The 72,089-nt window shown below is 44.6% G+C and overlaps 1 pseudogene; it reads right to left on the minus strand.

Annotated features, from left to right (window-relative positions):
• Window positions 1-35,830: 35,830 nt before the first annotated feature.
• On the minus strand, window positions 35,831-54,609 carry LOC137359863 (probable G-protein coupled receptor 139; annotated as a pseudogene).
• Between the last annotated feature and the right edge of the window lie 17,480 nt (window positions 54,610-72,089).

Genomic DNA, 72,089 nt, shown 5'->3' on the forward strand with positions numbered 1-72,089 from the left:
CCAGTACACACTGGAGCAGGTGTCCAAGCTCATGGTGTTCTGCTGCACCATTCATATCATCACCATCAAGCGGACACAGGAATTGGCACCAGGAATCCGGAGGCTCAGGAGGGGAGGAGGAGGAGGAGGCTGGAAGGATGTTTCCTGGATGCCTTCGACCCGGACAGGCTGTCGGAGAGTCCCTGCTAAGATTTCAGTTCCCACAAACAGCTTCCCTTTCTCACCATCGATCTCCCTCAAGTCCCTCACCCATTCCTTGGAGGGAAGGTCTCACGAAGAAAGGCTGAGGGACTTGTGGTTGTTTTCGTTAGAGAGAAGGAGGAGGAGAGGTGACTTAATAGAAACATATAAGATAATCAGAGGGTTAGATAGGGTGGATAGTGAGAGTCTTTTTCCTCGGATGGTGATGGCAAACACGAGGGGACATAGCTTTAAGTTGAGGGGTGATGGGTATAGGACAGATGTCAGAGGTAGTTTCTTTACTCAGAGAGTAGTAGGGGCGTGGAACGCCCTGCCTGCAACGGTAGTAGACTCGCCAACTTTAAGGGCATTTAAGTGGTCATTGGACAGACATATGGATGAAAATTGAATAGTGTAGGTCAGATGATTTCACAGGTCGGTGCAACATTGAGGGCCGAAGGGCCTGTACTGCGCTGTAATGTTCTATGTTCCTCTTTTCACTGCTACATCCATCTGAGACGCCCAATGACAGTGACCACTTTGTCACCAGCCTGCAATAAATAAACACCAACAAAAACCTTTCCATGAACATCTTTATCCAACAACACATCCTATTATACATGCAGAACTGAAATCATCTCCCTTGTTTATTCCATTAAGGCATGTCTTGTGGGTTCGCACGACTTCCCTAGTGCTCCTACACAGTGTTTCTCTAGTAGCTGCAGAATGGCTGGTGAAAGAATGCATACATTCACTGGGGGAGACTTTAGGATTTTCTTCAAAGTTAGCTGCCTGTATCTTTGCATACTCTCTCTTTGTTTCTCTTATTTGTTTTTACTCTTCCCCTCTGAACCTTCTATATTCAGCCTGGTTACTCATTTTATGATCTATCTGACATCTTTCATAAACACACTTTTTCTTCTTCATCTTCAACTCTGTCTCGTTTGTCATTCATTGAACTCTCTATCTGTTGGCTTAACGTTTCGCCTTCGCGGGAATATACCTTGATTGTTCCCTAACTATCTGCTCCTTGAAGGTAGCCCATTCTTTAGCTACTGTTTGTCCTGTCACAGTTTAACTCCAATGTATGTGTCCCAGCACCATTTTTACGCCACTGAAGTTGGCTTTCCCCTAATTATTTATTCTTACACTGGATTCTTATTTTTCTTTTCTCATAGTCAACCTTATGATACAATGATCTCTAACTCCTAAATTTTCTCCTACGTGACACTTGATCCACTTGGCCCAGCTAATTATCGAGAACCAGGTCTAGCACTGCCTCCTTTCTTGTTGGACTAGCAACATACTGTTGCAGAAAATTTTCCTGAACACGCTCTAGGATCTCTTGACCTCCTCTGCCCTTTACATTACTACCATCCCAGTCCATAATTGGATAACGAGTGTCCCCAATTGTAACTACTCTATAATTCATGCATCTGTCTTTAATTTCCTTTCAAATGTATTCCTCCACGTCCTTCCCACTAGCTGGTAGCCTGTTGACAACACTGAACAATGTAACTGCAGCTTTTATGCTCCTTAACTCCAGCCAAGTAGATTTTGCCCTTAACACACTCTCGCCCAGTCCGCCCTGTCACAGGCCTTGGTGAGACCACATCTGGAGTAGTGTGTGCAGTTTTGATTGCCTTATCTGAGGAAGGATGTTCTTGTCATGGATGGGGTGCAAAGAAGATTTACTAGACTGATTCCTGCGATGGTGGGATTGATGTATCAGGAGAGGTTGGATCAACTAGTCCTATATCCACTCTAGTTTACAAGAATGAGAATTATCCCATAGAAACATATAAAATTCTAACAGAACTAGACAGGCTAGATGCAGGGACGATGTTCCCGATTGCTGCGGAGCTAGAACCAGGGGTCACAGGCTCACGACACGGGGTATGCAATTTAGAACAGAGATGACGAGAAATTTCTTCACTCAGAGGGTGGTGAATCTGTGGAATTCTCTACCGCAGAAAGCAGTGGAGGCCAAGTCATTAAATATATTGAAGAAGGAGGTGGATATATTTCTTAATGCCAAAGGGATCAAGGCATGTGGGGAGAAAATGGAAACATGGTACTGAATAAATGCTCAGCCATGATCTTTTTTTTGAATGGCAGAGCAGGCCCGAAGTGCCAAATGGCCTGCCTGTGCTCCTATTTTCTAGGTTTCTATGTTTCCACCATGTTCTCAGGCAGTGAATTCCAGATTTCAACAACTTTCTCTGTAAGAAACTTCTCCTCATTAGACCTCAATCTATGTCTTCTTAATACTGAACGTGCGGACATCAGAAACAGTTTCACATTAAATAAACTATCAAAACACTTCATGACTTCGAACTTCTATATGACATATCCACTTACCCTTCACTGCTCTAAAGAGAACAATCCCAGATTTTCCAATCACTCCACGTAACTGAATTCCCAGATCCTTGGTACTATATGATAAAAATTTTGCTGTTCCATGTGTCATGTACTGGGGTGTGCCATAGTGCCTTTCTTTTTTTATAGATTTACCATAACTTTCCAGCTTTTGTTTTCTATGCCCCTATTTATAAATCCCAGGATCTCACATGCTTTATTAACTGCTTTGGTAACCTGTCCTGTGACCTTCAACGATTTGCACGCAAACCCCCAGGTCGCTCTGTTCTTGTACTCCCTTTACAATTGTAACATGCACCTTGTGTTATATTTCCACATACATTCTTCTAAAATGTATTACCTCACACATCTACTGTGCCAATTAAATATCGAGAAGATTGATGCCATTGTTTTCAAACCCCGTCCACAACTTCATTCCTGAGCTACCGACTCCATCCCTCTCCCTGGCAACTGAGTGAGAGTAAACCAGATTGTTGGCAACCTCGGTGTCATATTTGACACTTAGATGAGCCTTCACTCAAATAGTCGATGTACACCCAGAACATCATAGAAAATTCATAGAAATTCATTGAACTTAAACAGCACAGAAAGAGGTCACTTGGCCCATCGTGTCTGTATCGGCCAAAAAACGATCCACCCAGTCTAATCCCACCTTCCAGCGTTTGGTCCCTAGCGCTGAAGGTTCAGCTCTTGAGGTGCATATCCAGACTCCGTTTCAAATAAGACGAGGGTCTCTGCCTTTCAGGCAGTGAGTTCCAAACCCCATCACCATCTTGGCTATTTTGTTTCCTCATTTACACTGTACTCTTCCCAGCAATATCTTTAAAGCTATGCTCCCCAGTCACTGATCTCTCTGCAATGTAAATAGGCCCTCCACATCCACTCTCTCCAGGCCCCTCAAATCTCACCTGGGCCTTCTATGTTCCAAGGGTAACAACCACAGCCTATCCAATCTTTCCTCGAAGCTGCATTTTCCAGTCCCGCCAACATCCGAGTAAATCTCCTCCATGCTCTCTCGATTGTAATTGCATCCTTTCTGCAATAAGGTGATCAGAATGGCACACGGTACTCAGGTTGTTGCCGAACTAATGCATTGCACAGTCCCAGCATAACCTCCATGCTCTTATATTCTACACCTCGGCAAATGAATGAAAAGATTCCATAGGCCTTCTGTTGCGACGGATGGGGGAGGAGTGCACTGTTAGATCATTCCCATTTATCCACAACACACAGCCTATCAATAATTTTTCCCACCTACTGAAACAAACAATTAGATCCTCTATTTGTCCCCAGAGTAAAACATACCATCTGGGTTTCTTTAATAAGCAACACAATTAAATTTTATTATAAACCAAGTCTTAACCAATAAGGAAGTGAACATATATGCGAAATGAAATCTTGAATCCTTGTATTTTATCCTTGCCCTCATGCACAAGCATATGCAACCAACAAATAGTTTACCACAAAAAGGGATTTTTGTTTACACCTTTTACAAAGGAATAGAAAGAATTTTTTTTAAAATGTAGACTGCAATAATCTGGAAGGAAGTCCTTTGTTTTGACGAGGTGTTCCACAGTCAAATTGTTGGCTGCCACAAGGAAACGTTCCAAGCAAGTCGATGAACAGTATGTTTGGGTAGATGTTCAAAGCAATTCAATTGCAGAAGGCTCTACATAGGTCTTACACCTATTTTTTGAAGTTTGTCGGTTTCTGCAAAAGGTCAGTTTTTCTTCAAAATACAGGAGGCAGCGGTACGACTTCATCCCGCTTTTGCTTTTCAATACAGGGATTCTTCAAAGAGATGCAACAGGAGTTTTCTTTCTCTTCTGATCTTCTGTCATGTCCATAGCAAATTGCAACTGCCGATTTTAGTAAAAAAAAAGCGACATCTTTGAACAGTAGTAAGTGAAAACAAAAACAGATCAGCAACAATCCTGTGACAGCTACATGTCGTGGTCTGTCATTTCCTTGTAATAATCTGTCCCTTCAGGTTAGAACCCCCTATGCTGTTAGCTTGAAATCACATGTGTTCCAGCAAAAGCTAATTTACTGGTCAACGTTCTGTTGAATTTCCTTTAAAAGAAAACACCCAACGTTCAGACTCTTTAGTTTTAAAATATAGATTCCAAGTTTTAACAAAAAAAATGGGCTCTCACAACACTTCTTCACCACCATATCCACCTGCCCTGCTATGTTCAGGGATCTGTGGGCATTTAGTCCTAGTTCATTCACTTCCTCTACACTTCTCAGTATTCTCCCAATTATCACGCATTCCTTTGCCTTGCTTGACCTCCCCAAATGCATCACTTCACACTTCTGCAGGTTGAATTCCATTTGCCACTTTTCTGCCAATCCGACCAGAACATCAATATCTTTCAGCAGTGTACAGCTATCCTCCTCGCTCTCATCCAGATGGCTTTTTATTTATTTTGTTGTGTACAAACCTCTTGATCATTCTCCTATATTTACATCCAAATTGCTCACATATACCACAGAAAAGGGGACCAGTACTGAGCCCTGCAGAACACCAATGGAAAGAGCCTTCCATCGCCAAATCACCCATCGACAATTGCCCTTTCTTTCCTGGCACTGAGCCCATTTTGCATCCACATTGCTACATTTACCTGGATCCCATGTGCTTACTTTTTGAATTAAGGAGAACATTGCAATGCTGGAGAAAAAAGGGGGCGGTGGCAGTATTGATTAAGGATAACATTACAGTGCTGGAGAAAAAGGATGTCCCAGACAGTTCGAGGACGGAATCAATTTGGCGAGAGATAATGAAAAAAGGTGCAGTTACATTGCTCGGTGTTGCCTATCGGCCACCAACTAGTGGGAAGAATGTGGAGGACCAAACTTGCAAGGAAATTAGAGAGTGGCACAAAAATTATAGGGTATTTTTCATGGGGGGCATTCATTATCCAGATATAGACTGGAATAATAGTACTGTAAAAGACAGTGAGAGGCAAGAGTTTCGCGAGTGTGCTCAGGATTTTTTTCTACAATATTATGTTGCTAGTCCAATGAGGAAAAAGAACTGCCAGACCTGGTTCTTGGGAATTAGGTGGACCAAGTGGATCAATTATCAGCAGGAGAGTATTTAGGGTATAGTAATCATTGTATCATAAGGGTTAGGGTGAATATGGAGAAAATGAAAAAGAGCATTCCTGGTTCAGAATAATTAGCTGGGATAGGGCCAGCTTCAACTTCAAGAGCATATGAATGGAGCCGGGGCGAATAAAGTGGATCAAAAGCTGGCAGATAAACTCGTACCAGTGATACCTTTAAAATGACAAAATACTATTAACGATCAGGTTGAATATAGAAGGTCCAGAGTGAAAGTGAGAAAGCAAATAATAGAAGCAAAGAAATAGCATCATAAGCAACTGCCAGCTGGTATTAAACGGCATCACAAAGTTTTCTATCGGCACCTAAATAGCAAAATGGTGATAAAAGGAGGAGTGGCGTCGATTAGGGATCAGAAAGGGGACTTACACTTGGAGGCAGGGGGCATGGCTGAGATACCAAATGATACTAAGCATCTGTATTTACTGAGAAAGAACATGCGACCCAGGCGTTGTTGAAAGAGGTGGTCGGTCAGACACTGGAGGGGAGGCAGTGGCATACTGGTATTGTCACTGGACTAGCAACTCAGAGACCCATGTATTGCTCCGGGGACATGGGTTTGAATCCCACCACATTAGAAGGTGTAATCTGAATTAAATTAATAACTCTGGAATTTAAAGCTAGTCCAATGATGGCCATGAAACCAATGTCGATTGTTGTAAAAACCCTCAGGTTCACGAATGTCCTTTAGGGAAGGGAATCTGCTGTCCTTACCTGGTCTGGCCTACATGTGAATCCACATCCACAGCAATGTGGTTGACTCTTACGTGCCCTCGAAATCCATTCAGTTCAAGGGCAATTAGGGATGGGCAATAAATGCTGGCCTGGCCTACGACGCCCACATCCCATGAAAGAATAAAAAAAAAACAATTAGACAGTTATATGAACAATAACAATGTGCAGGTTTACAGGGAGGAGAAAGGGGAATGGAACTGAGTATTTGCTCTTTCAGGCAGCCGGTGTGGACATGACGATCTGAATGGCTTCCTTCGGCACTGCAACAACTGTGTGATTTTGTGTACTCTAACCAGTCTGCTATGTGGGAACTTGTCAAAAGCCTTGCTAAATTCCATGTAGACCGCATCAAGTGCACTACGCTCAAAAATATTCCTTGTTTCTTCCTCAAATAATTTAATCAATTTAGTCAAACAAGGTCTTCCCTTCACAAATCTATGCTGATTATCCTTGATGAATGTATGCCCTTCTAAATGGCAGATTATCCCAACTCTCAGAATTGATTCCCACAATTTGTCCACTGCTGAGTTTAAACTGACTGGCTTGTAATTGTTAGAACTAACACTCGCACTATTTTTAAACAGAAGTACAACATGAGCAGTTCTCCAGTCCTCTGACACCACACTTGCATCCAGTGAGGACTGGAAAATGATGTACAGAACCTACGCTATTTCGTCCCTCGCATCGTTTGACAACTTGGGGTACATTTGATCCGGCTCTGTTGAGTTATCACCTTTCAAGGATGCTAATGTCATTAATACTTCATCCTCTCTATGTTTATGACATGATATACTTCACACTCCTCTTCCTAATCTAAAATATCTGCATCATCCCCCTCTTTTGTGAAGACAGCTGCAAGGTATTCATTAAGAACCATACCACATATTCCACCCCTACACATATGTTACCTTTTTGCTCTCACACGGGCCCTACGCTCTCTTTATTTATCTTCTGACTCCTAATGTATTCGTACAACATCCTTGGGATCACCTTGATTTTGCTTGCCAATATTTTTTCACGCCCCCTCTTTGCTTTTCTAATTTCCTTTTGGATCACATCCATCCACTTTCTATACTCCTCTCAGCATTCTGTGGTATTAAGTTCTCGGTGTCGACATACACTTTCCTTTTCTGCCTTATCTTACCCTGTAGGCTCCTTGACATCCATGAGGGTCTAGAATTGGCCGTTCCATCCTTTTTCTTTGTGGGAACATGTTTACCTGAACCCCTTGAATCTTCCCTTTGAATGCCTCCCACTGCACTGACACCGATTTGCCTTCAAGTAGCTGTTCAGAATGCACTTCCACGAAATCACTCCTTAGTTTTGTAACATTAACATCGCCCCATTTGAGAACTATCACTCCTTTTCCATCCTTGCCCTTTTGCATAACTATTTTCAAACTGATTGAATTATGATCACTATCACCAAAAATGCTCTGTGACGGCCACACCTTCCCCTTTCCTAGCTTCATTTCTTAATGTTCAGTCCAAAACTGCGCCCTTTCCTCTTGGGCTTGCTACATACTGGCCAAAACAAACTTCTCCTGAATGCTGGCCAAACAAAGTCGCTGTAATATGGCCTGACTTCGCCCCTGCCTCGGCTCCTCTTGCCCAAAACCCTCATTCATGCCTTAGTTAGCTCTAGACTTGACCATTCCAATGCCCTCCTGCTGATCTCCCACATTCTAATCTCTGTAAACTTCAGCTCATCGAAAACTCTGCTGCTGATGTGTTAACCTATATATTCCTATGCCCGCTGACCTACATTGTCTATCCATTAAGAAACGTCTTGATTTTAAAATTCTCATTCTTGTTTTCAAATTCTTCCATGGCCTCACTAAACTATGGGCTGGATTTTATGGGTCCCCATGAGGTGAGGACTTCCAGACTGGCCCTGGTAACCACACCTCACGCACCCTGCGTCCTGGTTCCAGCGCTGGGCCTGGGTCCAAGGCCTCTGCATGACTGATAGCGGCCACCACTTCCAGTGACAGTGCCGATACTGCTGAGTTGATTGGCTAATTTCTCTTGTAGGTGGGAGTCCTATCTTTAAAGTGACTTGCATACTGATGTGAGACACGTAGACAAAATAAAAAAAATAGATCTCTCTGGGGCGGGGGTGTGGCACGAAAAATCCAAGCCGATGTTCCCCTCGCCTTTCTGGCTCAGCGCTGGGAGTCCTGCTTCCCAGTCGCCTATCTCTGTAATCACCTCCCGCCCCACAACAGATTAAGATATGTGTGTTCATCTAATACTGACCTCTTGAGCACCCCGGATTTTAATCTCTTCACTATTGATGATCGTACCTTCAGTTGCCTGGGCCCTAAGCTCTGTAATACCCTCTGCACACCTCTCCATATCGCTTTCTGACTGTCATACAATCCTTTAAACTCTTTGATCCAGCCTTTGACCAACTTACCTACAGTCCCCTAATGTCACTCCGTGTTTTATTTTGCTTTATAATGTGCCGGTGAAGCATCTTGAAGCGTTTTACTGCATTAAAGGTGCTATATAAGCACATGTTGTTATTGTTGTTTATGCCCATTTCACCACCCTGTCTATGTCCTCCTGAATTCAATTGCTATCTTCCTCACTCTTCACTGTACTTTCACGCTTCATGACTTCTGTAAATTTCGACAATGTGGGCTGAAGCCCGAAGTCTAAGTCATTAATGCATATCAGAAACAGCAGTGGTCCTAGTATCGAATCGTGGGGAACAACACTGTCTCCCTCCCAGCAGTTTGAAAAACAGCCATTCACTACAATGTTGATAAAAGACTTCCTGAAATCTGTTACTGTCCTCATCAATATTTACGGGGGGGGGGGGGGGCTGATTTATTATAAACCTGTTATTACTCATGTTTAATTAAATCCTCGTATTTAATTAGCTTCTCAATCAACTGCTGATTCCAGCTGAAATCCCAGTGTTTTTATTCAATTTCCCAATCAAACCATGGTTATTTAATTTATACCCTAGGCTGAATTTAATGGTCCGTGGAAGACAGGATAAGAGGTGGAGGGTCTCATAGAATGGTGACGAAGACGAGCTTCCCACCCAGAGGTCAACTGAGGCCTTTAAATGGAATTACACTAGCGGTTTGCGGGAGCCCGTCACTTGTGCAGGTGACGAGTAAAATAAAGCTGCCTCCCTGCAGAACTGGGGAAAGCCTCTTCTGTGGGTACTCTGTGGCCCCTTGTTGGATCCCTGCAGCAAACACTCCTTCTCTGATAAAAGCCCACGCATTGAAAAAGCATCATCTCCCACCTCCCATGAGCTACAGGTTTGACACCGGCAACCTCACCACACTTACCTGGAGACTGGGACTGCAAAGCAGCTCCCGATTCCAGGACTGATGGACTACCAGCAGGGGTCCCTGCTCCCTGACTAGCCCTAGCTGCAAAACCTCACTTACCTGGGGTCCAAGTGTCCAGCGATGTAACTGCTTCCAGGACTGGTCTTATACTGGCAGTGCCCCCCAACGTCCTTACAGGTTCAGTCGGCAGTGCCACACTTACCTTCGGTATGGTTGTTCACTGGTCTCAAGCCAGCTGTAGAACGGGCAGTGACCCCCGTTCCCTGACTGATCCTGTCTCTCCCAACACACTTATCTGGGATCTGATCTCCTGTGAACGTCCTGGTTCCAGGTCTTATGTAGTCCTGGAAGTAGGCCCCTGTCCTTGACTAGTTCTGAAACCCCGCCGCACTTAACTCGGGCGTGGGGCTCCAGCAATGCATCTGATTCCAGGCCTGGTGCAGTACCGGCAATGGGCTCCATTCTCTGAGTTGCCCCGCTGAAGCCCCTGCACGTTTGGTTATGGGACTCCAGTGATAGTCCAGGTCCCAGGAGTGCAGTAGGTCCTTAAGTGGCCCCAGCTCCCTGACCAGCCCCAATGACACCAAAACTCTTGCCTGGTGTCAAGGTTGTGCAGCAGTGGGCGTAGGTTCAGGCCTAGTGTCGTACCAGCAGAGGCCCTCGCTACCTAACAGGCCCTGCCGACCCCGCCACACTTACATGGACTCTGGGACTCCAGCAATTATTTGGACTGAGGCCTGGCGCAGTATTGACAGTCGCCCTCACTTACCTTGTCTGGCTCCTGTGTCCTCGTCATAGTTACCTGAGGTGCAGGGTCTCCAGGCCTGGTGTATTACGGGCAGTGGCCCCAACTAGCTGACTGGCCCAAGTGTCTTTGCCGCATTTATCTAGGGTCACGGGGTCCATCGATTGTCTCTCACCCAGGCCTGGTGCAGCACTGGCAGTTACACTGCTGCCAGTGGCGTTGCCGATACTACTGAGCTGCTGGCCCCAAATTGTTCAACAGCTTTGGCAGCCGTGATCTCCATCCTTAAAGGTATGTGAAGCACAGAACCAAGCAGTCAATTCCCCGAATGCCATTGAATTTCTGCAGATGGGTGCGCCGAATGCCAGGACGGGAATCCCCTCGTATTTTTGGCCCGTCGTCAGGAACCAGCTGGCTCCACTAAATCGAACCCCCATACTCAAGCAGAAGTTACTGATACAATTAGTAGGTACATACTGACTGCGGCAAGAAATGTGACCCGAACACCATCAAACTGTTGTTTTTAATCCAAACCTGATGTATGATTTCTTGATAATTTCCCTTGTTTACAGTCAACTTGAGGTAATTGAGATTATTTATTTTATTGATTTTTCAGTGGACTCATTTCCAATCATTGCTTTGCAATAATTGAATTCCGTGTTGCCTGTCAATTTTCCATACAAGAGCCAAGTGCTGCTGCTGCTGAAAATCTGAAATATAAACATAAAATGCTAGTCATATTCAGCAGGTCTGGCTGCATCAGTGGCGAGAGAAACAAATTTAATGTTTCAGGGCGATAACCCTTCATCAGAACTGAAAGAGATTAGCGATTGAACAGTTTTCAAAACGGCAGGAAATGGCGGGAGGGAAGGATTATGATCAATATCGAGTTTAAACATTTCAGAATCATCCAATTTTCATTTAATCTGTCCTGCCTTCCACCTGATTACAAATCTCCCCATTTGTTCTTTCAGTTCCAATCATTCCAACAGATTACTGGATAAAGGAACACATTTGTAAATCTCAAAAATTCCTCAACCAAACTGATAACTTTTCTCCCAGCCTGATGTATAATTTCCCTATTTATTTTCCTTCCTCACAGTCAACTTGCTGACGATTGGGATCCTGTCTCGGGGAAAGTGTGGTCTCTCCAAAAGTGTCACTCGTTACCTGATGGCCATGTCAGCGGCGGATGTACTGGTCATTATCCTCGACCTGATATGGAGACACATTACCATTGTTTATAAGGAACATTTTCAGTTGCCGTGCTCCATTCCCGTGTGTATTATCCATGCAGTCGTGCTTTATGCAGTCACGGACTGTTCTGTCTGGTTCACCGTCACTTTCACTTTTGATTGATTTGTGGCCATTTGTTGCCAGAAACAGAAAAGCAAATATTGCAGTGAGAAAACGGCGGCTGTGGTTTTGGCAACAGTAACAGTGCTGAGCTGTTTAAAGAACATCACCTGGTATTTTATGCTAACAGATCAGTACTTGATGTGAAACGACCCCTGGTTCTGTAGGGAAACATTCGACGCTCATGTATCTCGGGTGTGGGGAACAATCGAGTTCCTCCACCACATTCTAACACCGGGTCTCCCATTTGTCCTGGTTCTGCTGCTCAATTCTCTCACGGTCAGACACATTTTAGTGAGCAGCAGAGGATGAGGAGACTCCGGGGTCACAGCAGTGGGGAGAGTCGCAGAGATCCAGAGTTGGAGAGCCGAAGGAAAGCCATCATTTTACTGTTAGTTATCTCGGGGAATTTCATTCTCGTTTGGTCATTGTCAATGGTGTATTCGATATTGAGCCGGATGCCGGCTTTGACGGCGTCTGTGTTTGTATCTCCAATTCTATCTATGCAGTTTTTGCAGTCTGTGTCTGTATCGATGCCTGGTTTTCTGCAGGAATTGGCCTTCATACTGCAACTTCTGTGTTGCTGCACAAATACTGCGATTTATGCCGTGACCCAAACTCAGTTCAGAGAGCAGTTGAAGAATGTGCTGAAATATCACTTTATCCCAAATATTAAATTTGTTCAATGATGAGAGGAACTGAATCACCGACTATTTCCAGCTCCGGGAGAAAGGGCCTGCTGCTGTGCTGACAGAATCAGGAGGGGCCTGGCACGTTGGTCACAAAGCGGGGGTCCGAAGCCTGACGCTATTGTGACGGCAGAGTGGAAAAGGGGCTTCTTCCCCATGGTGATGGGGGAATGGGTGCGGGGTCTGTTCCCCATCGTGATGGTTGAGTAGGGGCAGAACTAATGCCCATAGTGACTGATGAGTGGGGCCGAGCGCTGTGCCGATAGTGATTGGGGAGTGGTGGCGACGTCAATTCCAATTTTGACATAGGAGTGGGGGCAGGGACTGTTTCCATTGTACCAGGGAGTGAGGGCGGAGCCGACTCTCAGAGTGACGGGGTATCAGGGCGGGGCCTCTTTCCAGGGTGTGAGTGGAGTAGGGACAGGTCCTGTTCCCAGATTGCAGGGGAAATGGGAGCGGATATGTTGCTATGGGGACGGACAGGGGGTGGACCCTGTCCCCAGGGTGCGGGGAGGACGGGCGGGGCATGTTAAAAGGGTGCCGGAGGAGTAGGGGCATGGCCTCTTCCGTCAGTGCTGGGGAGTGAAGTGGAGCCGGTTTCCAGGGTGGTCAGGATTGTCTACGGAGTCCCCTATATTGACTGGGACTCACTTAGTGCTAGGGGCTTGTATGGGCAGAATTTGCCAGGAGCTTCCAGGAGGGCTTCTTGAAACAATATCTAGATAGTCCAACTAGGGATGGGGCCATTCTGCACCTGGTATTGGGGAATGAGCCCGGCCATGTGGTCGAAGTTTCAGTAGGGGAGCATTTCGGGAACAGTGACCATAATTCCATAAGTTTTAAGGTACTTGTGGATAAGGAGAAGAGTAGTCCTCGGGTGAAAGTGCTAAATTGGGGGAAGGCTAAATATAACAATATTAGGCAGGAACTGAAGAATTTAGATTGGGGGGCGGCTGTTTGAGGGTAAATCAACATCTGACATGTGGGAGTCTTTCAAACGTCAGTTGATTAGAATCCAGGGCAGGCAGAATTCTTCATCATCATTTATAATCCCTTTATAATACATAGAGTCCTTTGTACGTCTATATAGCCATTTATAATCATTTCTATCCTTGTACATCTCTTCATAACCCATCTATAATACTTTTAAGTATGTACAACCCTTGATAACGTAATATAAAACATTGTAATGCTTTCTGTTTGTGTATAACACTTGATCACCCTTTGTTACCCTTTATTAGCCTTCATTCATTTCTATCGCCGACGTTCGTTGACGTGGGAAGGTAACACTTAAAATGAACACCGTGGTTTGCTCTCATCGTAAAATGACCACAGTGCATTTCACTTAAAATGGTCGCACTGCACATCACCTAAAATTACCACAGTGCATGACACGTAAAATGTCGACAGTGCATATCACTAAACATGGTCTCACTGCATGTCGGACGCATATCAAGTATAAAGGCCACAGTGCACATCATTTAAAATGGCAATAACGGATAACGTGTTAATGACACTGGACGAGTAGCCGAGAGGACCAGACTAATGTTCTGAGGACGTTGCTTCAGATCCCACCACGGCAGATGGTGAAATTTAAATTCGATTAATAAACCTGGAATTTAAAGACACTAGTCTAGTGTGATAATGAAATCATTGTCGGTTGTTCTCAAAAAATCTGGTTCACAAATGTCCTTTAGGGAAGAAAATCTCTCATCCTTACCTCGTCTGGCCTACATGTGACTCCAGTCCCAAAGCAATGTCGTTGTCTCTTAAAGCGCCCTCTGAAATGGCCACTCAGTTCAAGGGCAATTAGGGATGGACAATAAATGCTGGCCTAGTCATCGACGCTCACATCCCATGAACATATAAAAAAAACACTTAAAATGCTCGCACTGCTTATCATCACTAAATGACCACGGTGCATATTCCTTAAAATTTCCACACTACTTATCACGTAGAGTAACCGCAATGCGTGTCACTTTAAATGGTCACAATGCAAATCACTCAATATGGCCACAGTGTACGTCACTTAAAATGTTCGCACTGCATGTTACTTAAAATGCTCATACTTGCATCCTTTAAAAGGGGCACAGTGCACATCATTTAAAATGGCACTAACAAATATCACTTTAAATGGTCGCACCGCACAGCACTGAAAACAGTTGCGCTATGTCACTTTAAATGCCCGCACTACATATCATTAAAAATGGGCATCCTGCATGTCACTTAAAATGGTTTCACTTCACAGCACTTTAAACGGCCGCAGTGCATGTCACTTAAAATTGCTGCACTGCATATAACTTAAAATGGGCAGACTGCATATCATGTAAAATGGTCGCACTGCACATCATTTAAAGTGATGGCATTTTATCACTTAAGATGGTCACAGTGCATGTCACTAAAAATGGTCGCAGTGCATATTACTTAAAATGGCCACAGTGCACATCGTTTTAAATGGCACTAACACATATCACTTAAAATGGTCTCATCGTTTCTCACTTGAATTAGTCGCACTGCATCTCACTTTAACTGGCCACAATGCATATCACCTTAAATGACGGGAAACAAGCCACTTCAATCTGCCACAGTACACATCAATTAAAACGGCAATAACAAATATCACTAGAAATGGCCACAACGCATGTCTCTTAAAGTGGCCACATGGCATATCATATTTGTATTTGTTTGAGGGATGTGGGCGTCACTGGCTCGGCCAGCATTGACCAACTTAATAGAATTCTTTGAGGAAGTGACAAAGTTGATTGATGAGGGAACGGCTGTAGATGTCATATACATGAACTTATTTAAGGCGTTTGATAAGGTTCCCCATGGTAGGTTGATGGAGAAAGTGAAGTCGCATGGGGTCCAGGGTGTACCCGCTAGATGGATAAAGAACTGGCTAGGCAACAGGGGACAGAGAGTAGCAATGGAAGGGAGTTTCGCAAAATGGAGACGTGTGACCAGTGGTGTTCCACAGGGATCCGTGCTGGGACCACTGTTGTTTGTGACATACATAAATGATTTGAAGGAATGTATAGGTGGTCTGATTAGCAAGTTTGCAGAAGTCACTAAGATTGGTGGAGTAGCAGATAGTGAAGGGGACTGTCAGAGAATACAACAGAATATAGATAGATTGGAGAGATGGGCAGAGAAATGGCAGATGGAGTTCATTCCGGGCAAATGCGAGGTGATGCATTTTGGAAGATCCAATTCAAGAGTGAACTATACAATAAATGGAAAAGTCCTGGGGAAAATTGATGTACAGAGAGATTTGGGTGTTCAGGTCCATTGCTCCCTGAAGGTGGCAACGAAGGTCAATGGAGTGGTCAAGAATGCATACGGCATGCTTTCCTTCATCGGACGGGGTATTGAGTAAAAGAGTTGGCAGGTCATGTTACAGTTGTATCAGACTTTGGTTCGGCCACATTTGGAATACTGCGTGCGGTTCTGGTCGCCACATTACCAAAAGGATGTAGATGCTTTGGAGAGGGTGCAGAGGAGGTTCACCAGGATGTTGCCTGATATGGAGGGCGCTAGCTATGAAGAGAGGTTGAGTTGATTAGGATTATCTTCATTAGAAGGACGGAGGTTGAGGGGGGACCTGATTAAGGTGTACAGAATCATGAGAGGATAGACAGGGTGGGGAGCAAGAAACTTTTTCCCAGAGTGGGGGATTCAATTACAAGGGGTCACGAGTTCAAAGTGAGAGGGGAAAGGTTTAGGGGGGATATGCGTGGAACGTTCTTTACACAGAGGGTGGTGGGTGCCTGGAACACGTTGCCAGCGGAGGTGGTAGACGCGGGCACGATAGCGTCTTTTAAGATGTATCTAGACAGATACATGAATGGGCAGGAAGCAAAGAGATACAGACCCTGATGAAATAGGTGACAAGTTTAGATAGAGGATCTGGATCGGCGCAGATTTGGAGGGCCGATGCGCCTGTTCCTGTGCTGTAATTTTCTTTGTTCTTTGTTCTTTGTTCTTTGTTCTTTATTGCCCATCCCTAATTGCCCATGAGAAGCTGGTGGTGACCCTTCGTATTGAACCGTTGCAGTCCTTGGTGTGCAGGTACACCAACAGTGCTGTGACGAAGGGTGTTCCAGGATTTGAACTCAGTGACAGTGAAGCCATGGCGGCATAGTTCCAAGGCAGGATGCTGTGTGGCTTGGAGGGAACATCGGCAACTAGGAACAAAAGTAGGCCATTCAGACAATCGAGCCGACTCTGGCATTCAATATGATCAAAACTGCTCATCCACTTCAATACCTTTTCCCACACTATCCCCCTTATCTCTTTATGTCATTTCTGTTTAGAAATCTGTCAAAATCCGCTTTCGACATACTCAATGACTGAGCTTCCAAAACCCTCTGGGGTACAGAATTACAAAGATTCACAACCCTCTGAGATAAAAAATGTCTCCCCATCTCTGTCCGAAGTGGCTTCCCCTTGTGTTGAAATTGTGTCCCCTGGTTTTAGAGTCGCCAAAAAGGGGAACAGCTCTGCTGCATCCAACCTGTCTATGTGTAAGTGTGTTGCGGGTGTCAATGACATCATCTATCATTCTTCGAAACTCTGTACAATACAAGCCAAGGATCCCCAATCTCTCTTCATTTGACAGTCCTTCCCATCCCAGAGACAAGTCTGGTGACTCTTGGTTGCAATCCCTCTCTGGCAATAATATCTTTTAGAGTGTAAGGCGATCACAACTGCACACAGTACTCCAAGTGCAGTCCAACCAAGGTCCGATACAATTGAAGCAAGAGTTCACTACACCTGTACTTAAATCCTCTTGCGATAAAGGCTAAGATACCATTAGCCTTCCTAATTGCTTGCTGCACCTGTACGTTAACTTTCAGTGACGTTTTGACAAGGACACCCAGGTTGCTTTGTTCATCTACACTTTCTAATCTCTTACCATTTAAGAATTACAATGTCCATCTAATTATCCGACCAAAGTGAATAACCTTACAATTTTCCACATTAAATTTCATCTGCCACGTTCATGTCCACTCACTAAGTCTGTCCAAATCTCCTTGAAGCTGCTTAGCATCTTTCTTACAACACACATTCCAACCTTGTTTTGTGTCATCCGCGACCTTGGAAATACTACATTTTGTCCTCACATCCGAATCATTGATATATATTCTGAACAGTTGGGGCCCAAGCACTGATCCCTGTAGTACCCAACTAGTCACAGCCTGCCAACACGAGAATGGCCCGTTTATTCCTACTCTCTGCTTTCGGCCTGTTAAGCAATACTTAATCCATACTAGTATATTACCTCCTGTCCCATGTACTATAATTTTGCTAACCAATCTCCTGTGGGGTATTTATGAAAAGCCTTCTGAAAATCAAAGTATACTATGTCCACCGAGCCCCCTTTGTCAATGCTGTTCGTAACATCCTCCTCAAACTCGAATAGGTTCGGCAAACATGATTTCCCATTCATACATCCATGCTGCCTGTGCCAATCAGATCATTATTATCCAATTGTCCATTTCTCACATCCTTTAGAATAGACTGTAGCATTTTCTCTCCGACTGATGTAATGTGAACAGGTCTGTAGTTCCCAGTTTTCTCTCTCCCTCACTTCTTAAAAGGTGGGGTGACATTAAATAGTGAGGTGACAGCTGCTGTAACCGTTCCAGAATCGATAGAAATTTGGATGATGATCACCAATGCATCCAATATCTTCATAGCTACCTCTTTCAACACTCTTGGATATTGAATATCAGGTCCTGGGGACTTATTAACATTCAGTCCCATTAATTTCTCCAACACAAGCTGCTTACTAATACTAATTTCCTTCAACTCCTCATTCTCCATAATCCCATGGATCGCTAATTCTGGGAGATTTCTTGTATCTTCCTCAGTGAAGACGGACACAAAGTAATCATTCAGCTTCTCTTTCATTTCTCTAATCACAATTGTAAATTCTCCTGACTCTGCCTGTAATGAACCCACCTTTGTCTTAGCCAAGCATTTCCTATTTACGTACCGATAGACGCTTTGACAGTCCATTTTATTGATTTAGTTTTTTTTTTCGCTTGCTTACATTCATATTCGATTATCACTTTCTTGATCAGTTTATTCGTCCTCCATTGCTGTATTCTAAAATCCTCCCAATCCTCGAGGTTTACCACTTTTTTCTGGCAAACTTATAGGCTTTTTTTCGTTTAATCTTGTGCAATCCTTAACTTCCATTGTTATCCATGGTTGAATGCCTTTACTTTAGTGTCTCATGTGCTTTGACAGAAAGAATTTATAGTTTCTGTAAACTATGTAGTATTCCTTTAAAATCTATCCACTGCCTATGCACTGTCATACCTTACAATGTATTTTCCCAATCCACCTCAGCTAATTTACCCCTCATCCCTTTATAGTTTCCTTCATTCAAATATAACACGCTGGCTTCAGATTGAACAGGCTCACTTTCAAAAATAATGTAACATTCTATCATATTATGGTCCCTCATCCTTAAAAGTTTTTTTTTTCAACCATCCCTCTGGCACTGATCAAATTGATCTCAGACACCCGCAGTTTAGGAACACACAGTGGGTTTTGATAGTTTTTTTTTTCCTTCTGATTTTTTATTTTTGATCTCCTTTTATGCGATGGTTAAATTGCAAAGAGCCACTACTAACCTGCCTCGAATCATATCAAATGTAATTATTCCTGGTATTCTGCACATGAAGGAGATTGTCATGCACTGAATAATCAGATGTGAATTCTGAGATAACAATTGTTACATTGATAAATAATGAGGCAACGTATGGAACGTGAGGTCACACCTGACCAATCCAATGATTGCTTAAACGAATCAAGGAAGAGACAAGGTAATGTTGAAACATGACCAAATATGGTATGACAAGAACTTGAAAAGATGGATAAAAGCAGGACGTTGGAACACATTGTGATCACGACGTGAAGAGACACAGAAGAAGCTATAACAAGAGACCAATGTCGATATCACCTGCATTACAACAACTTGGGAAGCAATAACCCAAAATTATTGTTCAGCTCCACCTTTGTTAAGTATTGAATTATTACTTCATAAAACCCACTTGATGCAGTGTGTTTGTTGTTCTACCAGTGTTTGAGTTACGGTCCAATTTATAAGCATCTATATAAATTGTCAGCCAGATGGGGCAAAGAGTGGAATAGAACTGACCTCAAGTTGTGATTTGTGTGAGACCTTGGGTCCAATTGCCTGATCGAGCTTCGGACCTGTATACATGAAAACAAGTAAAGTGGGATGTCGGGCGTTGATCTAACATATTGGAGGCTTAATATTGTTGCTGTAAGGAGTTAGAAATAAGGAAATAAAAAATACAGTACTTTGGTTGTTTCACGAGAACATGGATATGAGCAGGACTACAAGGAAGTACACGTGCTTCTCTCACAACGTTTGGCTCATATGGACGCATATGGCTGGATCCCGTTTGAGCACCTTCTCGCATATTTTTTCAGAAATGCGCCAATTACAAGAAATTGATGCCAATAATTTACTTATTTAGCTATCAAAATGCTGAGTTATGCTGCTGTTCTTTCTGTGCAGAAGCATGATTAAATTGTAAATGAGAAAAACAATTGGGGAGGAGGTGGTGTAATTATATTGTCATTGAATTAACAGCATCGAGATCCAGTATATTTCTCTAGGGACATGGGTTCGAATCCCACCACAGCCAAAGATGGAACTTGAATTAATAATCTGGAATTCAAATCTAGTCTAATGCTGGCCGTGAAACCATTGTCGATTGTTGTAAAAGCCCATCTGGTTCCCTAATGTGCGTTAAGTAAGGAAGTCTGCTGTCCTTACCTGGTCTGGGCTACAAGAGATTCCAGACTCACAACAACGTAGTTGATTCTTACATGCCCTCTGAAATGGCCTAGCAAGCCACTCCGTTGTAACTAACCACGACGAATTCAATCAAAAATAATTAAACCAGACAGACTACCTAGCATCGACCGAGACACCAGAAACGACAATGGCAATCCCAGCCCTGTCGACACTGCAAAGTCCTCCTTAGGAACATCTGGGGGCTTGTGCCAGAGCTATCTTACAGACGAGTCAAGCAATAGCCTGACATCGACATATCTTTAGAATCATACCTGATAGACAATGTCCCAGACACTGCCATCACCATCCCTGGGTATTTCCTGTCCCACTGGCAGGACAAAACCAGCAGAGCTGGTGGCACAGTGGTATACTGTCGGGAGGGATTGTCGTGGGAGTGCTCAACATCGAATCTGGACCCCATGAAGTCTCATGGAATCAGGTCAAATATGGGCAAGGAAAGTCCTTCTGAATACTACCTATTGTCCTCCTTCAGCTGATGAGTCAATAGTCCTCCGTGTTAAACAGCACTTGGAGGAAGCACGAAGGGTATCTGGGGCACAGAATGTACTCTGGATGGGGGACTTCAATGTCCATCGTTAAGAGTGGCTCGGTATCAACACTACTGGCCGAGTCCGAAAGGACACAGCTGCAAGACAGGGTATGCGACAGGTGGTGAGGGAACCAAAAAGATGGAAAAACAAACGTGGTCTTGTTCATAGCAATCTACCTGCCACAGATGACAGTTTTGGTAGGAGTGACCACCGCACAGTCCTTGTAGAGACGAAGTGCCGCCTTTACATTGAGGATGCCCTCCATCGTGGTATGTGGCACTACCACCACAGTAAATTGGGTAGATTTTTAACAGATATAGCAATGCAACTCTGGGCATGCATGAGGCGCTGTGGGCCATCAGCAACGGAGAATTCTACTCAATCACAATCTGTAACCTCATAGACAGACATATCCCCCAGTCTACTGCTACCATCAATCCGGGGAAGAAATAAAACTCTGGTTCAATGAACAGTGAAGGAGGGCATGCTAGGAGCAGCACCAGGCATACCTGAAAATGAGGTGCCAACCTGGTGAAGGTACAACTGAGGTCTACACGCATGTCAAACTGCATAAGCAGCATGCGATAGACAGAGCTAAGCAATCCAATAACAAACGGATCAGATCTAAGCTCTGCAGTCCAGCGACATCCAGCCAAGAATGGAGGTGGACTATTAAACAACTGACTGGAGGAAGTAGCTCCAAAAATATCACCATCCTCAATGATAGGAAGCTCAGCACATCAGTGCAAAAGATAAGGCTGAAGCATTTTCAATAATCAAAGCCAGAAGTGCCAAGTCGTCGATTCATCTGGACCTCCTCTTGAAGTCCCCAGCATCTCATTTGCCAGACTTCAGCCAATTCGATTCACTCATGTGATATCAAGAAACGGCTGAGGACACAGGATGCTGCAAAGGCTATGGGCCCTGAAAACATTCCGGCAATAATACTCAAGAGCTGTGCTCCAGAACTTGCCACAGCCCTCGCCAAGCTGATCCAGTACAGCTACAACATTCGTATGTACCCTGCACTGTGTAAAATTGCCCAGGTATGTCCTGTACACTAAATTCAGGACAAGTCAAACCCGCCCAAGTCTACTCTCAATCATCAGTAAAGTGATGCAAGGTGTCATCGACAGTGCTATCGAGTGGGACTTGCTGAGCAATAACCTGCTCAATGACACTCAGTTTGGGTTCTGCCAGGGCTACTCAGCTCCTGAACGCAATAGAGCCTTGGTTCAAACATGGACATAACAGCTGAGCACAAGAGATGAGAAGAGAGAGACTTCCATTGACACCAAGGTAGCATTTGACTGAGTATGGTATCAAGGAGGCCTAGCAAAATTGAAGTCAATGGGAATCAAGAGGAAAAGTATCCGCTGGTTGGAGTCATACTTAGCGCAAATAAAGATGGTTGAGGTTCTTGGAGGCCAATCATCTGAGTTCCAGGACATCACTGCAGGAGTTCCTCAGGGTAGTGTCATACGAACATACGAACATCCGAATTCGGAGCAGGCAGAGTCCACTCAACCCATCGAGCCTGCACCACCACTCCATAAATTCATGGCTGAAATGATCACTCCACATTTCCACACCCCCGCCCCCGCCCGATAACCTTCCACCTCCTTGCTTATCAAGAATCTATGTACCTCGGCCTTTAAAATGTTCAAAGTGTCTGCTTCCACTGCCTTTTGAGAAAGAGAATTCCAAAGATTCACGACCCTCTGAGAGAGTGAAATTCTCTTCATCTCTGCCTTAAATAGGAGACCCCGTATTTTTAAACATTGACCCCTAGTTCCAGATTCTCCCACAAGGGAAAACATCCACTCTGTCAAGACCCCTCAGGATCATATATGTTTCAATCAAGCGGCCTTTTACTCTTCTAAATTCCAACGGATGCAAGCCCAGCCTGTCCAATCTAGCCCACCCATTCCAATGAATAGTCTAGTAAACCTTCTCTGTACTCTAACGCATTTACATCCTTCCATAAATAAGGATACCAGTACTGCAGACAGTACTCCAGATCTGGTCTCACCAATGGTCTGTGTAGCTGAAGTATAACCTCCCTACGTTCCCCTCGTGATAAACAATAACATTCTAGTAGCATTCCTAATTGCGTGCTCTACCTGCATACTAACATTTTGGGATTCATTCACTCGGATGCCCAGATCCTTCTGCATCTCAGAGCTCTGCAAACTCTCGCCATTTAGATAAATTCCTTCTCCATTATTCTTCCTGGTAATGTGGGCAATTTCCCACTTACCCACATTATACGCCATTTTCCAGGCCTTTACCTACTTACTTCACCCTTCTATATCCCTTTGTAGCCTTCTTATGTCCTCTCCGCAAGTTACTTTCCTACCTGTTTGTGTCATCAGCAAATTTAGCAACCATACCCTCGGTCCCTTCATTTAAGTCTTTATATAATTTTGTAAAAGGTTGAGGCCCCAGCTCAGATCCCTGTGGAACACCACTCATTACATCTTGCCAACCAGAAAATGACCCATTTATGCCTACTCTCTGTTTCTGTTAGATAACCAATCTTCTATCCATGCAAATATGTTACCCACTATGCCATGAGATTTTATATTCTGCAATGACTATTGAAATGTCACCTTAACAAATGCCTTCTGGAAATCTAAGTACAATACATCCACCTGTCCCCCTTTACCCACAGACATGTAACTCCCTCAAAGAACTCCAATAAATAGGTTAAGCATGATTTCCCTTTCACAAAACCATGTTGACTCTGCCTAATTACCGTGAAATTCTCTAAATGTCCTGCTATAACATCTTGAATAATAGCTTTTAACATTTTGCCGAAGACAGATGTTAAGCTAACTGGCCTGTAGTTTCCTGCTTTCTGTCTCCCTCCATTTTTGAAAAAAAAAATAGTTAAAGTTGCTATTTTCCAATCGAAAGGGACCTTCCTCAAATCTAGGGAATTTTGGAAAATTAAACCTAACGCATCAACTATCTCACTAGCCACTTCTTTTAACGCCCGAGGATAAAGTCCATCAGGACCCGGGGACTTGAATCTCCAATAATTTGTTCAGAACCACTTCGCTGGTGATTGCAATTTTCTTGAGTTCCTCCCTTCCTTCCATTTCCTGGCTTACAGCTAATACTGTGATCTTACTTTCGTCCTCAGTAGTGAAGAGCAATGCAAAATATCTGTTCAATTCATCTGCCATCTCCTCATTTTCCATTCTCAATTCTCCAGACTCACTTTTTATAGGACCAACGCTCACCTTGATAAATCTCTATTTTTTAAAAAATATGTTCTAAACTGTACCTTATTATACAAGAAAACTGGTTCCTTATTTTCGGTAACTGGTGTTAGAAATGGATCCTGACAACAGAGTTTCCAATTGATATGATCTCAAACGTGAGAGCAATTAATATAATGCCACAAGCAAGAGCTAACGTTTTATGCTATCCCAGAGACAAGTCATTAATATAATTCCAAACACGAGATACTCAATTAATCTGATTCTGATCCCAGATGAGTCGCCCAATTAAAATATTACAACTGTGGCGGGAGCAATGCACCGTCAATTCAGTCCCGTCACTCCACAGGTCGCAGCTCATTATTAAGGTTACATATGCAATTGGAAAACAGCCAAATTAACACTTTAGTAACCCCAGAATAAAACAGACCAAACCAAGTATCTTTAGACACCGACAGATTAACTATTTATTCCAAAAAAAATGTAAACACTTAAATAGTCTTAAAAGATAAACATATGACTAAAGACCTTCTTATTTTAAACAAACTCCCCGCAGTCACACACATGCATTCAAAAATAACAGTACTTCACTGGTTTTAAAAGTAGTGTTTTTGAAACTGAGCTGCTTCTTAAGAACAAATACCATAAATAAGTCTTTGTGAATTACATTTCCAGTAGGTGGCGTATTCTACTGTATAAGTGCGCGTTGATGGAATGTTAAAATATAAATTGCAGATATTCACATGGGGAATCAGTCCTGTTTAGTCTTGGTGATGGAGGTAGGCTTATTATCGGAATGGCATTACTTAGCCCCTCAAACCTGTCCCCCTTCTATTCAGTGAGATCATGTCTGATCTGTGACCTAACTTCATGCGCCTATCTTTGATCTCATATTCCTTAATACCATTGCTTGACAGATAACTATTAATCTCAGATTTAAAATTTACAATTGATCTCGCATCAATTGTTGTTTGTGGAAGAGAGTTCCAAACTTCCACCTCACCTTGTGTGCACAGGTGTTTCCTAATTTCACTGCTGAAAGGCCTGGCTCTCATTTCCCGACTATGGCTCCTCGTCCTTGATTCCAAGGATTCACAACCCTCTGAGTGAGGAAATTTCTCCTCAGCTCAGTCCGAAATGGCCAACCCCTTATTTTGAGACGGTGATCTCTGTTGTGTACTCAATATCCAAAGAAAATGTAACCCTTTCCACCCAGCATGTATCTTGTCAAACCGTCGTGAGAATTGTATATGTTTAAATAAGATCACCTCTCACTCTTCTACATTCTAGAGAACGCTGTAGGAAATGGTCATTGTAAGAAAGTTATAGAATTATAAAGGAGCAGTAGAAAAGTGGTGGTTTTCTCACAATGATCTCTTTCCCTCACTATGAACAATTCTTCCGCAGCCTGCAAGAGCGAACACAATCACAGAACAGCACAGTCAGGTAGATTAACGTTCGAGCATACAAACACACGAATTACGAGCAGGAATAAGACACTCGGCCTCTCTATGACTGCGCCGGCATTCAATAATATTATGGCTGATCTGATTGTAACCTCAACTCCACATTCCCACGACCCCCAATAACCTTTGACCCTTTGCTTATCAAGAATCGATCTACCTCCGCCTTAAAAATCTTCAAAGACTTTGCTTCCACCGCCTATTGAGGAAGAAAGTTCCAAAGACTAACCACCCTCAGAGAGAAAAATATTCTCCTTAACTCTGTCTTAAATGAGCGACCCCTTACTTTTGAACAGTAAGTTTTTCACCAGGACCGTTATCTCATCAAGGACATAACTCTGCACACAGGACTTTGTGTAGACATTCCTGGGCCTGATAATGAGAAGCCTCATGTCCACATATCTAACCAACTGTCAGTTATAAGTTGTAATCTTTTACCCTTGACTGGTTACTCTATGGTTTGAACTTGAGAATTACGAGAAATAAAGAGACAAACTCAAATCTCAAATTAAGCACCAATGACTTTATTAGTTTCGGTAGGAATACTATTGTTAACAATGATACAAAACACCCATTAGCAATACATCTGTTAGCAATATAACCATTTGTCACAAATACGTTATAAGGAGTCATACATACATGATAGCCCAGTGAGCAGGCACCTCTCTGCTGATAATTCTCTTCAGTAGCTGACCATGTTACTCGACTTAAACACCAAATCACTATTTGCAATGATTTTTGCTGCTTTGTTTCCAAGGTGGGATGGATGTTTCATTGACAAGATAACATTGTCCTATCAAAATCCGCCAAAAGCTACAATGGTCCAATGAGATGTCTAATTCTTTGTTGAGACGATGATATTAGAGACAGCCTTGATGGTGAGCATGTGTTTACATTTCCTTCAGTAATTTAATCACCCCTTGTGGATATTGCACATGGCTCAGGACCGGTATCAGAACACACACATCTTCCCTTCCTGGTCACATACACGTTTTAAACCACAGAACAATTAAACAGTCCAGGTCTCTTAAATTCCAGACTTCTTGCAATCTGATGCGCTGAGAATTTCTAGCTTATTTGCATTTCAAAGCAAGATAAACCCTGGCAGCATCAATGTATGTCAGTCGGTGTCACTCTCAAGGATTTTTAAAACACTTTGGACCACTTAGGCTAGGTGAATTAGCATTTTAAATAAATCTCTTATCTCTTAAATAATGCCAATCTATTATCTTCATGCTTCTGGACACAATGATAGCATGTTTTTTGATGTGTACAAGAAGCTTATCCAAAGTTTTAACTTGGCATCAAAGTGAAACATAGCTTTGAAGTATGTAGGTATATTGGTTTTGATCCGAGTTTTATGAATTTCCTGTGTTTTGTTAAACATTCCATGGACGTCAAGTATTTTTATTTATTTCACCAGTAACTGTTAATCTGTAAGCAAAGCAGCCTGCAACTGTTGACAGGTTACTTTAGCTCAGAACAACCTTTATGGCCTTTGCAGCGTGTGCTAGTCAGTATCAACCCGTTTTCTGTACACTTCTAAACAGCACAGGGCAACTCAACGGCAATCATGGATGGATCAAAAATGCTAGCCTTACCAGTGATACTCAGATCTCATGGCATCGACCTAGGCACCGGAATTGACATAGGCAAACCCAGCCTTGTCGATCTTGCTATGTCCTCCTTACTAGCATCTGGGGACTTGTGCCAAAAGTGGGAGAGCTGTCCCACAGACTAATCAAGCATCAGAAAGCATAGTCCTGCTCACCTAATCATACCTTAAAGTGTTCTGGACACTGCCAGCACCATTTCGGGTATGTCCTATCCCAGCGGCAGGACAGATACTTGACTCTGGACACCATGACGTCTCATGGCATCAGATCAAACATGGGCAAGGAAACCTCCTGCTGATTATCACCTACCATTTTCCCTCAGCTGATGAATCCGTGCTTCGCCATGTTGAGCACCAATTGGAGGAAGCACTGAGGGTAGCAAGGGCACAGAATGTACTCTAATTAGGGGAAGTTCAACGTCCATCGACAAGAGTTGCTCGGTAGCACCATTACTGACTGAACTGGCGGAGTCCAAAGGGCATAGCTGCTCGACTAGGATTGTGACAGGTGGTGAGGGAACCAACAAGAGGGAAAAACATATTTGACCACGTGATCACTAATCTGACGTCACCAATCCAACACTACTTTGGTTGGAGTCATACCTAGCGCAAAGGAAGATGGTTGTGATTGTTGGAGGTCAATCATATGAGCACCAGGATATCACTGCAGGCGTTCCTCAAGGTCTGACCATCTTCAGCTGCTTCATTACTGACCTTCCTTCAGTCATAATGTCAGAAGCGGCGATGTTTGCTGATGATTGCACAGTGCTCAGCATGATTCACGACTCCTCAGATGCTAATGCAGTCCATGTAGAACTGCAGCAAGACCTGGACAATATCCCGAGTTGGGCAGATAAGTGTCAAGTAACATTTGCGCTACACAAATGCCAGGCACCGACCATGTCCAACACGAGCGAATCTAACCATCTCCCCTTGATGTTCAATGCTATTATTATCGCTGAATCCCCCACTATCAACATCCTAGGGTCTACCATTGACCATAAACTGTACTGGAGTAGTCATGTAAATACCTGTGGCTACAAGAGCAGGTCAGAGGCTAGGAATCCTGCGGCGAGTAGCTCACCTCCTGATTCCCCAAAGCCTGTCCACCATCTACACGGCAAAAACCAGGAGTGTGATGGGATATTCTCCACATGCCTGGATTGGTGCAGCTCTAAAAATACCCCAGAAGATCAACATGATCCAGGACAAAGCAGCCCGCTTGATTATCGCCCCATCGACAAACATTCACTCCCTTCACCACCTCCATCCACAGTGGCCACATTGTCTACCATCTACAAGATGCACTGCAGCAACTCACCAAGGCTCCTTAGACAGCACCTTCCAAACCTGCGACCTCTACCAACTTGACAGGCAAGGGCAGCAGATGCATGGGAACACCACCACCTGCAAGTTCTCCTCCAAGCCACAAACCGTTGCTTCACTGTCACTGGGTCAAGATCCTGGAACTCCCTTACTAACAGCACTGTGGGTGCACATACCCCACTAGGACTGCAGCGGTTCAAGAAGGTAGCTCACCACCACCATCTCAAGGGCAATGGGGGATGGGCAATAAATGCTGGCCTCGCCAGTGGTTCCCACATCTCGCGAATGAGTGAATAAAAAGAAAACTGTGTTCAACTATAACTCTACAGCCTCAGACAGAATCAGTCAACAATGGGCAGTAGTGACTGCTGTCTCCAAACACAAAGCTGGATATCCCTGTTCTTGTTGGGATAAAATTGTAGGATTGAGTTTATTTTATTACAGGACTATTAGAACTTCGTTATCATATCCTTCAGTATAACGGTTAAAATCGTACTCTGCATGTGATATAACCACAAAGCATGATGTTAGATAAACTTCTGGACAAATCATCAACTGTTGAGACATGCTATTTAAAAGTCGTTAAACTGTGGATTATCCCAGGGAGACTGTTATATCTTTAACTGGTATAAAACTGTAAACAATGCCAGTGTGACCAGGAAGCTGTGAAATGAGATAAGCACATATCAATCCCATTAAGTAGTCACTGTGGTTGAAGAGACACAGCAGGATGTCACCGGGTCAGGATATGACCTTTGTAAAGGAATTCATAGAGTCAAGGCAGCTCGAATCTGGAGTCCCCTCCCACCGACCCTCACTGAATGACAGTGACTTAAACTAAGCTCGAAATACCATCATGGAAGCGTAGTTAGCTAATGACTAAACAGTCCAATAAAAAGAAGCGGGATTTTACGTAATCTGGCACATAACCAAGCTGGGAAAGGTGTATAAAGTAAGAAATTGTAAGACCCCAAAGGCACACATCATCATCAAGAAGAAGGCAGAAGATAGACTTCAATGAAGAGACAATGTTCCACAGTTAACCGGAGGTTAAAGACTGTGTTCTATTGTTAACACAACTGCTGGCCACTGCCCTTTGCTACATATCAACATTTTGTGTTGATTGTGGAGAATTTCATTAAGTCTGTGAAGCTTGTGAAAGCAGCCTCGGACCCATGTGGTTTTATGGCTAATCTGAGCTGGAAGTCCCTTTTAGATCTAGTCTCCCAACATAGACTGTAATTGTATTTGACCTCAGTCTGACGATTAAAATAAATCAAACACCAGACCTTACAAGTGGGGCTGAAACCCAGGACTGTGACTTCTACCTAAACCAAGGGTGTTGGAGCAAGTTTCACAAACATAAGAACATTCGTTTGACCAGCGAAAATTCTTGCAGGATAAACTCTGCTGAGGGGCAGCAGATTATACTGACACAGTGGTGTCTCTTTAAATTGCATATTATGTCACAAAAAGACAATGTGAAGAAGGGTCTCTGGGAAACATATGAGGAACAATTAAGCACGAAATGTAATATGGACAGCATCCAATCCCTGTTCGGAGAGTGTGTACGGAAGCATGAACACGTTCCATTTAAAAAGGTAGTTAAGTTTATCCAGGCACAGGTCTTGGCCAAACATCGGAAGGGTGAAAAGGTTTTAAATCTGACTACATGTGCAGCATCATACCGTGCACAGTGCGATGAGGAAGTGATACAATCACAGGTGAGGGAAATGGTAGCTCAAAGTGAACAGAACCAGCAGCAGCAAACACAGCTACATGAGTTACACACGAAGCTAGTGTCCTTTACTGATACGATAAAACAACAGACATTTAATGCAGTACAGGCTGGTGCCTTTCAGCAGCAGTTAGAGTTAGCAGAGAAACATATTGTCATTGTCACGCAGAATAATGTCCAGCTGACCCAGAAGTTAGAGGATTCTAGAGGTGCCCTTACGGATTGACCCCACCGGGAGGCAGACCATGCACAGTACAGGTCTACCATTAAGTGACTGTAAACAAAGAGGGAAAACATCACCCAGGCGGCTGTAGCAGCCATAACAAAAAACAGAGGATCATGCTGATGGCACTGAAACGGGGCAGGAGGCCTCGCAGGAGGACGATGATGGGGAGGAAGAAACCTTGCCAGTCTCTCCCGTTAAGGTAGCGCCCTTGCCTCTCTGTCCCGTTAAGGATGCCCACTTGCCTCTCTGTCCCGTTAAGGCAGCAACAACGCAGAAAAGAACAATTTGTTACTCCCAATCCCACAAAGTCACGACTGAGGTTGAGAAATAAAGGGAAAGGAAATGTTTAGGAGCCGCAGTGAGGATAAAACACTGTGTGAGGAAAACAGGAGGAAAAAAATAACTAGCGTGTGAGTAAGTTTCTGTTTGTGTGTTTTAAGTTTCTTGTTTTATTTAATTGTATGCCGCAAGCCAGTGTCTAGTAAGGGTAAGTTAACACTCTATTGTCCTGTCCTGCATGTCATCTTAAAATCATTAGTAGTTTAACATGCGTGCATAGTTGGATTTTTAAGTTATGATAAAATGGATGTTGGAGTGTGAAAAAGCAATTGCTTTGTGCGGGGAGAGAGAGCGAGTGAGAGAGAGAACAGATCAAAACCACTGAAGTAAAGTATTTCCTTTGTTTTCCTTCTTTTAAAAGCAGATGTTATTTTATTAACTTAAGTTTTAAATTGTTAAGATCAGTGTTGTGAATGGAGAATACAAAGTACGGTATGCAATACTTGCAGTGGCAATTCTGACTGAAGATTGTTCCACATGCTTCTGCCTTATCTTTCGCACTGATCTGCTGGGCTCCCTCATCAATGAGAATGGGGATATTTGTGAAGCCTCCTCCCCCTGTTAGTTGTTGAATTGTCCACCACCATTCACGACTGGATGTGGCAGGACTGCAGAGCTTAGATCTGATCCGTTGGGTATGGGACCGCTTAACTCTGTCGATCGCAGGCTGCTAACGCTGTTTGGTACACAAAAAGTCCTGGGTTGTAGTTTCACCAGGTTGACACCTCATTTTAAGGTTTGCCTGGTACTGCTTCTGGCATGCCCTCCTGAACTCTTCATTGAACAGTATATGAAAGCATGAGCAATAGTATTCCCCTGTCATAGATTCATTCCAGCACTGAAGGTGTCCATTCGACCCATCGAATCCATGCCAGCTCTCTGTAGAGCAACCCAGTCAGTCTCATTCCTTGTTTTGTCCCCGTATTCCTGGAAGTTTATTCCCCTCACCTGTCCGGAGAAAATCCTTTTGAAGTCGTTCATTGTCTCTGCTTCCACCACCTCTGTGGGCAGATTTCCACGCCATTACCACTTGGTACATAGAAAGGTTCTTCCTCACATTCCCCCTGAATCACTTGTCCGAACCTAAACTCTAGTCCTTCTAATATCAACGAATGGGAACAGTATTTCTTTCTGTTCCTTATCTAAATCTATTAACTTGTGCACCTGTATCAAATCTCCCTTCAATCTCCTTTTCTCCAAGGAAAACAACTCGAGGTTTCTGACCTAAACTTGTAATCCTCCATCCCTGAAACTATTCTGGTAAATCTCCTCTGCTACCTATCAAGGACCCTCCCAAAATGTGGTGACCAGAACTGGAAGCAATATTGTAGTTGAGGTCGATCCAGAGCTTTAATAATGTCAGTAAAACTTTCCTACTTTTGAACACAATGTTTCTAATTATGAATCCCAAGATCCCATATGCTTTATAAATGACTCTCTGAAGATATTCTTCCACCTTCCACCTTCTAAGGTCTATATGTATGAACCCCCAGGTCCCTCTATAACTCCATAAACTTTTGAACTCTGTTGGATTTGGTGCTTGGCAACGAACCAGGCCAGGTGGCAGATCTCTCGGTGGGAGAGCATTTCGGTGATAGTGATCACAACTCCCTAACCTTTCCTATAGTCATGGAGAGGGATAGGAGCAGACGGGATGGGGAAATATTTAATTGGGGGAGGGGGAATTAATATGCTATTAGGCAAGAAATGGGGAGCTTAAATTGGGAACAGATGTTCTCAGGGAAATGCACCACAGAAATGTGGAGGTTGTTTAGGGAGCACTTGCTGCGACTGCTGGACATGTTTGTCCCAATGAGGCAAGGAAGGAATGGTAGGGTGAAGGAACCTTGGATGACAAGAGATGTGGAACAGCTATTCAAGAGGAAGAAGGAAGCTTACTTAAGGTTGAGGAAGCAAGGATCAGACAGGGCTCTAGAAGGTTACAAGGTAGCCAGGAAGGAACTGAAGAATGGACTTAGGAGAGCTAGAAGGGGACATGAAAAAGTGTTGGCGGGTAGGATTAAGGAAAATCCCAAGGCGTTCTACATTTATGTGAGGAAGAAGAGGATGGCCAGAGTGAGGGTAGGGCCGATCAGGGATAGTGGAGGGAACTTGTGCCTTCAGTCGGAGGAGGTAGGGGAGGTCCTTAATGAATACTTTGCTTCAGTATTCACTAGTGAGAGGGACCTGGTCGTTTGTGAGGACAGCGTGAAACAGGCTGATATGCTCGAACAAGTTGATGTTAAGAAGGAGGATGTGCTGGAAATTTTGAAACACATGAGGATAGATAAGTCCCCGGGGCTAGATGGGATATACCCAAGGTTATTGCGGGAAGCGAGGGAAGAGTTTGCCGCGCCTTTGGCGATGATCTTTGCGTCCTCACTGTCAACTGGAGAAGTACCAGATGATTGGAGGGTGGCAAATGTTATTCCCTTGTTCAAGAAAAGGAATAGAGATAACCCTGGGAATGACTGACCTGTTAGTCTTACGTCGGTGGTGGGAAAATTATGGGAGAGGATTCTGAGAGACAGGATTTATGATTTTTAGGAAAAGCATGGTTATATTAGCGATAGTCAGCATGGCTTTGTCAGGGTCAGGCCATGCCTCACAAGCCTTATTGAATTCTTTGAGAATGTGACAAAACACATTGATGAAGGAAGAGCAGTGGATGTGGTGTATATGGATTTTTAGCAAGGCGTATGATAAAGTTCCCCATGTTAGGCTCATTCAGAAATAAGGAGGCATGCGATACAGGGAAATGTGGCTGCCTGGATACAGAATTGGCTGGCCCATAGAATTCAGAGGGTGGTAGTAGATGGAAAGTATTCAGCATGGAGCTCGGTGATCAGTGATGTTCCGCAAGGACCTGATCTGGGACCTCTGCTCTTTGTGATTTTTATAAATGACTTGGATGAGGAAGTGGAAGGCTGGGTTAGTAAGTTTGCCGATGACACACAGTTTGCTGGGGTTGTGGATGGTGTGGAGGGCTGTTGTAGGCTGCAACGGGACATTGACAGGATTCAGAGCTGGGCTGAGAAGTGGCAGATGGGGTTCAACCTGGAAAAGTGTGAAGTGATTCATTTTTGAAGGTCGAATTTGAATGCAGAATACAGGCTTAAAGACAGGATTATTGGCAGTGTGGAGGAGCAGAGGGATCTTGGGGTCCACGTCCATAGATCCTTCAAAGTTGCCACCCAAGCTGATAGGGTTGCTAAGAAGGCGTATGGTGTGTTGGCTTCCATTAACAGGGGGATTGAGTTTAAGAGCCACGTGGTTATACTGCAGCTCAATATAGCCCTGGTTAGACCACACTTGAAATATTGTGTTCAGTTCTGGTCGCCTCATTATCGGAAGGATGTGGAAGCTTTAGAGAGGGTGCAGAGGAGATTTACCAGGATGCTGCCAGGACTGGAGGGCATGTCTAAAAAGAAAGGTTGAGGGAGCTAGGGCTTTTCTCATTGGAGCGAAGAAGGATGAGAGGTGACTTGATAGAGGTGTACAAGATGATGAGAGGCATAGATAGAGTGGATAGCCAGAGACTTTTTCCTAGGGCGGAAGGGGCTATCACCGGGGGGCATAATTTTAACGTGATTGGAGGAAGGTTTCGGGGAGATGTCAGAGGTAGGTTCTTTACACAGAGAGTGGTGGGGGCGTGGAATGCACTGCCAGCGGTGGTAGTAGAAGCAGATACACTAGGGACATTTAAGCGACTCTTGGATAGTTACATGGATGATAGTAGAATGAAGGGTATGTACGTAGTTGGATCTTAGAGTAGGTTAAAGGTTCGGCACAACATCGTGGGCCGAAGGGCCTGTACTGTGCTGTACTGTTCCATGTTCTGATGTTATGTCTATATTGCCTCTTCTCTGGCTTCTGCCAAAGTGAATCACCTCACAGTTCTCTTATTTAAATTGAAACTGTCACTGGTCTGCCTCTTCTGTTAGTCTACTTATGTTTTGTTTCAGTTGGCATATAAAAGCAGTGTTCCCAGCACTGACCCTTAGGGAACACCACTATCTATTGCCCTCAGTCTGAAAACCTACGATTTCCTATGACTCGCTGTTTTCTGACCATAAGCGATTTTTTAGTCCAAGCTGACACAGATCATCAATTAACTGGGACTTCATGAGTGTCTGTGGGCCATCAGCCGCAGCAGAATTGAATTCAACCACAATCTGTTACCTCAAGGTCCGACATGACCCCCACTCTATCATTAACATCAAACCAGGAGACCAACCCTGGTTCAATGAAGAGTGCAGGAGGGCATGCCAGGAGTAGCACCAGGCATAACTCAAATTGACGTGGCAACCTGGTGAAGCTACAACAGAGGACTACTTGCGTGCCAAACTGCGTAAGCAGCATGCGACAAACCGAGCTAAGCGATCCCATAATCAACGGATCAGACCTAAGCTCTGCAGTCCTGCCTCATCCAGCCGTGAATGGTGATGGACAATTAAAACAACCAACTGGAGGAGGTGTCTCCACAAATATCCCCAATCTCAATGATGGGGGAGTTCATCACATCCTTGCGAAGGGTAAGGCTGAAGCATTTGCAACAATCTTCAGCCAGAAGAGCCGAGTTGATGATCCATCTCAGCCTCCCCTGAAGTCCCCAGAATCAGTGATGCCACATACCCCTTGCATCTCTTGTCCGAACCAAAACTCTAGTCCTTCTAACATCAGCGAATAGGAACAGGCCCAGCCTCCAGTCTATCACCACAGCTGCGGGTTCTGTCCCCGTTCTGACAACATAGCGACAGGCCCTCCCCCACCCCAACATCAGTCACTGCGGGGATGGGCTCCGCCCATGCTTAGTCACATCAGCGACAGGCCTGCCATCGCTATGTGGCTGGAGCTACAGGCCCCGTCATCACTCTGTCAACACAGCGAAAAGACCCGCCCTGCTCTATCACTATAGCGACAGGCCCCGCACCTGATTTGTCATCAGTGTGGCAGGCTCTATCCCCGGATGCTGGAAATAGTCAGTGATTCAGTTGCTCACAACATCGAATACATTTAACAATTCCAGTAAAGGGATATTTCATCGCATTCTTCAACTGCTCTCTGAACTGTGTCTGGGTCACAGCATAAATCGCTGTGTTTGTGCAACAACTCAGAAGCTGCAGCATGAAGCCCACTTCTACCAGATAATCAGGTAGATAAACAGACCAAAACCCAGGCCCATACCCAAAATTCCACATCCGCCTCCATATTGCATACATGATTAACACTGCCCATAACAGGATAAAATTCCCCGAGATAACTAACAGTAAAATAATGGATTTCCTTCGGCTCTCCATCTCTGGGTCTCTGCGACTCTCCCCACTGCTGTGAGCCCGGAGTCTCCTGCGCGCGCTGCTGCTCACTAAAATGTATCAGACAGTGAGGGCATTGAGCAATAGAATCAGCACAAATGGGACACATGGGGTTACAATGTAATGGAGGAACTCGATTGTTGCCCAGACCGGAGAGAGCAGCACACCTGCTGATACATCACAAAACCCGGGGACGTTTTACAGCCAATACCGACCTGTTAACATAAAATACCAGATGATGTTATTTAAACAGCTCAACACAGTCGCTGTTCCCAGAACCACAGTCGCTGTTTTTTCGCTGCAATATTTTCTTTTCAGCTTCTGGTAACAAATGGCCACAAATCGATCAAAGGTGAAAGTGATGGTGAACCAGACAGAACAGTCTGTGGCTGCGTAAAGCAGGATGGCGTGGATGTTACACAAGGGAATTGACTCTAGGAATTGAAAATGTTTCTGATAAACAATGGGAATGTGCCTCAATATCAGGTCGAGGATAATGACCAGTAGATCCGCAGCTGCCATGGCCACCAGGTAACGAGTGACACATTTTTAGAGACCACACTTACCCCGGGACAGGATCCGAATCGTCAGCAAGTTAACTGTGAGGAAGGGAAATTATACATCAGGCTGGGAGAAAAGTTACCAGTTTGATTGAGGAATTATTGAGAATTATAAATGTGTTCCTGTATCCAGTGATGTATTGAAATGATTGGACCTGAAAGAACAAATGGGAAGGTCTGCGATACAGTAAAAAACAGGAGAGATTAAATGACAAAAGGATGATACTGAAATTGTTAAAATCAACGTTGACCATAATCCCCCCCCCCCCCCCCTTATTTTGCACAGTTTATAAACTGTTACATCTCTAATCTCTCCCGGTTCTGATGAAGTGTCACCGACCTGAAAGATTAACTCGGTTTCTCTGTCCACAGATGCTGCCAGAGCTGCAGAATATTTCCAGAATTTCCTGTTTTATGTCATATGCATCGCATCTGCACCACTTTCCTCTTGTATAGAAAGTTGTTGTTGGACAACTGAGTGATTCCCTCACCTGTGAGAGGCTGCACTGAATTCTGTTATTTCAAAGCAAAAATGGGGAATGAGTCCACTGAGAAATCAATGAAACAAATAATCCCAATCGCCACTATGTTAACAGCACCATTGGAAATTACAAAGGCATTTATACATCATTTTGCGAATAACAACAACAGATTGAAGGAGTTTAGGGTGACATTTGAACAATTGTTCATGCATTTATGATGGATCTAGTTGTTGTACCAGTGACAGGGATTTCTGCTGGAGACAGGGACCTGAATTTAATGGAGCCAGCGGAATTCCTGACGGTGGGCTGAAAAGTTAGGGAAACCACTCAAAATTCGGAGCCCCCACCCAGCGCAATTCAGTGGTGCTCGGGCAATACACTACCTGGCGATCTGACCCCAGGCATTTTATGGATGGTTATTCCACCTGCCAAAGTTGCTGAACCTTGTTATGACCATGGCAGGAGGAGTGGACTGTAACTTCAGTCCCACTTCTCCAGCGGTCACAGCATATCAATAAATCTTCCCAACCACAGAACCAGAGCCAAGTTTTTCCTCTCTTTGTCCCCCAGAGTAAAGCACACCAGCCAGGTGTGTTTAATCAACTAAAAAAGTAACTATTTATTGAAATAAAACCTAAATCTTAACCAATAATGAGCCCTCCTGGTGGGAATGGAGGTGCAGAGAGATTCGACATCCATAGTGAAGAGTTGGGGCCAGGAAACTGGAAATTGTCAAAATGACTAGGGCGTCAGAAGAGTCATAGAAGTCGGTGGATGGTTTGAAGGTTCTCCGCTTCTTCCTTGAACAGAGGCCCAACCAGTCCCCATCACCACCACCCTCCTCCGCCTGGCTGAACTTGTTCTCACATTGAACAACTTCTTCTTCAACTCCACTCCCTTCCTTCAAGTAAAAGGTGTTGCTATGTGTACCCGCATGGGTCCTAGTTATGCCTGTCTTTTTGTGGGAAATGTCAAACATTCCTTGTTCCACTCCTACTCAGGCCCCCTCCCCCAACTTTTTTCCGATACATTGATGACTGTATCGATGCCGTTTCCTGCTCCCGCCCCGAACTGGAAATCTTTGTCAACTTTGCTTCAAAATTCTACCCTTCTCTCACCTTTACATGGTCCATCTCCGACACACCACTTCCCTTCCTCGACTTCTCTATCTGCATCTCTGGGGATAGGCTGTCTACCAATATCCATGATAAGCCCACCGACTCCCACAGCTACCTCGACGACATTTTTTCAAACCTTGCCTCCTGTAAAGACTCCAATCCATTCTCCCAGTTTTCCTTCTTCCACGCATCTGCTCTGATGATGCTGCCTGCCATGATAGCACTTCTGATATGTCTTACTTTTTTTGACTGGGCCCTCAACCGTGTTCGACCCATTTCCCGCACCTCTACCCTCACCCGTTCCCCTCCTTCCCTGAACTGCGATAGGGTTCCCCTTGTCCTCACTTCCCACCCACCAGCCTCCATATCCAAAGGATCATCCTCCAGCAATTCCGCCACCTCCAGCGTGATGCCACTACCAAATGTATTTTCCACTCCCTTCCTCTGTCAGTATTCCAAAGGGATCATTCCCTCCGCGACATCCTGGTCCACTCTTCCATTATCCCCACCACCTTCCCACGGCACCTTTCCCTGCAATCGCTTGAGGTGTAATACCTGGCCATTTACCTCCTCTCTCCTCACTATCCCAGGCGCCAAACACTCCTTTCAGGTGAAGCAGCGATTTGCTTGTACTTCCATACCGTATTCGCTGCTCACAACGTGGTTTCCTCGACATTGGAGAGACCAAACGCAGACTGGTTAATCGCTTTGCAGAACACCTCTGCTCAGTCCGAAAGCATGACCCCGAGCTCCTTGCCATTTCAACACTCTCCGCTGCTCTTACGCTCACATTTCTGTCCGGGGATTGCTGCAGTATTTCAGTGAACATTAATGCAAGCTCGAGAAACAGCATCTCATTTACCGATTGGGCACACTACATCCTCACGGACTGAACATTGAGTTCAGTAATTTCAGAGCATGACGGGTTCCGCTAATTACTTTTCTTATTAGTTATTAGTTATTTTCTCTTTTATATTTGTTGTGTTTATTTAATCTTATTTCATCTTAGTTTGTTCAGTTTGCTTCCTCATTTTTTTCATGTTTCGACTTGTGGCTGTTCAGTTTTCAATCCGTTAACACCCTTTCTGTGCTAATGATGTATATTTCAACACACCATTAACATATTGTTTGCTTTTGCTCCATGACCTTCAGGTTGGTTATTCTCTGTGAGCTTGCCCTATCTATACCTTCTCCTTTCTTATCTCTTGCCCCACCTCCGCTTTACTTGGTTAAAACCTTTCAAATTTTTAATATTTGCCAGTTCTGAAGAAGGGTTACTGACCTGAAACTTTATCTCTGCTTGTCTCTCCACAGATACTGCCAGACCTGCTGAGTATTCCCAGCATTTCTTGTTTTTATTATCTAAGATTTTAGCACAAGAATAAAACCCTTGTAACAGCAATCAGAGGATTAGCAGTTCAATAGTATCTGCAATTCCTTCGGGAAAAATGGAACTTCCAGGACTACACCAGTTCTGGGAACAGGACTTCACTAGGGTTCGGGCTCCAGATATGTCTGGTGGGGTAGCCGTGATCAGTCGGGGACGAAGGGTCACAGCTGGTGACCCATGGTTCACATAAGTGTGGCAGGGTCACCTGGGCCCGTAAGGAAACGTGGGTCACTGCCCATCGCTGGAAACCAGGTCCCCAAGTAAGTGATATGGGGTAGCTTCGGTCAGTCATGAACCGGAGGCCATTGTTGGTACGATACCAGCCCTGGGACCAGGAGCAGTCTTGGAGTCCCAGTGCCCAGGTAACTGTGGTAGAGTCGTCGGTTCAAGTCCAGTAGCCCCTGGAAGGTAGGTCAGAGTGGTTGTTGAGTGAGGGTGTGTTTAGCATAGAAGCGGTCTTTGCTGCCGTGTGTCCACCCATGGGTCACAGATTACGCACGGAGGAAGCCTCCCCAGATCCTATCCAGAAGCTGTATTGCTTTACTGGGCGGCCTGAACAAGTAGTGGGGCTCCCACCAACCGCTCGTGCGGTTTAATTGGCTTTAATTGGCTTCTTGACAGCAAGGTCGTCATGTACGCCATTTTATGGGCCCCTCCACCTTCTATCCCATCTCCTGTGGGCCCATTAAATTCCTCACAGGTTTTTAATTAAATATTCATGGTTGGATTTCGAAATATAATCAAAAAACAGGGATTTCAGCTGGAAAGAGAAGTGGATTGAGCAGTTAATAAAACAAGAGTAACTATTTCATGACTAATAGCTTTATAATATATCATCTCCCCACGAAATACTGATGTGGACATCAACACAAATTATGAGGTATTTTATCAACATTGTGGTGAATGGCTGTTTTCTGAACTGGAGAGAAGTATACAGTACTGATCTCCATGGTTCAGCACCAGGACCACTGCTGTTTCTGACATACATTAAACACATAGACTTCGGGATTCAGGCATAAATTTCCAAATGTGCAGAAGTCATGAAGGGTGTAAGTGCAGTGAAGATCGTTACATAATTCAACAGGGCATGGACAGGGGTTGTGGAGTGGGCAGAATCACAGAAATCTTATCTCGCAGAAGGATGTAATTCGGCCCATCGTGCCCGTACTGGCTCTCTGAAATAGCATTCCCAGAAACAACAATATTTCCACAGCGCCTTTAATGTATTACAGCCTACCAAGGTGCATTGCATGCGAAAATAAGAGATTGACTCACATAAGAATATTGTAGGTAAGATGGGTGAAGGGGCTAAGTTTTAAGCAGTGTTTTCAAAGGCAGACAGCGAGGTACAGAGTTGTGGAGAGGGTATCACAGAGCTTATGGGCCAGGCAACTGCAGGTACCGCCACCAATGGTGAAGATTATAAAATCGGAGTAGCACAAGAGGACAGTATTAGATGAGCTTGCGGGGTTGTGGGCCGGGGGTGATTACAGAGTTAAGGAGCTGGAGCTCTGTAAGAGGCGGGGCTCACAGCGCCAGGATGAAACCCACCTCAGCCTTTTCATGCCAAACCCACCCCGCCCCCAATACCGAGTGATCCTGCGTTTCCTTTGTATAGATGTCCCGAGCCAGACTCCCTGTCTCTTTAAAAATGAGGGCCTGCCTCGAAGAGCCGCCGGCCCAGCACAGGGCCAGCGGCTCAACAGTAGCAGCATTGTCACTGGCAGCGATGGCCACTGGTGAGATCCCAGCGGCGGCGGTAAGGAGCCCTTAAGCAGATCTTAATATGCCACTTAAAGGCTTCAAATGGATTCTGGGGAGGAAGGAAGTCAACGAGGTGGTGACGAGCCGGTTGCACCCGCCAACTGTCGCAATGCTACAGGCCCCTGCGTCAGATATTGACTCAGGAGTGTCCAAAAAAGACAGCCCAGGGAGTGCTGATACCATAGAGGAATTTGAAACAAGAAAGACATTTTAAAATCAAGGCATTTGTTAATGACTAGTCATTGCAGGTGAGTGAGCACAGGACAGATAGGTGAAGGGGAGCAGCTGTGAGTTAGTTAAGACATCAGAAGCAGAGTTTTTTGATGAACTGATGGTTACAGATAGTAGAATGTGGGAGATGCGCAGGAGGGCATTGAATGGTCAAGTCTAGAGGTAACACAGTCATGAATGAGGGATTTCAGCGGAGGAGCTGAGATATGGGCAGAGTGGAGTGATGTTACAGAGGTGGATTAAGACATTTTAGTGAAGGTGTGTATATGTGGTCGGAAGCTCACCTCAGGGTCAAACAGCACACGATCCAAGGCTTCAGTTACGTGGAGAGATTGGAAAAGCTGAGACTTTTCTCTTTCGAGCGGTGCATGTTAGGGGGAGATTTAATATAGAAGGTCAAAATCGTGAAGGTTTTGATGATGTAATTAAAGCAAAACTGCACGCAGTGTCAGAAAGTTCCACTTTGAGAAGACACAGATTGACGGTATTTGGCAAAGAACCAAAGGGGGAGTGAGGAGAAATTTCTTATACAGTGAGATGTTGGGGACCTGCAATTCATTGCCTGGAAACAGGGTGGAAGCAGATTCAATAATACCTTTCAAAAGTGATTGTAATAAATATATGAAAAGAAATAAAATGTAGGCGTCTAGGAAAACAGGAGGGGATTGAAACTAATTAGATAGCTCTTTCAAAGAGACAGCACTGACACTCTATGTCTCTATGACTCAAAAGGCCAAATAGTCTCCTTCTGTGATGCATCCATCCCTGATTCTATGAACAAGAGAGAGAGAGAGAGAGAGAGAGAGAGAGAGAGAGAGAGAGAGAGAGAGAGAGAGAGAGAGAGAGAGAGAGAGAGAGAGAGAGAGAGAGAGAGAGAGAGAGAGAGAGAGAGAGAGACAGAGGTGAAAGAGAGGGAGGAAAATAGAGACAGAGAGAAACAGAAGTTTGCAGCAATTTTCAGGCGCAGGGATTTTGATACGTGATCTGTCTACGCCTATACTGTTGAGGCAAGCAGCATACAAAGTCGTGCTGCTTCCTCATTTCTGCCTGCACTCTTAGCAGGGCCGACGATTCAGCGAGCTTCCAACTCTTAATATACAGCATTTACACCATAGACCAAATCATTTTCTGATTCTATAAGCGAGAGAGAGCATGGAGAGAGAGAGAGATTTGTGCTGCTTTTTGAACGTCGGGTTGGCAATTTCTGATCTGCCTGTGCCCGTTCCTGTTGAGGCAGGTGACACACAAACTTCATGCTGCCTCCTAATTTCCATGAATTCTACGCGCCGCCCAGGGTGACCCGTGCTTCTGTCTGTCTGCACGCTTACCAGTGGCTTAACTGTGTGTGAGGTTGGCTCGTGTTTCAGCCAGGATCCAGCTCTTAAAGGTAGTCAGTCCCTCTTATAGGGAAGCTGCACTGAAACACAGGAGGCTGCTGCTGCCGACTGTGAATGATGCAAATATAGAAAAGGTTCAATGAATACCTGTGCAAATACAGGGCTCTTCGGTTTATGGATGAGGCACTGGAGGCCTTTGTCATGAAAGTTGACAGAAGGAGAGAGGCAATGTTTCTGGGCAGAGGCAGAGGCCCTCAAGCAACGCTCTCCAAAGGGAATGGGAACAGGTGGCGAGGGCCCTCAATGCAAGATGTCTGGTCCAGAGGACCTGGCAGCAGTGCCAGAAGATTAATGAGGTCACACGGGTGGTCAATGTCAGTGATTGTATCTCCACATGGCTTCGCCTACCATAGCACTACCAACGTCTCACACTGCTCAATGTACAACACTCCATCACTCACCCATCAGTAGTCCCTCACACTCAAGACGCACTACTAACATTCATATGTTTCACATTACCAACACAGAGCTTCCACTGTTGCCATCCTCTCACGGACATCTCACTGCCTCCACATACCTCCAGCTATTCAGTTATAGCAGGCACAGCACGCAAACACAGTGCAACAAAAACAAGAAATGCTGGAATCACTCAGCAGGTCTGTCAGAATCTGACCCGAAACGTTAACTCTGCTTCTCTTTCCACAGATGCTGCCAGACCTGCTGAGTGATTCCAGCATTTCTTGTTTTTGTTTCAGATTTCCAGCATCCGCAGTATTTTGCTTCTATTTTACTGGTATCCTGCTCTGTGTTTTGCAGAACAAGGTGGCCCATAGTCGCTGGGAGCAGCAGTTAACTGGCGGGGGCCAGACATACCTTCATTCACTTAGCCTGAGGGAGGAGATGATTCTCCGCATTATGGGGCCGGCTGTAACAGAGTGCATATGGGCCAGAGTCACTGAGAGCATTCAGGATGATACTATGTTCTTGTTTTATGCTCCTTAGCTCCCACCTCCCCCTCATCCTGTTGCCTGGGATGATGTACAAGCTGCAGTTGTTGGGACCATGGATCTCCTTCTTTCCATCTCACCCCTAATCGCTCGAACCAATCGGTCCCTTCTGATTTTCTACTTTCCAAAGTTGGCCAAAACATCTGACTTTCCAGTCACCGGACCTCCAGGACACAGAGAGAGAACAACTGTGTAACAGTAATGATGAAACATGGTCACTTGGTCTGACATTCGCAAACACCAGATCAAACACTTGCACTGCATGTACCTCAGGGAGTGAGAAATGTGTATGTTACACAGGACTCTGATAGGAAATCTGATGGGGCAGCTTACAGGGAAATGCTCGTAAGAATGTATCCTGATATGCTTTTTGCAGTGGCAGGCCTCTCAGAAAGTCGATTGTCACTGTCAAGAAGCATGAGGTGTCTGGATAAAATGTGCAAGGCAGAAAGGGAATGTGTGATGGCCAGGCAGAATAGAAGAGCCAGGTAGGTAGTGCAGGAGTCCCCTGTGTCCATCTCCCTCTCGAACAGATATTCTGCTTCGATTAGCTTTGCGGGAGATTGCGTCTCAGGGGACTGCAGCAAGGGCCAGGTCTGTGGCACCACTGGTGGCTCAGCTGCACAGCAGAGGAGGAGAACGAGTGGGAGAGCTATACTGATAGGGAATTCTATCGAAAGGGATACACATAGGCGTTTCTGTGGCTGCAAACATGACTACAGGATGATATGTTGCCTGCCTGGTGCTGGGATCAAGGATGTACGAAGCGGCTGTAGGACATTCTGAAGAGGAAGAGTGAACAGTCAGAGGCCGTGGTACACATTGGTAGCAACGACAAAATTAGACAGAAAGAGGAGGTCCTGCAACAAAAATCTCGGGAGCTAGGTCGCAGATTAAAAAGCACGATTGCTCCCGGTGCCACGTGCTAGTAAGTATAGGAATAGGAGGATATAGCAGATGAATGCTTGGCCTCGGAGATGGTGGAGAAGGCAAGGCTTTAGTTTCATCCATCACTGGGTCTGTTTCTGGCGAATGTGGGACCTGTACAAGTCGGACGGGTTCCACCTGAATCTGAACGGGACCAAAGTCCTTGCAGGGAGGTGGCGGAGCAGGGGGATGGGATACAGAGTGGAGGTACAATTTGCGGTCATACACAGCCAAATATAGAAGAGAAACTAAGTCAGTCTGGAAGACAGAGCAAATGTTGAGTTGTTAAGGCACACATGAATAATGCAAGGCTGGATTACTTCTATTTTAAGGCAAGGAGTCTTAAAAGAAAGGCAAATCAATTGAGGACGTTGATTAACACATGGCAATATGATATTATTGCTCTCAGGGAGAGACGGTTGAGGGAAGGACAGGACTGGCAGCTGAATATTCCAGGGTATAGAGTCTTCAGGTGGAACGGGGTGGGCTGGTGGTGGGGGGTGTAAAATAGGAGGTGGCATTGCATTGTTGGTCAAGGAGTCAATTACTGCAGAAAGGAGGGATGATATCTTCGAAGGTTCCTCCAATGAGGCCATATGGGTAGAATATAAAAACAAATAGGGGACATCACTTTGCAGGGAGTGTCCTGCAGGCCTCCAAACAGGCAGGGAGAGATAGAGGAGCAGATATGCAGGCAAATCGCAGAGAGGAGTAAAAATAATTGGGTACAAATAGTAGGGGATTTCAACTTCCCCAATTTCAACTGGGATAGTCTTAGTGTAAAAGGCTCAAAGCGGGCGGAATTCCACCTCTTCGCTCTCCGAAGGACAGTTTTTTGAATCAGCACGCAGAATGTCCGACAAGAGAAGGGGCCCAATCTCAGCAAATGAAGCCGGACAAGTGGCAGAAGTGTCAGTTGGGACGCATTTTTGGGATAGTGAACAAACCTCTTTAAGATTTAAGGTAGTTATGGTAAAGGACAAAGATAGACCGGAAATAAAGGTCCTGAATTGGGGGAAGGCCGATTTCAATATGATAAAACAGGATCTGGACAAAGTGGAGCAGCTGCTTGTAGGAAACCCGACATCAGACGAGTCATTTAAAAATAAAATAGTGATAATTCAGGGCCAACATGTTCCCGTAAAGGTTAAAGGTGGCACTATTAAGTCCATGGAACCCTGGATGTCAAGGGATATAGGGGATTAGATGAGGGGAAAAAGAGGCTTATGGCATATTCAGAGGGCTGAAAAGAGCAGAGGCCCGAGAGGAATATTGCAAGTGTAAGGGGGTACTGAATGAAGTAATTAGGAGCGCGAAGATGAGGCATGAAAAAACACCAGTGGGCAAGACAAAGGAAAATCCCAAGGCATTTCATAAGTATGTAAAGGGTAAGAGGATACCGAGGGAAAGAGTTGGGCCGATTAAGGGGCAAATTGGCAATCTGTGTGTGGAGCTGGAGGACGTCGGTGAGGTTTTAAAGGATTACTTTTCATCCGTGTTCACTATGAAGACGGACGATGTCGGTGTAGAGGTCAGGGTGGGGGACTGTGATATACGTGAACAAATTAGCTTTGAAAAGGCGGTGGTATTACCTGTTTTAGCGGGCTTAAAATGGTTAAATCTCCAGGCCCCGATTAGATGTATCCCAGGCTGCTATGTGTGAGGCAAGTGAGGAGATAGCAAGGGCTATGGAAAAAAATCAAGTCCTCTCTGGCCATAGGACAAGTGCCAGTGTACTGGAGGACAGAGAATGTGGTACCATTATTCAGGAAGGGTATCAGGGATCAGCCAGGTAAAGACATGCCAGTGAGACTAACATCAGTGATAGGGAATCTATTGAGAAAACTGTTCTGAGGGACAGGATTAATCTCAAGTTGGAGAGGCAAGGATTAATCAAGGATATTTAGCATGGCTTTGTTAGGGTGAGATCATGTATAACCAATTTGATTGATTTTTTCGAGGAGGTGACTAGGTGTGTCGATAAGGGTATGACAGTTGATGCAGCCTACATGGACTTCAGTAAGGCTTTTGATAAGGTCCCGCATGGGAGATTGGTCAAGAATGTAAGAGCCCATGGGATCCAGGGCAATTTGACAAATTGGATCCAAAATTGGCTTAGTGGCAGGAGGCAGATGGTAATGGTTGATGGTTGTTTTGGCGATTGGAAACCTGTGACCAGTGGTGTTCTGCAGGAATCGCTGCTGGGAGCCTTGCTGTTTTAAGAGTCCATTTAATGATTTAAACGTGAATATAGGAGGTATGATCAGTAATTTCGCAGATGACACGGAAATTGATGGTGTCGCAAACAGCGAGGAGGAAAGACTAAGGTTAAACGACGATATAGATGGGCTTGTAAGATTTGCAGAGCAGTGGAAAATGCAATTCAAGCATGAGAATGTGATGTGATGCATTCTGGGAGGACTAACAAGGCAAGGGAATACACAATGAATGGTCGGACCATAGGAAGTACAGAGGGTCAGAGGGAATTTGATGTATTTGTCCATAGATCACTGAAGGCAGCAGCACAGGTATATAAGGTGGTTAGGAAGGCATATGGGATACTTGCCTTTATTAGCCGAGGCACAAAATATAAGAGCACTGAGGGTATGATAGAGCTGGATAAAATGCTAGTTAGGCCACAGGTGGTGTACTGTGACAGTTCTGGACGCCACACTATAGGAAGGATGTGCTTTCACCGGAAAGGGTGCAGAGGAGTTTCACCAAGAACCCTGCCTGGGCAGGAGAATTGCAGATATGAAGAGAGACCGGATACGCTGTTTCTTATTTTCTTTACAGCAGAGAAGGCTGAGGAGGGACCTGATAGAGGTACACACAATAATGAGGGGAATATACTGGGTAGATAGGAAGAAAACTGTTCCTTTCCCATTGTGGAGGTGTCAATAACCATGGGCTATGGACTCAAGGTAACAGCTAGGAGGTTTATTGGGGATTTGAGGGGGGAAATCACACAGAGAGTGGTTGGAAACTGCAACACACCGGCTGAAGTTGTGGTAGAGGCAGGGATCCTCACAACAATTTAGAAGTATTTAGATAAGCTCTTAAAACGCAATATCAAAAAGGGCTACGGACCAAGCGCTGGAAAATTGGATTAGAATATATAGGCTTGATGGCCAGTGCAGACACGGTCGGTCGAAGGGCCTGTTTCTGTGCTGTATAGGACTTGAACACACTCTTTCCCCCGTGGATGTGTTCACGAACTTCATGACAGTAACTGGTGAGCAATAACCTGCTCACTGATGGTCAGTTTGGGTTCTGCCAGGGCTAGTAAGCCTCATTACAGCCTTGGGTCAAACATGGACGAAAGTGCTGAGCTCAAGAGGTGAGGTGAGAGTGACGGCCCTTGACATCAAAGCAGCATTTGACCGAGTATGATATCAAGGAGCCCTCGTAAAATTGAAGTCAATGGGAATCAGGGATAAAACTGTTCACTAGTTGGCGTCGTACCTAGCACAAAGGAAGATGGTTGTGAATGTTGGAGGTCAATCATCTGAGCACCAGGACATCATGCAGGATTTCTTCAGGGTAGTGTTTTGGCCCAGCCATCTTCAGCTGCTTCATTAATGACCTTCCTTCAATCATAAGCTCAGAAGTGGGTTATTCGCTGATGATTGTACAATGTTCAGAACTATTCACGACTCCTCAGATACTGAAGCAGTCACTTTAGAAATTCAGCATGAGCTAGACAATATCCAGGCTTGGGCTGAAGTGGCAAGTGGCATTCACGCCACACAAGTGCCAGACAGTGATCATCTCCAACAAGAGAGAATCTAACCATCTCTCTCGACAGTCAATGGCATTGCCATCTTTGAATCATCCACGATCAACATTCGGGGGGTTACCATTGACCAGAAACTCAACTAGATTAGCCATATCAATACCGTGGCTACAAGACCAGGCCAGAGGCTATCCTGTGGCGAGTAACTCACCTCATGGCTCTCCAAAGCCTGACCAACATCTACAAGGTGCAAGTCAGGAGTATGATGGAATAGTCTCCACTTGCCTGGACGTGTGCAGCTCAAACAAAGCAGCCCGCCTAAAATTCACTAAAATTCACTCCCTCCGCCATCGACGCACAGTGCGAGGAGTGTGTACCATTTACAAGAGGCATTATGGCAACGCACCATGGCTCCTTGGACAGCACCTTCCAAACCACGACCTCTACCACCTAGAAGGACAAGGGAAGGAGATGCATGGGAGCACCACCACTGACGAGCCATACATCATCCTGACTTGTAATTATATCGCTGTTCCTTCACTGTTGCCGGGTCAAAATCCGGGAACTCCCTTGGCAACAGCAATGTGGGTGTACCTATGCTATATGGACTGCAGCGATTCAAGAAGGCAGTTCACCAAGACGTTGTCAAGGGCAATTATTGATGGTTAATAAATGCTCTCCGAGCCAGCCACACCGACATCCCAGGAACGAATTAAAAAAGCACTAGCAGACCCAGCCGAAATACAGCGTCTGGTGGCCATTGCCTGAGCTTCCAATGGAGCACAGGCGGCAGACATCCAACGTGGAAGCTCATACTGAGGTCATGAGATCCATGCTTGCTGCCATGCAGGATCAGACTTCTGCCATCAGGGCTGTGAATCTAAGAGTTCAAAGGGATTTGCAGGCTGTCCCAGCAGTACAACAATCTGTGATCCAGTAGATTACTAGGATTGCAAAATTGTCGTCACGTGGGCTCCTTGGAGCATGAACCTGCTGTTCTCTCTCAGGATGTCAGTCTGTTCTCCCTTCATTGCCACACCACCAGTGTCCTTGCTGTTGCCCGTCAGCCAGCCCAGGCTGCAGATGCCCATGCTGAGGTGGTGCAGTCCGAATCTGGGACTTCAAGGCCCAAAGCTGCTCGAAGGCATCCTTCCAGGCAAACTGCAGTGAAAGTCAGCAGGCTCCCACCAGCCCTGCTGCAGCCACTGGGGAAGAACGAGGCAAGTTGAGGGAACGCACAAGGCAGACAGTAAGGGAATAAACGAAGGTGAATAGGTCAATTTTGTTTGTACAATTGGACGTGTTGTTGGTTAAAGATATTAATAAATATGTTTTTGTTGGTGGTCGTTTTTATTGCAGGATAGTGACCAAAGGGATGCTGTGATGGGTGTAACAGTGAAGAGTGGGGGATTCATGTTGCTGAGACAAGTTATCCTATGGGAACTGGAATCTTAGCAGGCACTCTCCGACAGGCTGTCTGCGTCAAAGGTGCGCAGGAACTATTCTTCCTGCCTTCTCCTCCTTCTCCTCTGGTGGCCTCCGGATTCCTGGCAGCAATGCCTCTGTCCCCGTGATGGTGATGATATAAAGGGTGCAGCAGAACATCATGAACTTGGACACCTGCTCCAGTGTGTATTGGAGGACTCCCCCCGGAGCGGTTCAGACATCGGAAGCATTGTTTCATGACGCTGATGGTCTATTCCAGGATCTTTCTGGTGGCTACATTGCTCACGTTCTACACGTGGTTGGTCAGTAGTTGGGGTGCAGAGGGAGGGGAGTTTGTGGAGATAAGAGGTCATCAGCCGTGTATAGGGGGGTAGCCTTCTCCTCCAGGAAGCCACATTCTGTTTCTCTATGGAGGTATGAAGATTATGGGACTGGCTGTCTGTTTCACAATGCTTGCACATTAACAAGAACATAAACTTTGGGGCAGTAGTAGAGCACTTGGCTCCTCAAGACTGCTCCACTCTTTAATACCATCACGGCTCATCTGATTGTGGCTTTAACTCCATTTTCTTGCTGGTCCCCAATAACCCTTGACTCCCCTGTTGATCAATGGAGTGAGAGTTCGCTCTGCACCGCTCTCCCTTCCCATGGGGACCCTATGGAGTCGCCTACACCACCGTAAATCCCACGATCCTGACAAAGCCACGGGACCTCTCATTCTGCTCCTCCCTGCTGAGGGAAAGAATATATATTCTCCTAACCCAGCATAGATGGGCTCTGTCACCTAGCGGATAGATCGATGGACACCATACCGGGAGATGACGGATGTGTCACCCGCTCCTTTCTCGAAAGATCAAAATCCACAGAAGTTAAATGAAACTGGAACCTTAACGGCCACTGACAGCTTCGTCCTCATCCTGGTGTAAGGCTCCATGTTGTGTTGCAGGAGGTGCCACAGCTCTGTGACCACATCCTTATTGAATCAGAGTCACCTCACACACTGCTCCTGGGTTAGGTGTAGGTAGGAGAATTGTTCTTGGTAAACCCGGGGTGGGTAGGGCAGAGCCCCCTTCCTCCTCCCTCTTTACAGAGCTTCCCCTCTCTGAAGCCTCTGCTCCACTTGTTGGTCATGTTACAGTCCCAGAGACACTGTAACTAAAGTCCCCATATCTAGTACAGAGTTGAATCATCAAATCCTCTGGCCTCCCTGAACGTCTGCCTCCCTGAACGTCTGCAGCAGCTCACAACACAATCTATAAGAAAAACATCCACAGTACCTCCATTAACTTCACAATAGCATACGTAAGTCAAAATCCCCTCACCTGTAAATTGGATTCCTTGTCCTTGTCCTTAGGTTCAGTTGAGAGGAAGTAACACGGCGGTCAATGGACATGCACCGACTAAGTTTAGTATAGTTTATTTCTGAGATACTGAAACAGGCCTTTCGGCCCACCGAGTCTGTGCCGACCAACAACCATCCATTTATACTAATCCTACACTAATCCCATATTCGTACCACATCCACACCTGTCCCTATATTTCCCTACCAATACTAGGGGCAATTTATAATGGCCAATTTACCTATCAACCTGCAAGTCTTTGGCATGTGGGAGGAAACCGGAGCACCCGAAGGAAACCCACGCAATCACAGGGAGAACTTGCAAACTGCACACAGGCAGTACCCGGGTCGCTGGAGCTGTGAGGCTGCGGTGCTAACCACTGTGCCACTGTGCCGCCCCTAAGTTTGAAAGACGTGCAACAAAGTAGTTGGAATGGTCACTGACGTCAAATTGAGACGCCTCCTCACACCTTTTTTATTATTTTATGCGATGTGGGCATCACTGGCTCAGGCAGCATTTGTTGTTCATCCCTGATAGTCCTTGACAACTGAGTGACTTGCTAAGCCATTCCAGAGCGCAATTAAATGTCAACCACATTTCTGTTGTTCTGTAGTTACATGTAGGCCATACCAGGTACGGATGGCAGATTTCCTATCCTTAGCGATATTAGCGAACCTCCTGGGTTTTAACGTAAATTGATGATAGTTTCATGGCACTATTACTGAGGCAAGATTTCAACTATAGACATTTTATTAATTAATTCAATTAATTACTACCCACAAGCTGCCATGGTGGGATTTGAACTCCTGACCCCTGTGAATTAGCCCTGGCCTCTGGATTACTAGGCCAATCATATTACCACTATAATGGCCAATTTACCCCTCTACCCCCTTGTACGTCGGAGAGTTTTATCTGTTGACTTTTTTTTAATTAAAATAAAACCACCCAGTTTGTATATTTGTATACTGCCATCAAACCGCTTAACATCATATGTATGGTCCGCCCAGGCTGGAGTACTGACAGTATGGTGTATTGTGCTTGTCCCCCAGAAGTGGCTGACAGTGTGGCTCACATCATTTTATGGATCCAGGCTTCTTTATTGTTGGCACCAGTGGCACTGTAGGTTAAAATCCACTGCCACCGGCCACAGATCCTTGAAAGCAAAGTTTTGCAGGAATATGGAGATGGACAGTGACATTAAGGCAGCATTTGACCAAGGATGGCATCAAGGAGCCCTGGCAAAACTGAAGTCAATGGGAATTAGGGGGAAAATTCTCCGCTGGCTGGAGTCATACCTAATGCAAAGGAAGATGATTGTGGCTGTTGAATATCAATGCTCTGAGCTCCAGGATATCACTGCAGGGGATCCTTATGATAGTGTCCGAGGCACAGCCATCTTCAGCTGCTTCATCAATCATGTCTGAATTTGGGCTGTTAACCGATGATTGCACTATGTTCAGCACATTGACGACTCCTCAGATACTGAAGCAGTCCATGTAGAAATTCAGGAAGACCTGGACAATATCCCGGCTTGGGTTGATAAGTGGCAAGTAACTTCCGCCCCAAACAAGTGCCAAGCAATGACCATCTACAACAAGAGAGAATATAACCACCTCCCCTTGACATTCAATGGCTTTACCATCGTTGAATCCCCCACTCTCAACATCTTAGTGGCTAGCGTTGACTAGAAACTGAACTGGAGTAGCCATCTAAATACTATAGCTACAAGAGCAGGTCTGAGGCGAGCAATCCTGCGGCGAGTAACTCATCTCCTGACTCCCCAAAGACTGTCCAAAATCTATAACACACAAGTCAGGAGTGTGATGGAATATTCTGCACTTGCCTGGATGGGTGTAACTCCAACAACACTCAAGACGCTCGACACCATCCAGGACAAATCATTCCACTAGATTGTCACCCCATCCGCAAATATTCACTCACTCCACCACTGACGCACATTGGCAGCATTGTGTACCATCCACAAGATGCACCGCAGCAACGCACCAAGTCTTCTTAGACAGCACTTTCAAAACCCGCGACCTCTACCAACGAGTAGGACAATGGCAGCAAATGCATGGGAACACCACCACCTGCAAGTTCCCGTCCAAGTCACACACCATCCTGACGAAGAACTATATTGCCGTTCCTACACTGTCGCAGGTTTAAAATCCTAGAAATCAATTCCTAACAGCACGGTAGGTGTGCCTACCCCACATAGAGTGCAACGGTCCAAGAAGGCAGCTCACCACCATCTTCTGAAGGGTAATTAGGGCTGGGCAAGAAATGCTGGCTTAGCCAGGGACGCCCACATCCCATGAAGGATTGTTTAAAAAGGATGAGAGTATTTGGAGGGGTGAGATCACTGAGAGATTCAAACACAAGAATGAGAATATTACAATTGGGTTGCTGCCAGACTGGGAACCAATGCAGATCAGTGAGTAGAGGGGTGATGAGTGATTCGGATTTGTTGTGAGTTGGGATGCAGGCACCAGAGTTCTGCACGGGCTGTGGTATATGAGGTTTGTAACTGGTGACCGGGATAGAATTGGAATGATCAAATATGGATTGAACAAAGGTACGTATGAGGTTTATGCAACAGCTCTGCTGAGGCAGAGGTGGTGACGAGCGGTATTGCAGAGCTGTTCATACGCAGGGTAAGTGATGGAGACAATATGAGGATGGACTCAGCTCAGCATTGACCAGATACCAGAAGTTGTAAACAGACTGGTTGAGCCCCACTGAGAAGGATGCAGATTGTGGATAAAGAATGGTGTTTGTGATGGAGACTGAAGATAGTAGCTTCGGTCTTCCCATGACTTAAATGAACGAACACTAATTCAATGAAATATTGTTTCGAGATCTATTAGTTCTATGCAGAGACTTACCGGGCACACCAACAATAGCGAGGATTGGATAGTAAATCGCCTGAATCATCTTCAGTACATAAAAGATCCGGTCATCTAATTTTACACAATAATAATCAGCAATAAAATAGTAAAACCAATGGGATAAACTCCTGTCCATTATTGTCACATTCCAATCGATTGTTCTCAGATTCTGGCCCATTGTTGTAACATTCCAATGTCTTGTTTGAAGATTCTGATCCATTATGTAACATTCAAATCTATTGTGCTCAGATTCTGATCTGACCCATCGGTCTCGCTGGAGCTGCTAATCTCTGTTAGTACCGGGGTTGATGTTCCCACTGACAATATGGAATGACACACTGAAAGTACTTTCTTATTAAGAGAAGAGAAAAACCCTCCAGTGACACAATTAGGGTCCATGGAGACTGACGTTAATCACGGTCGCTAAACAATCAGGTTCGGTTAACTACTTTCAAGCGATCATTTTTTTCTGTATTTTAATAAAGTAGAACATTTACCCGTTCTGGATGAGATGTATGAGGAATGCTGAAGGAAGGAATGGTGGAAAAAGCAGATGCACTGTCCAGACTTTTCAATACTCCTTGGATATGGGAGTGGTGACAGAGGACTGGAGGTTGTAAATGTTGCATCCTCTTTATAAAAGGAGAGACTGAATTAACCCTGCAGTTTCAGTCGAACATCTGTGGCAGTAAATTTCAAGACACTATAAACCTGCACGAAATAGATCTTGCTTGGAAGAACGTGGGTGAATAAATGACAAGCAGCATGATAGATTATTGGCAAATCATGTCTGATAAACTTGATAGGGTTCTTTGATAATGTAGCAGCGAGTGTTTATGAGGGTAGTGTGGTTACTTGTATGTCTAAGGATTTTCAAAAGTCCTCTGATTATATGGCATTTCATACACTTGTTCGGAAAAATGAAAGTCACGGTTTAATGGGACAGTGATAGTGTGAATATGATACTGAATCAGGGACAGAAAGTAGAGCGAAATGGTGAAAAGTTATTTTACAGATTGGTTGTGGAGGGTGGAGTATACAGTGCGGTTCCCCAGGGTACATAGGAAAATAGGAGTAGGAGTAAGCCATTCAACCCATATAGCCTGCTCTACCATTCAATACAATCATGGCTGATCATCCACTACAATGTTTTTATTTCCACATTATCCTCATATCCCTCATGTCACTGGCATTTGGAAATTTTTCAATCTCTGCTTTAAACATAGTAAATGACTGAGCTTCCACAGACCTCTGAGGCAGCGAATTCCAAATATTCACAAGCGTCTGAGGAAAGAAAAAGCATATTTTCATCTATCTACTAAGTGGCTTCCCCTTAGACACCTTAACCAGGTGGAACATCTGAGCTGTATCTACCCTGTCTATCCCTTTAAGTATTTCATAGGTGTCAATGAGATCGTCTCTCATTTTTCGAAACTCCAGAGAATACTAGCCCAGTTTACTAACCTTTCTTCACAGGACAGTCCCGCCATCCCAGCAACAAGTCTTGTGAAGCTTCGTTGCACTCCCTCTATGGCAATAATATCCCTCCTAGGGTAAGGCAACCAAAACCAAACGCTGTACTCCAGGTGCTGTGTAACCAAGATTCTATTCTACTGAAGCAAGACTTCACTACTCCTGCACTCAAATCCTCTTGTAATAAAGGCTACAATACCATTAGCCTTCCTAATTGCTTGCTGCACTTGCATGTTAGCTTTCAATGACTTATTGACAAGGGCACACAAGTGCCTTTGTCCTTCTACATTTTCTAATCGCTTACCATTTAACAAATACACTGGACATCATTTCCTCCTATCAAACTGCATAATCTCAATTCTTTCCACCTTATATTACATGTGACATATCCTTGCCTACTCCCTGCACTGGATTTTATTAGCATGCCGCCCATCACAGAGACACGCTTTGAAATCTGTGGCCTACCAATACTGAGCACCACTCGCTGAGCCCTCGCAATATTACACGCGGGGGCTCATGACCATTGCGGTGATGCGCTGCCGAGCACCACCACCCCCCCCCCCCTTCCCATATTACTGGGCAGAGGCGGGACATCCAGCGCAGTGAGGAACCTTTTGACAGCTGTACAGCATATGTTTTGGCTCTATTTAAAACATGATTCCTGAAACACTTCAACGAAATCCTTAGCTTCACTGTTAAAGAGTGGGGCTGAAGTCAACCTGGCAGCAAAGCAGAAAGTGCTGGGGAGACTCAACAGGTCAGGGTGCATCATTGGAGAGAAACAGAGTTAACATGATCAAGTTCACAGACCTGAAAGTTAACTCTGCTTCTCTCTCCACGGTTACTGCCAGGCCTGCTGAGTTTCGCCATAACTTTCTGCTTTGCTGCCACAAACATACCTTGCTGTGCCCTTCAAAGTTGTGATCCTATTCCTCCACTCAAGTGTTACATTCCTCCTTGTTCTGCACAGGATGAATAATCTAAATGTTGCACATGCCAGGGCGTGAGACGGAATTGTATCATAAATGGCAAATACACAACAGAAATAAAACCATAATAGAAGAATATCGACATATTTGTAATCATCTGACAATGAAAAGACACTGACTATTATGCATTTGGAATCAGTATTCATCTCTCTGCTAACTGTTCTGCGAAAAGAAATATCACATCAATTAAAGGAACGGTTGAAAGAACCAGGAAAATATATTCATATTCTGGGTGCATTGGCAGCTAGAAATATTGCATCAATAATTTTGATTAGTTGCTGCAGATGCAAAGTGTACGTTAACATGTGGTGATCTTTCATAGATGATAAACGATAACAACAGCACAGGTTTCCTCAACAGTCCTGCATTGATTTTCAAACATGTGCAAGAAGAACCTTGCAGCCAGAAATTAGAGCAATTACACTGTGGAATCACCTTTGCATTTAAAGGACCAGAGCAAAAGCTGAAGACGGCAGAGGGGTATAATAGGGTTGCCCTACAGTTCAGCAAAGCTTCTCTGGTCACTGTCCTCCAGGCTGTGCGGGCAAGGCGGGATGTAATTTTCCCTAGCGATGGTAATAAGAGGCCTTCCCGCCTGACAAAGGCAGCCTAACTGGAGATGGCAGAGAAGGTGAGTAGTTTTGGGGCCATCCCGCATCAAACGGTCCAATGCCAGAAGAGGATGAACAAACACTCCACCAGCCATTTGGGGGATCTCTAGGCCTTATGTACAAAGGTTACGACCACTAAAGTCAGCCAAAGCCAAACGGAACCATATCAGAAACCTTCCTACAGCCAGGCTGCTAGCAGAGAGCTGGCACCGCGTAGGAGCATCCACAAGTATCTCCAAAAACAACATGACACAGGTGGGTCTGCACCGGGGAACAAAAATTCAGAAAGGCTGAAATCAAAATCTTCTTCACGAACATGTGTGTTACCTTTACTGTGTGAACGAAGTGTGCCAACGATCGTGTCTCCTCGCATTACATCATTGGCCTTTCAGAACTGCCAATGTATGGAATAACATCATTGTCTTGTCAGTATTACTCGTGTGCGTTTCCACGGATACAATAACATGAGCAGTGGCTCAGTATGCTGCTCCCAGTAATGGTGGATACAAAAACGTTACAGCTGCGAACTGCTGCACAACAGGGTGCCGTGTGTTTTCCAGGGCCCATGGTAGTTCCTCTGGTGTGGAGAACCTTTGATCAATAAGGCACTACTGTACAAGCCTAGCACGCTGCTAGGCCTGCATGGGGTGCCTGGGTGATCTTTGTCCTGCAAAGCGCCTTTCCCATCGTAGGTTATCAGCGTCCTCATAGACGGAGAAGGAATCCTGCTGACATCTCTCCTGATCATGCAAGGCCTGCCCCCTATAAGGTGCGCAGTTGTGCACAGAACAGCGAGCATCAAAGAAAAGCGCTGTCCTTTTCGGTCCTGAGTACAGGACATTACCCTATTTATCTTGGCATTGGAAGTGCTTTTTCAGCATGCAGATGGCCTTCTCAATGGTGGCGTTTGTAGTTCAGCGGCTGGCATTGCATTTCTCCACTGCAGCAATGGTGGGATCTCTCACTGCAATCATAAGCCTTGACTGCAAAGAATAGCCTATGTCTCCAAGAAAGCACCCCTCTGTCTCAGCCAGTTCACTGAACAGCAGCAGCAGCTGGAACTGGCGCAAGACCCAGGTGTCCTGGCAGCTGCCTGAGAGGAGGGCCTGGATTTGCATGAAGCATGCCAGCTTCACCTAGATTGAGAGGGTTCCTTTTATGGTGACGTCTGCATGGGATGGGTGGGAGGCTTGATGGCCACATGGGTAAAATGTATGAACCCTAAAACCTTTGGTTGTCTGGTAATGGTGCTAAAACGAATGGCCCTCTGGGACTGGCTATGAGGGTCCGTCCTGAAATGGAGATACTCACTGGCACTCCACCACAGGACATCAGTAACCTCCCTGATGCAGGAGTGCAGTGCTGACTCTTTGGTCTCCGGTGGGCTTCTGAAATCTGCATAGGTGTCGAGCTTAAGTGCTGCTACCACCAGGAGGAACACAGGCATAGGATGTCTACCATAGTCCATGGGCTGCAAGTTGTCGTTGAGCGGGGCACAGCGCCAATGCCTCTCACACTGGTGCCCTGACATCCACTGACATGTCATGTGGTGCCTGTAAATGCGAGAGGGTCTTGGGGGATGCTGCTCACGACCGGGGGCCCCTACATGGACCTGAATTGCCTGTTGATTTTGCCCCTGGCGCATACAGATACTCAGAAGAAGCGCATCACAATTTAAGATGAGACATACCCATTTGCATGTTATAAATAAAGTTGCTTCCTTCACTTGGGTTCTTGAACAGAAGGGCATTCACAGTCACCTATTCAACGTAAGAGGCAGAACTGTGAATCGAGAGGCAGCGGGATGCATAATGAGGAGGAGAAGGAAGCGCTTTACAAATGGTAACTGGGTGATTCTGCCGAGGTGTGGGAAGGCTGCACCGAGGTCCCGCTGCAGCTGACATTATGCACCGGGGCCTGCTTGGCACCGAGGGTCGAGGCAGGTTCCTCCACAAGCTTTTTACGCCTCCCCGCCCCACCCCAACCTTACACCATCAACAACAGCATTGATGGGTTGGTAAAATCCAGCCCGGTTAGTCTGTCCACATCCCTTGAAACCACATTGCATCGTTGTCACAACATACATTTCCACTTAGTTTTCTGTCATCCAGGAACTTGGAAAGATTACGTTTGGTCCCCACATCCAGATCATTATTATATATTGTGAACGGCTGGGGCCCGAACTGTGATCCCTGTGGGACCCCTCTAGTCACAGCTTGCCAATGCGAAAATGACCTGTTTATTCCTACTCTCTGTTTTCTGCCTGCTCACCAATCTTTAATCCATGCCTCCTCTGCCATGTGCTATGTGTTTTAATTTCGTTAATTCTTCATTTTGTTTTATTTTAAGCAACCTCCTGTAGTCGACTTTATCAAAAGCCTTCCGGAAATCCAAGTACACCACGTCCACCGACTCCCCTTTATTAATTCTGTAGTAACATCCTCGAAAAACTCCAACGGATTCGTCAAACATAATTTCCCATTCATAAATCCATGTTGACCATACCCAATCATCTCATTATTATCCAAGTGTACATTAATCACATCCTTTAGAATAGATTCGAGCATTTTCCCAACGTCTGATGTCAGGCTAACAGGTCTGTAAATCCCTGCTCCTCACGGCCTCCTTTATTTTGAAATAGTCGAGTAACATTTGCTACCTTTCAGTCTGCAGGAACCGCTCAAGAATCTACACAATTTGGGAGGATGATCACCAATGGATCCATTATTTATATAGCTGCCTCCTTCAACATTCTGGGATGTAATATATCAAGTTCTGGGGACCTATCGACCGTCAGCTCAATTAAGTTCTCCAAAACAACCTTCTGACCAATACTGATTTCCTTCAATTCCTCATTCTCTCTTGTCCCTTAGTTCTCTAATTCTGTTAGATTTCTTGTATCCTCCTCAGTGAAGACAAACACAAAGTTATCATTTAGTTTATCTGCTATTTCTGTATTCGCCATTATAAATACCCCTGACTCTGCCTGCAAGGGACCCACATTTGTCTTAGCCAAACTTCTCTTTTTTACGTACGTGGAGAAGCTTTCATCGTCCGTTTTTCATGTTTTGCTAGCTTACCATTATATCCTATTCTCCCTATCTTTATTAGTTTCTTTGTCATTTGCTGTATTCCAAAATCTTCCCTGTCCTTAGGTTTTGTACTATTGCTGGCAACTTTATAGGCCTTTTCTTTTAGTCTTATACAATTCTTAACTTCCTTTGTTAGCCACGGTTGACTGCCTTTACTTTTTGGGTGTTTGTGCCTTGAAGGAATGTGTAGTAACTGTAAACTAAATAACATTTCTTAAAACACTATGCGTTGCCTGTGTACTGTCATACCTTTTAAAGTATTTTTCCCAATCCACCTCAGACAATTTGTCCCTCATAGATTCATAATTGCCTTTGTTCAAATTTAACACTCTGGCTTGAGATTGAACTGCCTCACTTACAAACATAATGAAAAAATGCTATCATATTATGGTCACTCGTCCCTAAATTTTATTTTACAAGAGGTTAATTAATCAGCCCTTTCTCACCTCGTAATACTAGATCGATAATAGCCTGTTCTCTTGTCTGTTACTCAACAAACTGCTCCAGAAAACTATCTGTGACACATTCCAGAAGCTCCTTATCCACAACATTGGTGCTCATTAGGTTTGCACAGTCTATATGCAGATTCAAAGCACCCGTGATTACTGTATTACTCATGATACATGCTTCTCTAATATCCTGACTAATGCCCTGGCCCATACTACCACTCCGGTTTGGTGGCCGATAAAGGACTCATGTTGATGCACTCACCCTTGTTATTTCTTATCTGCACCCAATCGGATTCCATATTTTGTTGTTCTGATCTGAGATGCTCCCTTACTAACGTACTGAACTCATCACTTATTATCAGTTCAACACAACTTCCTTTTCCTTTTTGTCTGTCCTTCCTAAATGTCGAGCATCCTGGTATATTCAGTTCTCAGTCTTGGTCAGTGTGCAGCTAGTTTCCATTATGGCAATTAGATCATACCCACTTACCTGCATTTGGGCCTGTGAAGCATCTACCTTGTTGCGAATGCTGCATGCATTCAGGTAGAATGCCCTTAACTTTGTCTCCTTGACATTCTGCATTCTAAGCCTAGTTAATGCTCACCTTTGCTTCACCTACCTTCTAATGTCGTTTGCTAATTTTCTACCTCCTGTTACCAGCTTTACTTCCTTCCAATTTGAGTTGCTCCTCAGGCTGCCATCGCCCTGACAAGCTAGTTTAAACCTTCCTCAACAGCACTAGCAATTCTGCCTGTGGGTATGTTAGTTCCTGTCTTGTTCAAGTGTAGGTCCCACCTGCCACTGAACCGGTCCCAATGGCGCAGTCATCTGAAGCCCTCCCTCCTGCACCAATGTTCAATTGATCAATTCGGCTATTACTATGTTCACGAGCACGTTGGACTGGAAGTAATGCTGAGATTACTGCTTTGGAAAGGTGCTTTTTAATTTCCTTCCAAACTCCCTAAAATCTGCTTTCAGGACCTCATCACGTTTCCGACCTGTGTCATTGGTACCAATGTGGACCACGACCTCAGGCTGTTCACACTTCCCCAGAAAGATATCTGGCAGCCGCTTCAGGACATCGTTGCACTGGCACCAGGGAGGCAACACATAATCCTGGAATCACATTTAGCGCCGCAGAAACACCTGTCTTATCCTCTGACTATCGAATGGGCTATCATCATTGCTCTTCCACTCTTCTTCAGCCCCTCCTATGCAGCTGAGTAACCTGCAGCACCACGGACTTTGCTGTGGCTGCACTCTCCTAAGGAACCAATGCTCTCACCAGTATCCAAAATGGAAAACCGATTAGCAATCAAGATTGACCCAGGGGTCTCTTCCACAGCTTTCCTGGTTCTCTTCGAATGCCTGGTTGTCACCCCTTCCAAAACTGCATGCATGTTCCTAAGCGTGCTATGCACGTAGTCCCCCGTCTCTCGGAGTCTTAAAGCTTAAGATACTCCAACAAACTCAAGAGTGTTGGCATTTATTTTCTTCGTGGGTCGAATCTGCAGTTCGAATTCACTAGACTTGTGAAGAAATCGTTTTAAATTGTTTGTCCTACCGTCTGTGTGCAACTCGATTTGCAGCATCCCATCATATAATATACTTTGCTGTCTATGTTGTCAGAATACAGACATAAAATATCCACAAATTTTGCTATTTATGCTGGGGCAGACAGGTGAAGTGTTTATTTTGTCTGTGATTTAACTCGACCCCTAATGATACCTAACATGGCGGGAGAGAGTGATAGACAGAGAGAGAAGTGGGGAGGTAGAATAACAGAGAGATAGGGAGGGACTGAGACTGAAGCAGAGAGATAGAAAGTGCCAGGAGACCCTGAGACACTTCAGAAGCAGAGGGACAGGGAGACAGGCTGTATGGAGACTCTGGGGTAATGTTATAGAGAAACAGGGTAGATGCAGGTAAGATGTTTCTCTGGTTGTGGAGTCCAGAACCAAGGGACACAATTTCAAAATAATTAGGAAAGAGATGAGGAGAAATTTCTTTACTCAGAGGGTTGTGAATCTTTGGAATTCTCCACCCCAGAGGGCTGTGGAAGCTCAATCATTGAGTATGTTTAAAGCATAGAATAACAGATTTCTAAATACCAGTAACACAAAGGGATAACAGGATAGTCTGGGAAAAGGCATCGGAGTGGATGATCAGTCATAATCGTATTGAATGACGGAGCAGGCTCAATGGGCTGAATGGCCTACACTTATTCCTATGTTCCAAAGATGCTGAAATAGTTTTTCCCAAACTACCCCATCAGTTGCCCGCAATATCTCAACAACTTTGAGCAAATCTCCCCTGATCTTCCTAAATTCCGAGAAATAAATCCCTAATTTGTGTAATATCAACTCATAATTTAACACTTGGAGTCCATTTCTCATTTTGGTATATCTATGCTTCACTCAAATGGACATGGAACCTCTCTCAAGTCTCTTTGGACCTCCAGTGTATCTAGTTTTACACCATTTATAAAATACTCTGCTCTCGTCTCTGATTCCCAGTCTCCCCCTCTCTGTTACTCTCTGAATCCCAGTCTTTTTTGTTAACATTGAATTCTATCGACCACAGTTTTGCCCATTCTCTTAAGATATTAATATCTCTTTGTAATTTGATGCTCCCAGCTACACTGCTTGCAATACTGCCTATTTTTGTGCCATTGGCAAACTTAGATATGTGGCATTCTAGCCCATGACCTTAAATCGTTAATAAATACCAAAAAACTGCGACACACACGGGCTTTGCACTAGTAGAAAGGAGTGAATCATTCCATCTGAGAGGTTTTTTAATTCCAGATTCATGTTTTTGAGAAAAAAACGTACAAATTCACAACAAACCAGTATGGGATTTGAGCTCATGCTTTTCAATCATCAGATCAGGACTTCAAATGAAAACCCATGAAAAGAGATTTACTTTCCGACTGCTGTTGTCTGACTGTCTCAGGTTTTCTATATTGTTCCCTTCTCCTCTTCTTCCATGTGTCTCAATTCAGTAAAGTTTGTCAGACACTGGTAAACTACTTCATGTGGTGTTCTGTAAATACCTTCAATTCTGTGTATCTGCAAGGGACACAATTCAAATTCTCACCTTATTGCATCAACCAAAACCTGTAGGTCCATTCAGCACACCTATTTCCTGTCTCTGCAAAGTTAGCTCACACTTCAACAATGCAGGAATGTTTGAATGGAAACAGCTTTTGACACATTTCCCAACACACTTGCCAGCACTTTTCCGGATGAAGCTAAATTCAACTGAGAAGATTCCAAGCCCCAAATTGCATCTTTAAGTTACAAAAAAGTGACACAAATGAAGTCCCAGATCTCTCTGTCTCCGCACCCATTTTAACATTGTACTATTTAGTTTATATCGCTTCTCTTCAGCCTTCCTTCCAAAATGCATCATTTTACATTTCTCAGCATTGAACTTAACCTGCCATGTGTCTGACCATTTCACCAGACTGCCTCCATCCTCCTGAAGTCTACTACTATTCCCTTCCCTGTTTATTACATTGCAAATGGCACAATGTTGAAGTTTTGCCCGGTAAACCCAAGTCCAAATAATTAATATATATCAAAAAGATAATTGGTCCAAATCCAAACCCCTGGGGAATACCACTGTACCACAGCGATTCAGAAGGTAACAGAGAGGGAGACACTGGCATTCAAAGGGCAACAGAGAGGGCGAGACTGGAATTGAGAGGGCAACAGAGAGGGAGAGACTGGGATTCAGATGGCAACAGAGAGGGAAAGATTGGGATCCAAACGGTAACAGAGATGGAGAGACTAGAATTTCGAACGTAACAGAGAGGGAGAGACAGAGATTCAGAGGGTAACAGAGGGAGCTATTGAGATGGAGAGGGTATTATATATGGCTAAGGGGTAGTTTGGCTCATCGTGTCAGTGCCAGTTGAAAATCGGTCCACCTATTCTAATCCTATCTTTCAGCATTTGGTCCGTATCCCTGCAGCTGATGGCACTTGAGATGCCTATCTAGACCCTTTTTGAACATTTCAATCAGATCTTCCCTCAGCCTTCTCTGTTCCAAGGAGAACATGCCCAGCCTATCCTCATAGCTGAATTTCTCCAGTCCTGGCATCGTCCGAGAAAACGGGAGAGCGACAAAGTCCCGTGTTCGAAACAATGGGATAAATAGGAGAGGTGAGACAGGGCTTGAGAGAGTAAAAGACAGAGGAAGGAGAGATAGAGATGGAGAGATTACCAGCAAGAGCAAATCTCCAGCGCTCTCTACTTGCTTATCACTCCCTTCCTCTATAACTCTCTCTCCATCTATATTTCTCCCTCTCTCCCGATATTTCACAGGAAATAGAGAGAGTGAGGTGGAAAGAGTGGGAGATAGAGGGAAGGAACAGTACTCTATGTAATGTATGCTGAACCTGCTCTGGGACTGTTTAATGGGACATGTTAATCTATCGCACACAGTCTTGTATCAGGCTGTGAAGTGGATAACACAGCAGGTAAAACAGAACCGTTCACTCTTGTCTGCTATTCTAAGGCCTTTATGCATCTCATATTATCCAATGGATCAGAAAATACGTGAAATTAACTGCCCTTAACCTCAAGGTAGCATTTGACGGAACATGGCATCATAAAGTCTGAGTGGAGTTGAAGTCAGTGGGAATCAGTGGTAAATCTCTCCAATGGCTGGAATCATACCAAGCACAAAGGAAGATGGTTGTGGTTGTTGGAGGTCAATCATCTCAGTCCCAGGACATAACTGCAGGAGTTCCTCAGAGTAGTGTCCTAGGCCCAACCATCTTCGGCCTACAGTTGTAATTGCTATCCTGTGAGAATGTACATAAGACACTTGGGATGAAGTCAAAGTGGTCACTGTTGAATTTGCTAGATTGATATTTGTGGGATCGCAAAGGTTAAGTAAGTTAAAAATAATGAAGCGTCAATTGACTTGTACAAGCAAACACTCAACAGAAATGGGTACAGAATGTCCTATGTGCTGCATTCCTTCTCCTACATCTACTCTGTCCGGACCCCTCAAGATTTTGAACACCTTCATTCAATCTAATCTCAAGTTTCTCTTCTCTATGGAGAACAAACCCAGCTTCTCCAATCGAGCCACGTAACTGAAGTCCCTCATCCCCGGTACCTTGCGTGTGATTCTTTGCTGCACCCTCTCTGATGCCCCACATCCTTGCTCAAGTCCGGTGTCCAGAATTGACTCAATATTAGTTGAGGATGAACCAGTGTTTCATAAAGCTTCATCATAACCTCCTGGCTTTTATACTCTAAGCCTCTTTTTACAAAGCCTGGGATCCCATACGGATGATCAGTCATGATAGCTTTGAAAAGCGCGCCAAGAAATCGGAAGCCACAGAGAGAGAGAGAGAGAGAGAGAGAACAGCGGGAGCAGAGCTTTGAAAAGCGCGCCAAGAAATCGGAAGCCACAGAGAGAGAGAGAGAGAGAGAGAGAGAACAGCGGGAGCAGAGCTTTGAAAAGCGCGCCAAGAAATCGGAAGCCACAGAGAGAGAGAGAGAGAGAGAGAGAGAGAGAACAGTGGGAGCAGAACTTTGAAAAGCGCGCCAAGAAATCGGAAGCAACAGAGAGAGAGAGAGAGAGAACAGCGGGAGCAGAGCTTTGAAAAGCGCGCCAAGAAATCGGAAGCAGGACTGCTGGGTAAGTGAGGTTACATATTTGGGCGGTAGCATGGGCCGAGGTTAGAAACAGGAGAGGAGAGGTCACCCTGTTGGGAGTTTTCTATAGACCTCCGAATAGTTCCAGAGATGTAGAGGAAAGGATAACGAAGATGATTCTCGACAGGAGCGAGAGTAACAGGGTAGTTGTTATGGGGGACTTTAACTTTCCAAATATTGACTGGAAATACTATAGCTCGAGTACTTTAGATGGGTCAGTTTTTGTACAGTGTGTGCAGGAGGGTTTTCTGACACAATATGTAGACAGGCCAACCAGGGGCGATGCCACATTGGATTTGGTACTGGGTAATGAACGCGGCCAGGTGTTAGCTTTAGATGTAGGTGAGCACTTTGGTGATAGTGATCACAATTCGGTTAGGTTTACCTTAGCGATGGGCAGGGACAGGTATATACCGCAGGGCAAGAAATATAGCTGGGGGAAAGGAAATTATGATGCGATTAGGCAAGATTTAGGATGCGTAGGATGGGGAAGGAAACTGCAGGGGATGGGCACAATCGAAGCGTGGAGCTTATTCAAGGAGCAGCTACTGCGTGTCCTTGATAAGTATGTACCTGTCAGGCAGGGAGGAAGTTGTCGAGCGAGGGAGCCTTGGTTTACGAAAGAGGTTGAAGCGCTTGTCAAGAGGAAGAAGAAGGCTTATGTTAGGATGAGACGTGAAGGCTCAGTTAGGGCGCTTGAGAGTTACAAGCCAGCAAGGAAGGATCTAAAGGGAGAGCTAAGAAGAGCGAGGAGAGGACACGAGAAGTCATTGGTGGATAGGATCAAGGAAAACTCTAAGGCTTTCGATAGGTATATCAGGAATAAAAGAATGACTAGTGTTAGATTAGGGATAGTAGTGGGAAGTTGTGTGGAGAATCAGAGGAGATAGGGAAGCGTTAAATGAATATTTTTCGTCAGTTTTTACAGTAGAGAAAGAAAATGTTGTCGAGGAGAATACTGAGATACAGACTACTAGGCTAGATGGGATTGAGGTTCACAAGGAGGAGGTGTTAGCAATTTTTGAAAGTGTGAAAATGGATAAGTCCCCTGGGCCAGATGGGATTTATCCTAGGATTCTCTGGGAAGCCAGGGAGGAGATTGCAGAGCCTTTGTCCTTGATCTTTATGTCATCATTGTCGACAGGAATAGAGCCGGAAGACTGGAGGATAGCAAATGTTGTCCCCTTGTTCAAGAAGGGGAGTAGAGACAGCCCTGGTAATTATAGACCTGTGAGCCTTACTTCGGCTGTGGGTAAAATGTTGGAAAAGGTTATAAGGGATAGGATTTATAATCATCTTGAAAAGAATAAGTTCATTTGCGATAGTCAGCACGGTTTTGTGAAAGGTAGGTCGTGCCTCACAAAGCTTATTGAGTTTTTTGAGAAGGTGGCCAAACAGGTGGATGAGTGTAAAGCCGTGGATGTGGTGTATATGGATTTCAGTAAGGCGTTTAATAAGGTTCCCCACGGTAGGCTATTGCAGAAAATACGGAAGTATGGGATTGAAGGTGATTTAGTGCTTTGGATCAGAAATTGGCTAGCTGAAAGAAGACAGAGGGTGGTGGTTGATGGCAAATGTTCATCCTGGAGTTTAGTTACTCGTGGTGTACCGCAAGGATCTGTTTTCGGGCCACTGCTGTTTGTCATTTTATTAAATGACCTGGATGAGGGTGTAGAGGGGTGGGTTAGTAAATTTGCGGATGACACGAAGGTCGGTGGAGTTGTGGATAGTGCCGAAGGATGTTGTAGGATACAGAGGGACATAGATATGCTGCAGAGCTGGGCTGATAGATGGCAAATGGAGTTTAATGCGGAAAAGTGTGAGGTGATTCACTTTGGAAGGAGTAACAGGAATGCAGAGTACTGGGCTAATGGGAAGAATCTTGGTAATGTAGATGAGCAGAGAGATCTTGGTGTCCAGGTACGTAAATCCCTGAAAGTTGCCACCCAGGTTAATAGGGCTGTTAAGAAGGCAAATGGTGTGTTAGCTTTTATTAGTAGGGGGATCGAGTTTCGGAGCCACGAGGTCATGATGCAGCTGTACAAAACTCTGGTGCGGCCGCACCTGGAGTATTGCGTGCAGTTCTGGTCACCACATTATAGGATGGATGTGGAAGCTTTGGAAAGGGTGCAGAGGAGATTGACTAGGAAGTTGCCTGGTATGGAGGGAAGGTCTTACGAGGAAAGGCTGAGGGACTTGAGGTTGTTTTCGTTGGAGAGAAGGAGGAGGAGAGGTGACTTAATAGAGACTTATAAGATAATCAGAGGGTTAGATAGGGTGGATAGTGAGAGTTTTTTTCCTCGGATGGTGATGGCAAACACGAAGGGACATAGCTTTAAGTTGAGGGGTGATAGATATAGGACAGATGTTGGAGGTAGTTTCTTTACTCAGAGAGTAGTAGGGGCGTGGAACGCCCTGCCTGCAACAGCAGTAGACACGCCAAATTTAAGGGCATTTAAGTGGTCATTGTATAGACATATGGATGAAAATGGAATAGTGTAGGTCAGATGGTTTCACAGGTCGGCGTAACATCGAGGGCCAAAGGGCCTGTACTGCACTGTAATGTTCTATGTTCTATAGTATTAAATGGCAGAGCAAGCTTGACGGGCTGAAGGGCCTACTCCTGTTCCTATGCTCCAAAGCTGCTGAAATATTTTCTCCTAAATGCCTCGATTAGCTCCCCTTAATATCTCAACAACAATGAACAAACCACCTTGATCCTTCTAAATTCCAGGGAAAACATCTCTAGTTTGTGGAATATCATCTCGTAATTTAACCCTTGGAGTCCAGTTATCATTCTGGTAAATCTATGCTACACTCAAATGGACATGGCGCTCCCAAGTCTCTTTGAGCCTCCAGTGTTTCTAGCTTTTCACCATTTATAAAGTACTCTGTTCTCGCATTTTTCTGCTGACATCGAAATCTATCTACCACAGTATTGCCCTTTCATTTAAGATATTATCATCTTTGTGCAATGTTATGCTTCCAACTCCGCTGCCTATTTTTGAGTCATTGGCTACTTGGGTACTTGGCATTCTACCCCATTGTTGTAGGGTATTTCCAAGCACAGAGGCAGCTTCGTTAATACATAGTTCAATTGTTATTTGAGTAAGTAGATACATAGAATCTTAATGAACATTGAGGAAGTTGCTAGACATCATGGGGCTTAGTTAACTTGACCACAGTCCACACAAGAGCTGACTAATCCAAACTTCATTAAATGGAAAGCGGATGTCCTTGTGGAATGCTGACAAAGGTACCAGCCTGTAACGAGGTCAAGATAAGATGTTATGCGTACATGAGAACCAAGGATAATGGATAAGAGGGAATGGAAAACATCATGAGTAATTCCCTATCTGTCTATGAGCCGGTTGTGCAGTCCCTCCATGCCCAGTAGCCACGAGTATTGGCTCGAATAATCAATGTATATGATCTATAATCGTTATGATTGGACCATGTCCATCCAGGATGGACTGAGTAACTGTTTGAAAATGTATAAGTATTGATGATTTTCCTGTGTTCGCTAGAGAGGCATCTGGACAGCCCAGTGACCTGCTCCACGCTGGCGTAACTCAGTAAACTGTTTGAGATTCGAGCAGACCTGAGTGCCGAGTGATTCTTCCAGATTCATTCTCACTAACAATTGGCGTAGCCGGCAGGATCAGGTGTAAGTCAGCTCTCCTGTACCCCCGATATCCCAATAACCCAGCCTGAGCCTGAATTAAGAGGACGTAGCCCCACGTTATGGCCAGGGTCAAGTGGGCAAAAGGAACAAAGGGGCGATGGGGGTTTTGGCTGGAGCCTGATCCCGAACCTGAGAACTGGATTCGGCGGTCGTTTGATGCCATCAGGAATACCGGGTGAGTATCTTTAATGCTTATCCTGGGGCCGGCTGGTGTTTCGCGACCGACGAATGCCAAGTTTGTGAACAGGATCTGACCAATTGTCAAACGGTGGTAGGTAGTTCGTTAAGATACGTAGGGCACTGTCGGGAAGGTTTTGGAATATATGTATGCGTATATGCAACATAAGCTTGTTGTGTGAAATACTGATAGACTTGTGACCCGTCAGTTAGCCAGGAGACGGTCTGCTACAAGTTGCGCTCAGTTGAAAGCGGACCTCTGAGAGTAGATTCCAACGGTTCTAATCCTACCCAAGCATGGCTAGCGAAAAGATGGAGCTCGAGTGGGGACCGGAGGGGTCCCTTACCTGCCACCTGGCAGAGAAACGCAAAAAGTTAATAGGAAAGATGATTGACTCAGTTTGGAATCCCTACGACCCTGCCGCAAAACAAAGGGAGTGGTGACAAAAAGAAAAATAGCAGTCACTAAGTTTATGGCAGAGTGACATAAAAGGCTATGGCTTCGAGTAAAAGCAAGTTACTGTGTCTTTGATTCGAATGTGTGAATGTTGGAAGCGTCCACTAATGAACTGAATGTCTGGAATGTACAGCTTGTGTTCAGTGGAACTTGTGCTCTGTAGAACTGACTGTCGTTAACTCTTTGTTGTCTGGCTTTAATGTTGAAAGCATGAGTCTATTAAGTTGTTTGGAATTGAATGAGTGTGAAAAGTGATTGTTGAGTGTGTTCATTTCGATTTAAGATTGTGCACCGAGGAATGGGATATAAACTTCAATTATATTTTAAGCTAAAGTTTTATTATTTTTAAGTTGGTATTGCAACTGTGAAAAGGCAATGAACAATTTTCTGAAAGAAGGTCTGAAGATGTCTGGCAGAAATCCAGTTTGAAGTTTAAAACACTACTTTAATTTGAAACACTGCTATCGCTTTATTTTGCAGTCTAAACTTGAAGACATGTTTTACTGATTGTTTTTAAGTAACAAATGTCAAAAAGATTGAATATTGTTTTAAGGGAGAGAAGGATAAGCAAAGGAGATAATGGGAAAGATTAAAGTTTGTGTAAGGATCTGGTGTTAAGTCTTTTGTTGTCAGAATGTCAAATAACCTTTTCTTTAGTTTTTTGTTTTATTACAGTCGTTTGAAAAGGCGCCTGAAGAAAGAAGAAAAATGATGTAACTTACCTATCTTTAAAAAAGGCATGTGCTATTCTGTTCTGTGTGTAGTGAATAAGTATTATACGTTAATAAGTCTGAATTAAATCAATGCTGTTAAGGTTAACTAACCTGTTAAGTTGAGGAAAACTTCAAATGCTCATTGATGTGAACTGGAATTTGGAATAATCTTGGTCATATAACATCCTTGGACTGGAAATCTCTTACAAAAGGTGCTAAAAGTTTGGAAACAATTGGAGTTTAATCTAACATGCTGTGTTTCCTGATGGAGATGGTTTCCTTTGAAGTTGATAATGTTACTAAAGATTTTGTTGTTTGACAATCCTCAGGATACCAAAGAAAAACATTTAAAATGGAGTTTAGTTCTTTTCAATA

Source organism: Heterodontus francisci, unplaced genomic scaffold (genome assembly GCF_036365525.1).
Source record: "Heterodontus francisci isolate sHetFra1 unplaced genomic scaffold, sHetFra1.hap1 HAP1_SCAFFOLD_386, whole genome shotgun sequence".
In the NCBI taxonomy this organism is placed as follows: domain Eukaryota; kingdom Metazoa; phylum Chordata; class Chondrichthyes; order Heterodontiformes; family Heterodontidae; genus Heterodontus; species Heterodontus francisci.